Source organism: Schistosoma haematobium, chromosome ZW (genome assembly GCF_000699445.3).
Source record: "Schistosoma haematobium chromosome ZW, whole genome shotgun sequence".
NCBI classification, from domain to species: Eukaryota; Metazoa; Platyhelminthes; class Trematoda; order Strigeidida; family Schistosomatidae; genus Schistosoma; species Schistosoma haematobium.
Window position 1 is genome coordinate 29,022,605 of NC_067195.1, and position 72,089 is coordinate 29,094,693.

At 35.8% G+C, this 72,089-nt stretch overlaps 1 protein-coding gene across 1 annotated transcript; it reads right to left on the minus strand.

Moving 5' to 3' along the window:
• Positions 1-17,272: 17,272 nt before the first annotated feature.
• Positions 17,273-43,315, minus strand: CPXM2 (Inactive carboxypeptidase-like protein X2). Its single transcript, XM_051210956.1, has 9 exons — positions 42,748-43,315; positions 42,518-42,714; positions 42,333-42,479; positions 38,083-38,243; positions 36,770-36,897; positions 26,788-26,927; positions 23,574-23,709; positions 19,247-19,533; positions 17,273-17,436 (listed from the first exon to the last, which is right to left on the minus strand). The coding sequence occupies exons 1-9, from the start codon at positions 42,983-42,985 to the stop codon at positions 17,392-17,394; spliced, it is 1,479 nt and encodes a 492-aa protein (XP_051070982.1). The 5' UTR covers positions 42,986-43,315; the 3' UTR covers positions 17,273-17,391.
• Positions 43,316-72,089: the final 28,774 nt, after the last annotated feature.

Genomic DNA, 72,089 nt, shown 5'->3' on the forward strand with positions numbered 1-72,089 from the left:
ACCTGACGTTTTAAACATGGCAAATATTACACTAACATTATTGAAAATTGTGTATCATTGAATTTCTGAAGAAACCCGAAATGGTTCCTCCACAACACTTTTGTACTCATAAACTGTTTGTAAGTAACAACTGAGTTTGTACGTAACCAAACAACCAAACAATTGTACATTTGAAAATGTCAGAAACAATACTGATGGATGGAGGTGACAGGGAAAAAATAGTTTATGGTCGGTTGATGGTGATAATAATAGAAAAGTCGTAAAACAGTGCTGAAACGTCTACCATTATGATAGGGTTACTTGGCATACTTTTTGGGCGATAGTCGATAAACGTTGAACGTCCACATGGTTGCTGGTTCTCATTCCCGTGAGAACCAGTAGCCACGACATCCGTAAGAGTGCAAGATATGTGAGAATCATCAGGGATTATCTAACCGGTTGCAATAGAAGTCTTTGGGCATTACACTTCATCAAAGCGTTGTAAAACACTTAATATGATTTAGCGATTATCGAGCCGCCTGTTGTTCTGCTGCAATCCAGTTAGAGTATTACTAAGAAAGTAAACTAGGTGGACGAATAATGACTTCCCTGAATCTATACTGTGCTTTGTGAAGATTTGTTTTAGTCAATCTACTACCTCATCTAATCATAGGTCATATCTTCCACATTCTTTGGCAATGGTGGAGGTAGTGCGACAAATCGATAACAATGTGGATGTTTCCTGTCTCTTTTTTAAATATTTGGAGAGAATGACATGCTTTTACTTCTTTCTAATGAGTGTTAAAATGGGTTAGATACAGGTGTATGGGTGATTTGTGTGCACTTTTTCTGAATTACGCACTAGACGCTCACACATCCCGACATCATTTTAACTAATACCATCCGATGAGTTAGATGTTAGTTGACTGGGTTTGTTAAATGTTATGGTGTGACGGAAGACAATCGAAAGCGAATTAAACCCTCGTTATCTAAGTGTTTGATGGCCTTAACCATCCGTCAGTAATTTACCTTAACGTTCCTTTATCGTTTAGATTTTCAGTCGCCCTGTCTGGATAGGTGCATTTGTTTCAGTTACAAATGTTCCAATCGGAGCCGATTCAATAAGACTCAGCAAATACGGAAGTCTTAGATCCACTGCTTGTTCCATATAACGACTGTCTCTTTAGAAATGACTCAACATGACATCCCACCGTTGATTGTCTTGTGATATGACATTCTTCAAAGGCTAACACGTGAGCTGTTTCTGTGGCATTCGTGAACAATTTCTTGCTGGATGAACCGGGAATTACTCATTATGTTGTATACTATTCCACTCGTTTTTTCTTTGCTCAGTAGAACTCTTTCAGCTTGTAAAATAGATATACACAGCTTTTTCTTAATATCAAAACGTAAATGCACGCCTCTGGATGTGTACCAGATTATTTGAAATTTTTGGATTGTCGTGTTTTTAGGATTGAAATCAACGTGCTCCATGTACAAAAATACTCACAGGTTATAATAAATACCCGTATTTGAATCATCTGAAGCGTAATTCTCAGCTGAGTCGGGCATCCTGAAATGTTGTCATTGATTTGTTACGTATTTTCTTGATTCTAAAGCTTTGTAGACAAGCTCCCAATTTACAGCTACCGCATTCACCTGTTATTTATCAACCAATTTATAAGCTAAACTAGCGGTAAAATCTAGTTATAATCAGGTCATAATTCGAACACGCATCATCTATCTAATATAAAAAACATCCCTCTATGTAGAAGTTGGGATATCTGAAGTTCGAAAACTCCATTAATTTCACCTTATTAAGTTTTACCTTATCAACAGTGTTTACATATCCCAGAATGATGATCTTATAACTTGACTAAGTATTTGTCTCCGAGAATGCGGTATGCTGAACGTCAACTTCAAAGTTGTCTATTTTAGAAAAAGCCGAATAACTTAACATGTCCCCTCCTTTTTCAATTTAACCGTTGTAGCGACGCTAATCAGCCTATTAATTGAAGTAAAATCATCATCCCATTGACAACATATAAAAAGGTACATAAACAGAATATGTAAACTCATAAAATTCTGGAGATCATACTTAAACGCTGATGATCTCAAAGTAGTATACAGCTTTAAGCCTGAAGCTCTAAGTGAAAGTATATCCTGGATTCAATGTTACCTCAGTAACTGATAAGTCTTGCGAATTGAACGCTATATTAGTTTCCTAAGCTATTCTGGAAACTCACGAGCTAGAACTACACAGCGACCTGAACACCAGAGAGAAGACCTGAAGTATGAGAGAAATACTTTACTACAAGGTTCGTTTTTGTACAGAAAACATGGGTATTTATGGATGTTAGCTTTTGTTAAATCAACATCATATTTCGGCCAATCCGTTAACGACATATTATGCTACAGACCAATAGTAACACGCCACGTTGAAATTCTAGAATGCTCCGCGGGGATGGAATTCAAACCCACGGCCACTTTTGGCCCAGTCTTGTAAAAATGTTATTTCCCACTTTATGGCACGATGTGGTCTGTCTGGTTGGTATATAAACCTAGTATGTTTGAAATAGACCATTCATATCGCAGAGGCTGAGACTGGTGTTCTTGACTTAACTGGCTGGTCTGGGCAGGAAGCAAGATCGATAATTACTATCGACTACTCGCACGAGTTTTATGTGTCATTGGTCCGATCGATAATTCACTACTCTCTTGTTGTCGGTATTATTACGTTATACATTAGCAGGGCACTCAGGCCACAAGTTATAACAGTGATACTATTAGCGATTCATCGTTCACATACAGTAATGACATGACTGGTAAGCACTGTTTGGATATCACTCGTCAATATGCATCAAAACTTTGTTTATAATTTGGCCAGTGGTTACAGATTCTGTTTACCGAAATTCATTAGTAAACCCCATAAGAGGCACATCATAAATTAGTATTAACTACGACATGGTTTACTTACCATGCTCAAAACAAACACAGATCGTTTGACTTATGAAGAGAATGTGACTGATTAATGTGGTACTTAAAGTAATGTTATACACAGTTCCTGTATGCATTCAGAAAGCTGGCAGAAAAGAATGTCACCGTCAAATGTTACCCATAATTTTTCTTTCTCAGACACGTTAAATATTAATATGTCAATGCAGTCGAAAACTATGATATGGATAGAATTATTTACGGCTGTACATTAGTAACTTATATAATATCAAAAAATGGTTTTACGCTTAATTGCTTCGATCAACATTTTACAAACAGCTACCGACATCTACGTTCAGCACCACCATAATTAGAGAGGTGAATGAAATCTAAATGGTTTCAGAGCTCATTTTTGCTTACAACTCTGATTTCAGTCAATTTTTGTCTTGCTTAATAGTGAATTTCAGTAGCTTGACTTCGCAATGTTACAACTAACCACATTAGGCTTACTAAACATTCACACTGGGTGTCAGCAACAAATATGTTTAACTACTAATAAACTGAAGTAAATGCCATGTAACAAGCCCAAACATTACGAAAATTGAAGTGAGACGGAGAAAAACTGTTAACACCTGATAAATAACGACATCCCAAAACCCTCGACAGTATGTTACATGTGCGCGAAAACCCATGACTTAACGTCCTGACCGTGCTCACACTTCAGTTATCGAGCCGCGAATCACTAAACTTCACAGGTCAATAACATTGTATATTGTGCTTCAGTAGCGCCACGTATATTCAACGATTTTTGTGACAACAGAGTAGAGAAAATGTTTTTTTCTTTATTTGTTACTCAGTTATGTTTATCACCCTTTGTTTCTTTTATTTATTTGCAGGTGGAATTTCATTGATTGGCTGTTTTAATACACACACGACAGCAGTTATTTAAATACGCGCTATCTCCTTTGTCTATTCTTACTTGTTGGCCACAGCCTGTGATTGAAGATTATAATCGTGTAATAACATCTTTTATGCCACTCTGGGCTGGATTATCATCCAATAAAACTACTGAATTTATATTAGGCATCATGCGGTCAGTGCTATTATGTGCATGTATATATTTGTTAATCAAGTGAAGTCATTTGTGGTTGTTATCTCAAAAAATGAATCACAAACAACATCCTCTTCATAACCGATTTTTTTGCTTTGGCTCTTTGTAGTGGTCCATATTCTTTTTCTCCACCAGATATTAACTTTTACAAGTTGTATCTCTCACCTACTGAATATGTACAATATTACAACCCCTGTAATTTTCCACAACATAAAATCAAGGACTAACATTAGAAATCCTACTGAAGTGGTTAAAAACAAGCCAAAACCCTCAACCAATGACTAAATGTTTCTGAAAAACTCAAATCAACAACAAAGTGTCCACCACAGATAAGTAGATGTTCTTTTGGCTGTAATGATTGGCATTCAAAGGGATCGACTAAACGGTTAGATGGAACCAAAGCCCCCAGGTTCATTCAAATCAGTGAGTTTCTCTGAAAACGCTGCTAGGCTTATTTATGTCAATCAAGATCAGTTGTTATACCTCAACGATATTTAAATACAAGTAAATGAGAAAGCTTATGCAGTGCTCGACAATGACACTTGAACAAAAAACGGCTTAAAATTTCTCTAACACAAACAACTTAATGGATAAAACTTATTTCTCAGTACTTAGGGGGACGTCATCTTTGCAATACTATAAAACATCTGTTTTGAAAAGGTTTGCTAGTCGGGTAGGTTTAATAAAATTAAAATCTGGGTGAATCAGCAAAATTTCACAGTTAAAAGTCCACTGATACATCCTTAACGTAACATACAATTTGCAAATGAATTAAATACAACAATGTGTAAATAAGAGTGACACAATTGTCCAGAGAATACTTGACAAACAAAACGTGAAAATCTCTTACAGTATAAGCTGTCACAATAATTAGTGGCTGTCCTTATTTTATATCGGAAAAGTTCAGTAGATAAACAAGCATACATTGTGATTCGAATTCTGGAGATCTTCGAAACATCTATATCTAAGACCAACTCTGTCACAAGAAATCCTCGAACAACCAACTAATGAATTGTCAATCATTGCAGTATGCTTGTCGTTCCTTCAATTTCGAAATGTCATGAGGGTATCTAGAACCCCGCAAAGAAGATCTACAGACGAAATGTACACCCTGTTATTTGTTATGGATTTTTATTTAGAACAAAGTCTAAAGTGGAGTAAATTGAGGAGGTGCCACGAAAGAGCTATTCAAAACTGCGTTGATGAAGTACGATCTTCATATTTTTATTCCAGCAATCAGGTGCTAAGTTCGTTGTGTCTGTGGCCACCTCAATAAACAATAATAGAAAAATACCGAAGGTCTGTAGTAACATAAAGATAACTAGTTTTTAACAAAACGAGCATATGCTATTTTTACGGGCATGATTAGCAATGTAAAACCTGAGACACAATTTCATCATTTTTAACATATTTCCTGGTCACATTCGAGATTTCAAAAACTTTCAGGCAAATCTTGATAGCTTCATAATTTGCGTGAATATTTGACTGTCTAATCACTGACTCCATCGTGACATCAATACGATCATGAGAAGTATTGGAATTATTGTACTGACTAATGACTTAAGCAAGGTTGAATTAGATGAGCATAAATGAACGTACAAATTCTGTGATTTACAATGAGCGTTCAATCGAATATAAAGTAATAAACAAGTATTACAAACACAATAGTAAAGTATTAACTGATACATCCATCATGTAAGTAAATAGATTGATGTTCTAAGAATGTGTAGCATGCTTAAAACTATCACAAAACGTCCAAATAATAATACTCATACACTAACTTCATGGTCTACGTCTGGGTAGAAGCTCCATAGCTCAGTGCAACAGTCGTGATGCTTTGAAATGGAATGACGAAGAACGAAGACAAAAAATGTGACATGAGCTGTAAAAACTGCCAATTCGTTTAAAGCCTGGCATATAAACGTATTTTCACTCATTTGCTAAAGTCCCAAGCTAAATCATAATAATAATTTATTCTCAAATAACAGTTTGTTACATGAGGCATGCCAGTTTACAGGCAAGATCAAATTGTTACAAAAGATGCAATATCCACTGTAGTAAATTACTCAGCTGGGTTGATAATTTAAAAGATATGAATGGAGATGGTTTTAGTCAGTATCACAGTTGGCGCGCTTCATGAAAGTCGCGTTGCGAATGTGGAACTGATGGTCAAGGATAGGTCCATTGAAGGTGGGAGCTTCTAGAAACTGCAACCTTATGTCCATTTGGAATAACTAAGGCTTTAAGGATGGTCACCCGTTCCATATCTCAAGGGGGCTGAAAGAGGGAGCAAGTAAAAGAACGGACGAGAGGCAGAGTAGCCAATATTCATCAAGGAATGTTTAAAGTATGATTACTCAGTCTAATTCTCTTTAATTAAGGTATTTGTTAAGCAAGAGAATTTTAATAGGTTAAAGAGAATAAGTGTAAACAAGGTATGAGTGGACATAAAACTGACAAATGGGGGCGATTTAGAAAAGAACTGAGAGTATGGGATTATGTGTGGTTATAAAATATAGTGCGAAAAACAGTATTGTGGTATACAATTGACTATCTTCTTTTTTTTATCGAAGCTATTGGAGCCCTTTTCATCTTTTCTTGTATTATTATTTTTTTAGGTATCATAGGGTCATATTAATAACAGTCGGGTTAGTTATATTCTTGTTCTGTCTAGATACTAGGCGGTCCGTAATAAAGTGCCTCATTGGTGGGCGGGAGTTCAAGGAAATGTTGAAGCTCTTTAGAGTCTAAAAATAAGGTTATTAGCTTTTTGAATTTGGTAACTGTCAAAGTTACGGATAGGCATTGGCAACCTGCTCCACAATAAACTATACCGTACTGCAAAAAACTTACAGCGCATTTGTTTTTGGTGTTTTACGGTAAGTAATGTATATGCGTTGTTTCTAAGTCTATAGGCTGGTTCGTGGGTCATAGTCAGGCAGGATGTTAGAAAGGAGAGTCTATATAGAAATATTAAATTGTTCTTTAGCCTACGGTGCCATAAAGGTTCTTAAGAGAGGTGCTTACATCTATCTGTGTAATCGAGATTCGAGTTACATCCTAGCAGTTGGCGTGTGAAACGTCTTTGAACATCTTCTACTCTTATCTTGTCTGTGATATTCATATTGGAGAAGACAAAAGAGCAGTATTCAAGGGACGGCCGTACACATATTTTGTAGAGAGTAAGCTTAGCCTCTGTTGTGAAAAAATTTCTCATTATGAAATCAATTAGCCGTCTAGATGTTGCAACTATAACGAACTATCGCTGAACAAACTACAAGTGAGTCACAAAAGCAAATTGTAGAGTGTATTGAGGCACAACTAAGTAGAACGGATCCTATATAATTGAAGATCAGCTGCGGCATGAAGAGGGATGGCGTTATGATTTTAAAATCCGGATAGTAATTTTTCGCCAATCGAAAGACGACTCATTCACTCCAGTGCTGCATTAAACTAATGAAGATCGACCGGTCTGATCAGCCTAGCGTCCTTATCGATGCCTTGCTCGCCTAGCCCATCTAGTCTAGTCCAGAACACGAATAACAGCCTCTGCTATGCGAATCATTTACTTCAGACATATTCGATTCACATACCAGCCAAACAAACCACATCGCACCATAAAATAGGAAATAACAATTATACACAATAAAGCCGAAAAGAGGCTGTGAACGTGGGAGACAGTTATTAAGGAACTGAACATAACCTAAGAACAGTAAATCATATAATCATAATCTATAGGTCGAAATAAAGCATATAATAAAGGAAATACAGACATACATAATCTAATTACTGAATAGTTATATTATAAGAATATATAGATAATATTAGTCGATTAATAGGTTTCAGAAGTTACTCGTAATTTAATCGGTCAGTCCGTGATATTGAGGTTGTTCTCCTACGCTCACCATTCAGACACATGTTTCCAATCTTATTCTTGATTAGCTATTCTACTAAGGCAACCGATAACATGCCAACCCAGACTTTTACATTAACACTGTGTGGCAGGCATCGGATGAAAAAATCAGACAATAAAAGATATAGTTACTAATTTTCCTAACACTTTACTCTCTATATGCACTTCCTGTTCTAACAAACAGCCCTCCTTATTCCAACCCTGACTTTCCTTCCTTCATTTGAACTTACTCCACCTTGGTAAATATCACAACTCATTGTTCTTTACTACTGCATTTTCTCATTTGGAGCCTCTCATCACATTTCACTCTGTCTACAAAAACTAATACGAATTTAGTCTAATAATTTATCACACCTCCGTCTGTTCCACTACAAAATGTTAAGTATTGTTTATCGTCCATATCAAAGTGCCTTGCTGCTCCTTGGTCTCTCTTTTTTTTCAGACTCTTGCTCTGAGGGCACAGCTATGAAACCTCTGACATTTGGAACAAACTAGACGTACATGTTTTCCCGAGGTCATAGTTCACACCAAGCACTCTACAAGTCTACTTTATAACGACTACAAACTTAAAAAGCTGCATCGCATAAATACATAGCATGACCAAACTCCTAACACAATTATGCCGAGATTGGATCTGGTGTGTAACGTGGACACGATGCCACTTTGGAGAATACTTTGAAGACTACTCAGTATATCTGAACGAATGAACTGATATTCACTTTTTTAGATTATATTTATCTAAAATGCATACTGCGAAACAATAAATGTTGGAATTTGTAGATCATGCCTGTAAAAATGGCGTGTATCTTCCCTTGCAGAAATATATTATATTAAATAACAGATTAGTATGTGTATTTATTTCAAAAATGTAACGAAGGAATGTAAAGTGTCTTATAACACGAATAACACTGTCACTGTCATAATTGTTCACTTGTCATTTCCTTTTATCAGATGACAACCTTTTATTCTTGACTTGACAGTCTGAATTTGTACATCGTAGATTGTGTTAGTAGAATAGCAAAGTTGACATAAGGTTAAGAATATGAGATGCTGAATATGCAAACGTCAAATAGTAGCTTCAATGTCATTGAACAGTTGTCTTTACTCTAATTGTAAACAACCTGCGACAAACAAGATGCCCAGTGTGTCAGACATAGGTGTATTGAATCATTACTCTAATGCCTAGTGCTTACTTACTTACTTACTTACGCCTGTTACCCCCAATGGAGCATAGGCCGCTGACCAGCATTCTCCAACCCACTCTGTCCTGGGCCTTCTTTTCTTGTTCCATCCAATTCTTGTTCATTTTTCTCATGTCTATCTCCATTTCTCGGCGTAATGTGTTCTTTGGTCTTCCTCTTTTCCTTAGTTTAGCCTTGAGGATTCCATGTGAGGGCTTGTCTTGTGACGCAGTTGGGTGCTTTCCTCAATGTGTGTCCTATAAACTTCCAGCGCTTCTTCCTGATTTCTTAATTCACTGGGATCTGGTTTGTTCTCACCCACAGTAGGTTGTTGCTAATAGTGTCCGGCCAATGGATCTGAAGTATTTTGCGTAGACAATTGTTAATAAACACCTGTATTTTCTCGATGATGGCTTTTGTAGTTCACCAGATTTCTGCCCCATACAGTAGAACTGTCTTGACATTTGTATTGAAAATCCTGACCTTGGTGTTCGTTGACAGTTGCTTTGAGTTCCAGATGTTCCTCAGTTGTAAATATGTTGCTCTTGCTTTGCCGATCCGCGCCTTCACATTTGCATCAGATCCACCCTGTTCATCAATGATGCTGCCGAAAAATGTAAAAGTTTTTACATCTTCCAAATCTTCTCCGTCAATTGTGATTGGATTGGTGCATTCTGTGTTGTATCGCAGAATCCTGCTTTTCCCTTTGTGTATATTGAGACCTATTGCTGCTGAGGCTTCTGCCACACTGTTTGTCTTCTCCTGCATCTGTTGTTGCGTTTGGGATAGAAGGGCCAGATCATCTGCGAAGTCCAGATCGTCGAACTCTGCCTGGAGTCCCTCCCGGGGCTACTACTGGTCCCAAGCGTTGGGCATGGAGTTAGCGTCCCCATCCCGCGGAAAACTAACTCGTTAAAAAACGCTAACCAGAAAAATTAATTCAAACGTTTTAAACCCTGCCCTAGGAGTCCGAAGGTCTTCATTTAGAAGAACTATGACGCCCTATGATGAAAGCCGATTTCCTTCGGAAGTTACGAGGCCGATGCTCCTTCTGACAATTAGAGCGACCATTTATTTAGGTACATGAAAATATAATGTCGAGTGCTTGGTGGCCGGTAACTCCATTATTCCCCAATTTCTGACGTTAGAATCTGTTGCGGAGAAGATTTATTTAAACTTATTGTCCTACTATAATCTCCATGTTCTGCACTCTCTCAGGGAACACAACTTAGCAACATGGTGCAAGAATGCTAGATTACTGAAACATATGGACAGTAGTTAATACATCGATGTGGTATTGCATAATACACTAAGATAAACTATGAGTTTTCATACAAGTAAAAGTATGTAGGCGAACATAAACGTAGACAATTGCTTACCACAGACTAATGACAATAATTTCAGCATGTAGTATTACAAATTTAACAACAAATATCGAGAATAAACCAACAATGATTTATTAAAATTTTCGTGGAACTCAATAAATTTATAGGGCATGGACGAAAAGGATTTCTCACTGGTTTGTGGCTGCTAATTTTCTAACAAATTGTTATTCTTCGTTTCATGTGCCCCACTCGAGCAAACTGGACCTCATAACTTCATGTTTAGTTATTGAGTGAATCAAATTCAGACCTTATAAACTCAAGACCACCAGTAACTGTGCGAGAAATTATGAAGTACATGCGCGTAATCTCTGTAATATCTTTCAATTTCGATCTATGCTAAAAGAAGTTATGCAGCATATACCAACAAAATTAATGTGCCATAGGAACTGGGATATAAATAATACTAGCTACAGCATCTATTAGAGTATGGAATAGCGTTTGTTTAGTCAGTGATTTAGCCACAGGCTACTGATCGTTTATTTGGCCTAAAGTTAAGGTGGTATTTGGCTCCTGATCAAATGCAACTGAACTTAGATAAGCTGTACTGAGAGCACAGTAATGTCAAATTGATCGATATAACCTTAGTGATGATAGTTTTACTTTTCAGGGAGCATTTAGGTAATTTTTTGCAAATACTAGTATAGGTCATATAAGGATTGACTTCAATTGATTTGAGGTTCTTTCTACTAATACCCAAAGTTTTTCCTTATACGATCATATTTTCTTTTTGAGGCAAACCTTTAAGTACTACACCGCTACAGATTCATTATGTGGAATTTTACAGAGCAGAATAAGGTTAAGTTTAAATTATTTAGTCCATTCCTCCCAAATATTTGACGATGTTTGATTTTAAGGCAAATCAGTCTTTAACTGACTGGAATCACTTTGAGCTTAGATTTTACTGGTATATTATTAACCACGAAGTATGAAAACGAGGGTCAGTATCGCGAATATATGATGAAAAGAATATCCTTCGACAACAGAAAACAAACCAGGTTGATAAAAAACAAAATTCGATTTTACGTATGTCCACAACCACGAAAAATTATCGCTTCAAAATTGTGCTTTCACGTTGTTGAGGAAAGTAACATGCAGCAGAACCATATATACTTCATATAATGCTCTATTTTCAATAGTCCCAATTAACTGAAGAGTGTATTTTATCATTTCGTTTTATGGTGAGCTTATCGGAATTTTAAATCAATGAACCGGATATTTGCGCAGCACTGGGTTCGCCGTCAATCCTATACCATAACAACAATGGCAATTAGTCAAATTAATATTTAGGAGAGGATTCGAAGCTCGAGATACCTAAATTTGAACAAATACATCTAAATGAGACTAAAAGAATCACCTGTGGTTAGAACGTACTGAGGTAGTTACACAGACGGAACGCTGTAATAAAATATCTCGGTAAGCAACGATGACTACACACTGATGCAGATTTACACCACTGAAAGCACTGGTAGGCGGCGAAAGGATATAAGAAAATAACACTTAAAAACCAGGCATTCACAAAAACTGAGTGCTTGGTTTAAATAACACAGTGGTGTGGATTGTATTTGCGTGCTCTTTACCCGCCAGATAGAGTGGTCCAGCTTTCCATTACAACTTTTTGAAGCAGATAAGTCAGCCCTGTTGCGGCACTGTAGTATTCAAGCATTGCTATGGATTTATAATAAGGTACCCATATCTGTGCTTCCGACAAGAGTTTATGGATCGTTAGAAGAACCAAACCAGTGAAAGTGAGACGTGAGACTTCTTTTACAACGAAGACACATGTACTTGCTAATACAACTAGTAAAGTGGGAGTCAGAACTATAACCACAGTAACTACAACTCCACTCAGTCACTGGCCATAACATTTGATGAATTTGTCTAGCATTTTCCCAGGTCCTCGGTACATCTTGATCACAGGTGATTAAAAAGTATGTTGGTGAACAGATGTAAGAAGTAACAAAATGGTAACAACTACATCCAAAATCGGGGAAAAAAATACCTGATGGTGTTGGAAACATTCTAATTATACTCACAGCACCATTGTCAGAGGGCGGTCTACTGGAGAGCAGAGAAGCTTTGAGTGAGCCGAATAATGAATCCTGCTTCGCGTTCGCAACAACTTGGATGGACTATGATGATTGTATTGAGGGAAATTACAAAGAAAATTATAACTCTTGGACTAGAACTGATCTCAGAATTCGTAGGAGTGAGCTCTGTCGATGCCTCGAAGATCACAAACTAAACGGTACTTGGACACTGAAATCACATATAGCAAACCGTGGCCTGTAAGGAAGGCTACATGGCAACCTTAAACAAGCACTGAAGGACCAACCAGCGTTGTAATTTGCTGTTACTAATGAGACTGTTAGATTGACTGTGGGTAAACTGCTACCTCAAATTTGACCTCACAGAACAGGAATGCTACGCTGACGCAGTGTTATTACTTTAAAGATGCGAAAAGTATTCGAATATTGACGTCTTTACCAGTAACACCTTCATATTCTATGTATGCCAGCTCAGTCAAATCATAAATCAGAAGTGAGGAGTTTCGAAGTTCTCCAACGGTTGCAAATGATGCATGGCACGGCGTACATAGTTTTGATCTGGTATGCATGCGTCACTGAGCACATTCAGCTAGGTGAGTCCAGTAAAAATAGTGCGGTAAGCACCAAACGTCGAGGATTTACAGAACTATATACTTTGAGGATTTATTTAACGCTACGACTTATATTCATTAAGGACCTCCATGAAACAAAAACTTTGTAAACCCTTATATTTGTGGACGACAAATACTTGTGAGAAGCTATTGGTAATAAATACAAACTTTGCCGTCTAGAGTCGCTCTTGCTGGGTTAGATGTGATTAGAAGTCCATGTGATAATTGTATACAGAGAACTAAAGAATTCAGGTTACCCCAATAAAAATATTATACAGTTATATCACAAATTTACTTTCACAGGCAAAGTTGGACAGACAGTAGCTTAGAGATCCTAACCAAGTGTTTTCTACTTCAAATGTCTGTGAGCTACCCACTTAGCTAATGAATTCAGATAGTCACTCACTTTTGGAATGAATGTGAAGCAGAATTTAATTTATAATGATATGGGTGATTCTTCCGTTAATCTTCACTATGGATTTTGACCAGTCTATCTTAATCCTATGCAGGTTACCCAAACCTTATAATTATTTCATAATTTCATAATAAATAGATAGTATGCACATTCCATTAAAAATAAACTATCGAGAATTTATTACTTAAGTAGAGCAAAGAAGTCTTCAATAATAAAAAGGGGACTAAAAATTACCTATCGAATCCTGCCGTAGTGAAGGCTTACGCTTCTTTTTTCAACCTCAAACTTAACTATAAAATGTTACAGAATCCCACCTCATTTCAAGCACCAAACCTCTTAGAGAGTTCTATTGATAAGCAGTAATATTACATCTGTAAATGCAACTTACGATCCGTACAGAGACATGTAGGAAATTTTCAATTTGTGACTTTTTGATGTAGTAAAATTAGTGTTTGAATCTATGAGACATTACTTTTCAACATTGAATTTAGAAGTTTGTGATACTTTTAGCAAGTCATTAGGCGGGTTTTTCGAAGTCCGGCATACTCACGCGGTTTGGTGTCTGTCCCGATAGCTGATATCAAGTATGGCCATTCGACCTTTACATCACCCAAGGATAATCAAGAAGCACCCAAAGAAATGGCATCGTCATCACAGTGATCTGTACAAACGACTCGGGGACAAATGGAGGAAACCAAGAGGTATAGATAACAGAGTTCGACGGAGATTCAAGGGGCAGGTGCGTATGCCCAAAATTGGTTATGGAAGTGCCAAACGAACTCGTCATATCCACCCTGATGGCTTCAAGCACGTTTTGATCCGCAATGTTAAGGTGAGCCTCTAATCTTCTAACTCGGTTTTTAAGGAGCTGGAGGTATTACTTATGCAACATCGCACTCATGCTGCAGTTATCGCACATACTGTGGCAAGAAAAAATCGTGTCAAAATTGTTGAGCGTGCCAAACAACTTAGCATAAGAGTTGTGAACGCCAACGCTGGCTTGAGATCCACTGAAAATGAGTGATCAATAAATACAGGTTGGTATACGAAGCGTCTTCTCAATTAATGCACGGGCGAATTAAATGATTCTCATTTTGCAAGTGTTCGCAGTGTTACGTGTACCGAACACTCCAACTGTGATTTCAAGCTCAGGAACTGTGTAGTTGCAGTTTGACGCGAGTAGTAAGTTTAGAATTAATCGTAGGTCAGAATACAATCAGTGTGGTTACGTAGCTGGTAGGAATCTGTTATATTTACGAAACCTTCAAAATCTTTAGCTGACTTCTACGTACATTTGTCAACTTTCCTAAACAGTGTAGTACCAGCGCAGTTATCACTGGTTTTCGGCACAAGTTATTTCAGCGAAATACTGGGTGATTGTTTTCGTACAGTTATTAGTTTAACCGAGTAATCATCATCATCACCATTCATTTTACTAAGGATTCGAGCTATAAGTCGAATGGTGGTTGGCAAATTTCCCTAATCAATAATCATATATTTGATTATCCTTGAAGTGTTTACAAGTTGCAACACGTGAAGACACTATGTTGTCGCCTCAATTTGTTCTTGAATAGATTGCATTTGTGTCGAAACCAAATTACTCTGTAGATGAATACTGTAGCGTCAGACGAAAATGTGGTATCCATTATCAATCCCCGTAAGTGCGCGAGCGTCATTGTCTTACTACTGAAGTTTCTCACACGGTTCTCGCTCGGGAGGTACAGTAAGTGGTCTTATGCAGTCAAGTTGAGGTAATTGCCAAATCAAACTAACCGTGAACATCTGACTAGTAGTGGATGTTTCTTCATAAGTTCTGTGAATAAAGTGACGCTTCGTTCTTGTCGTCCTTCTATTGTACATAATGCAAAATCTTTGTGTATTAGTTCCTTTTTCGTTGGTCGAGTGATTAGTCCTGTCCGTTGATAGTGCGTTAGATCGCTAGTAATATAATCGTTTATATGTTAAGCAAATACTGCTGGCATTTTCCAGATATCTAGATCTCATCAGTCAAGAAAGTCTCCAAGTGCTCTGCTACGGCTAAAGGTAGGAATAATCCCTCTCCAAATGCTCTCGTATACAGCTACTACCAGGGGAAACCTCATTGCCTTCTCGTGTGGGGGTGTTTGCAAAATTGAGCGGATAAAAAGCGTATGTCCGGCCCCTCAACCGGGTTGCTGGATTTAGAGGTTCTACCTAGGGAAGTTAGAAAACTCGACTTCTAACGCGGTGGCTACAGAATTCTCAAGAAACAAATAACATGTGGACCAGTGGTTAGTCACCGACTATTATGGGACTGCATATCCTGACGTTGCTCCACTGCCTTGTGGATCAGGTCATAGGCTACAAGTGTGGGCCCTCAAGAAAACCTTTTCCTTTGGTTCGGGCTGTATCATAGCTCACATACATATTAAGTGATTTCTGTGGTAAATATATATTTTATGCCCCTCTGTACCAATATTTATGTGTTCAAATAAATTACAAGGATGTTGATCTTGGTTGCATGTCTAAGCTAATAAACTTCTTAATGACGCACTAGGCAGATGTGCCATAGGTCCTACTTTCGTTTGTCACTTTATGGAGATCTATAGGCCATCACGTCCTTGTCACTCCATGGGAACAGTCTAAAGTGATGAGCGCTCCTTTGATAACTAAATCTGACATTCGTTTAACTTATGTTGGTCTCAATACCGAATGTACCCTCATACGCTATCTAGTTCCATCCTGAGTAAGGCCACGGGGCTCTGACCGCATTCCACTTAGCTGTCGTTCTGAAGTCGCAGGTTTACTTGTAAGTCAGTTTCTTACGATGGCCATCCTCGAATGAAATCAATGCATTAGTTGTTATCATGGTTGCTGCTGCTCATTTGCATTATTGTTTCCATTTTGCGAATTTTTTACTCTCGAAAAGTATTTGCTGATGTGATCAGTGCTTGTTCGGCAACGAATTCCAACAGTCAAACACTAAGAAAGTGATAATTCAGGCTAAAGCTTTATCCTTCTACCGTGTTTCATCAATCCGGTTAATTGTTCCCAGTACTCGGACTGTCCCAATGAAAGTATTTGTACGTGAGGTTCATATGTACAAATAATCTTCGAGAGAACTTATGGCTATCTGTCAAGCTGTATACAGATTCGTAATATATATTTTATTCGCCACTTCAGAAGTAGTAATGATATTGGACTTGCTTATATTCTTACTAATTTCACTTTTCTATCTAGTCGGACGTGAGTTTTTTTTTGACCTGGTATTTTGTATGTTGTATTAGGAGCTTAGGAGTAGGGTCATTTGTTTTGCGACTCTTGTTTGTCCTTTTTTGTTTAGCTCGTTTAAATTCGGTGGGCTCTCATCTCAATAACATTCTCAATCACTATTAAGGGTTTTTCAGTTGATTTTCTGATGTTATTCCCATAAGTAAAATAGTCATTAAGTACCGATTTATCCAAAAAACGTAACCGTGTAGGTTACCACGGACGAAAGTTTATGTCATATTCGTCATAGAAGTGATCTAAATATTCTGATGGCTGTTACCTTGAATACAGTTTAAAAAGTCTTGCTCTGTCAGCTTCGTACTATCGTTCAATTGTTTTAGGTTTTTCGTATGTTTAGCTAATAAACTTGCGTCCTGTTACGGACGTGTTAGTATTCAGGATTATGACTTCAATTTGTTATTTTATATACGTAGTACAACTGGTCATAACTTTTTAATCAAGATGAGTATTGGACAATTATATTTAATAGAACATTTAATCTATGATTATAATTTGATATATTCTCTGTATTTTCTAAAATTGATATGTCCGTAAGGTATGAGTAATCTCAAGCTAAACTGTCTTCGTCGACCCATGTGTTTTGTGGTATCATCTATAAACAGAGAAAAATGTTAAAATGATAGGAGTATATGTGAAATAGCTATAATAGGAAAGCCACATATCTCACTTATAATTGAATAGTTATTTCATTTTCTAATTAAGTGAATCAAATTTTACATAAATCACTAACTATGGTAAGATGGACTTGCTGGATTACACTGGTTGCTTATTTTAAAGAAAGATGATAATCGCTTTTGTAATATATAATTTGATAGAAGCGACTACCTCACAATAGATTGTAATCTAATCCATATTAGGTAAAACTCACTGCAATTGGTATTCTCACCGCGTTTGTAGAAAAACCCTTTGATATTATTTGTCACAAAAGACCGGCTTAACAGTACAAAAATTGTAGCAGAAATGGAAGCAAGTCTTTTTATCTTATCTCCGATAAGTCACTTCCCGTCTGGCTGGCTATAATCATACAAGTCCAGCATCATGCATCAGGAAACTGATAGCGAAATTATTTGCTTGAATCTTATGTGCATAAATGAAATATCCAAGTGTAATCATGTATGACAAGAATAAATGGAAGTGTTCATATTGTAGTAATGGTGAATTTAATTGTCTCAGCTTGGTTAATCTTTCTGCATTTCGGCAGTCGCAACGAACTCTGCATAATGTTTAAGTGTTTAGTCAACATATATATGACTGAACAGCAGCATTTCTGATATATATATATATATATATATATATATATATATATATATATATATATATAGTAGTTTCCGTCACGGAATAACTTCGGAGAACCAAAAGAAGTTTGGAAGCAACTTTGTAGCCGTCTAGGACTCGTCAACATACGAAACAAAACCAACCTCAAGACGAACGTCGCAAAACTACTGAGCTATGTACACATCCTCGACCACAGTCATTTCTCAGCCTAACATTTTACGCGTGACTTAGGCCCCGATGCATAGCATGTCATAGGTGTGCAATTTTGAGGAGCTTCGAACTACAAGGGAACAGATATCATTTGCTTACTTAATTTAATTGGTTCCTTAGTTGATATTCGAGTCGGTGAGACTTGTCATCAACATAACACTGTTCGAGTTGTAACTTACTTCTCTTAGTAGATATTACCGCCAAATGAGTAAAGTAATGATATACTTCACCAAAGTAGATACCAGTCGTCGCTTTAATTTTTTCTGCTAATATTGTTCAACCGAAATGAAGCAATAATCTGTCTAAGGCGGATGGCAAGAGAAAGTCCAAGTTATTTTTTGCTCCACAATATGTTTCATTCTACACTATTACATGTTTAGAAGCAACGTTCAGAAGAATTATCAGTTATCAAACACTTGTTCGCTATGTACTTTCTCAGCAATGCTGCAATTAAATTATAGTCTTGGCGGACATCAGTCTCCTTATGGAGTATATGTAGTTATACCAATAAGCTGTGATTTGCAGATGTAAGTCGATAAGTACTCACCTCATCTGATTCCCAAGTAGCTTCCGGACGTCACATGCTTTCCATTTTATTAAGAGAGAATCTATGCTAAGTGAACAAAATGTTTCCGACAAATTAAGTTGTCATTATTTGAGATGATACAGTTAAGCACGAGGCATAATTTATAAACCTAGTCTCATCGATGGACCAGCGCATGGTTAAAGTAATAAGATTGGTGTCAGTTGTTCCAAAATATCCCATTGACTATGGTTTTCATATTTTTTGAAGTCGCGGGAATTCTCACTAGTTTTAGCAATGGTACTCACCACTGACAAGTAACAAATGCTAGTTAATTGGTATCATCACATAATAAAATTAAAGTTCTAAGAGTAATCACCATAATAAAGCTTACATTCATAATTTCATTATACTGTTTTAAGCATAATTTATCATGTAGATAACCGCTGACGTGAAATTTCTTGGAAACGAGTGGGATTGTAATACTGTTTAATTCATTATATCTTTTGAAGTTTGTTGGTAATAGTAGGAAATTTACTTGCTGTGCTTCAACAAATGGTGCATTTATAGACGGTGTGTGTTGTACATCAACACAAGCCATAGATGATATAAAACCGTCAGCTGAGGCGGTAACTATGTATTTGCCTTCTGTAAGAAGTCGATAATAATATCCAAATTGATCTAAAAAAGACGAAAAGCAAACGTTACGTTTAAACTAGTAAATTGTCTTATGATTGACATCTAATCCCTGTTTTTATGATGAAACTTATATTTTAGTAGTAAATAGTTCATATCTTACGATTAATATTTAAATGCTCAAAATCTAAATTTTGAGCTTGTTTCATTTTGTTAATATATTTAAGAAGGGTGAATTTGGATTATTGACTTATCGGGTCTTGTTTATTTTCCTCATTCACTGCGTTATACATTTAGTAGCAAAATCCGACCCGAGGTTTCCTCGTGGCGCTACTGGGTAGTAGGAGAAACCGACCGTCGTTGCTACCTTGACGTGGTGGTTTGTTTGCGTATCGTGATGAATCAATCGAGCTATACTGGCTGGAACAACCGTTCCTCTAGGTCCTACCATGTCAGACAGGTCGGTTGAAGAGCGGTAAGACTAAAAGCAACAAACCCAAGGTCCGAGGGCGAAGTCGTACGGCTGACTGTACAGAGGTGTAACGGCAGTAAGGTGTTTTCTTCAGACAACCAGCATAGCAGCGATGCTGCTTTCCCACAAGGAAGGGTTGGGTTAGAAAATGTCGACCCTGAAAATGCACACTTCTCCTTATCCCACGGATATCCGTCTCCGGCGGTAAGGTCTCAGCAAGTACGGAGCTAACACGAAAATAACCCACAAAAAGGTCGTGTGTGACCGACCTCAAGAAGTTGTCCCTTGGGCACTGCGGTCACACTCTCAGGTCACTAAGATCACCTTTAATCCAATTTCCTTTTCAGGTACCACCCTAATACTTTTAAAAGCACTGAGGATCACTGTATTTATAATCAACCTCCTTCAATTCCTATTATTTCTCTTACATCGACTTTCAACTCTAAACTTCCTCTTTTGTCTTCCTCCTCAAGTGTCACCATAGTCAACGATTCGAGTGCGCAAAACACTGTCCCAGGTCTACTGAAACCTCGCTCCTTATGTCAAAACGGTCAGCAGGCCTCCTTGGTTAAAACCCTAGAATCTCGTACCGTTGATGTATGCTGTGTCTCATACAGGATCCTAGTGTGGTTATATGTTGTAGCTGACTAACTGAGGGGAAACCTTACCAGTTAACCTGGGCGGAGATCAGATTACTTGGGGTCTCCAACCTTAAGGCTCTCAAATCTTGTGGGCTGTCTGATGTGTATGCTGATGTCTATGAATTGAATGAGTCTCGGTTTATGTAATTGTATATGTAGGTATATGGATAGGGTTCGCAAAATGAACGTAAGATGAAATGTCTGCCCTATGTATTACAAAATCAGAGGTCTAGTCCAACAGGTTGAAGACGGTAATAAATACTAAGGGGAGGTGACTATCAACCCTCCGCGAGAGTGCTTATACGTATATGTGTCATGAAGTGCATGGGCGAAAGTCCTCGAACCTGTGGTATCCATGTAATTATCAAGAGACACTTAGCTTCACCAAATACGTCTGACGCGAGTGGTAACTTTCTATCCTTTCGAGTAGGTGTTATACCAATATGTATGATATGGAATCCATAAGCCAAAAATTAGGTGTTACTGGCATGCATGTCAGTCAGTCAGCTACAATGTAAGACCAGGCACATATATGCATTGGTCCAAGTTGCCATACCTCATTAGCACAAGACGAACAACAAATTCATAGAAGTAGTTACTTCAATGGTAGTAATATATAAAAGAAATATTGTGTATAAAGTCTAAAGTAGTCAGTCTCACGATTTAAGGGAAGACAGAGTGTATACACCGACGCCATTGTGATCGATTCTGAGCCGTGTCACCCAGAGCTCAGGGCTACCAAAAGACTGCATTTTTTCAGCGCCTTCATCAAACAGGAGTATGTCATCTTCGTATTCTAAGTCGACCAGTGGACCTCCTGATAAGAGATCAATACCCGAGATTTCAGTCGAAGAGTATGTCTATGGTGAAGTTGAACGAAAATTGAGAAAGTGGACAGCCTTGCCGGACACCACTTGGGGATGCAAAAGCAGATGACAGTTCACCATAAGCTCTCACTCGACTAGCAGTATTCGAGTAAAGATAATATTCTTAAAAGTGGTCTCAATTTCCAATCGTTCCAGTTTATGTGGAAGCACAGGATTTAACTTTAATAATACAGTTTATGAAACCATTCAATTCCTATTTCTATGATCCCGATACTAAAACACAGAACTTAAAGGTAAAAAATCAATCAACACCTTATTGTTCATAGTATTCCAAGATGCAAATATATTAACTGACCTGAAAACGTGTTTGATTTACTCAAATAAAGGGCTTAATATTAGTCTGTTATTAAGTGAAGTAATGAACAGTTAGTTATGTCTCTATTTGACTGTAGGAAATATATAAGGAGAGATCTGTTGTGATCAGAAGGCACTATTATGCCACATGCAATTATGAACACGGTGAGAATTTAACTAATATTACAGGATTGATGTACATTAACTATCTCACTCACTTGGAGAATAACATCAGTTTGGTTGGGCGATGATTCCACACAAATATAGAAGAATTCAGCCTCATTTAACAGTTTAAAATTTATGATACTATGGATGCTTCATCAAAGAATAGATACACTATGTAGTAATGCAACTGGGACCAATGTAGAGCTACAAGATAGGACTGCTAAACGCGACAAGAATTCTATCAGCAGTGTCTGAATATTATTCGTGTATATGAGACTTCGAAAAGAACGAGATTAAAGTTAGACACAGGTCTTGATAACATAAGTAGAATTATTAATTTTTATCGAGCACAGTGGAATGCATGGTTTATTTACTCATGTGTAGTATAACGTTTGCAGCGCTGAATGATGTAAGATGAAATAAACATAAGATAGAAGCAACGAACTGCTGTCAGACGTGGATACAGCTCTAGCTATGGGGACAATAACAGTTGGTTTGACTTTTGTGCAAAAGTGTAGATCCCTTGGTTGACTTCACTAACTCCTATGTCTTATCTAAACTTTTATTTAGTGGGTTGTTTTATTTGACTGCGTTTTCGGTCATTTATAGTGTACTTATTTATTCTGTGAGAAACATTGTTAATACTAAGGACAAAAATATGCTTAAGCAGTAATCCATGCTAATATAGTGGTTCAAAAGAAGCGGAATTCACCAACTAAGGAAACATCAAGTTGGGCTTGTTAATCTATCTTGGAGGTGTTCCAGAATAGTAAATTTAAAAAATGTGGAAAAATTCTTACACTGTTGTCTATCATTAAAAACCATTAAATTTAGTTTACCCCTGTTTTACTATTGTAAATAATGTAGATTTATGTGACTAAACATTATTCAGTAGAAACTGTGAACATTTAAGGTTTCAGTGATCAAACAGATAGACTTACATAATGACTTGACAACTAAGATACTCATTCATCCGAGATATGATTTTGGAGTTGATTAAATGTACCCAAAATCAATTAAATTTGTTTTTCTATATAGTTCGGGATTGAATTAGTACCAAAATTTAACTCCCTCGTTTACTTAGACCAAATATTGATTATATTACCGTAATAACTGAGCAGCCGTCAGTTGGCAATATTATGTTTGCTTAAAAAGTAACCAATATACATTCATGCAGTGTTTCCTTTCCTTTGTAATTATCAGTAGTCTAGTCGTCAAGTTCCACTATATACGATTTAGAATATATTTAGTTGTTACATTTCAACTAGATGTTAGTTACATGTATCACCATCTCCTAGAATGTTCTGAAAAGTACTAAATCTATGGTGGGAACTAGTTAATTTATCTATTGCCAGTCAATAAAATTGAAAAAGCAAGATTTTTTCCACTTCTCAATTGTTTACTTTAATCACATATACTAAGCACAATACTAGATATTACATGTGTATACAGCTGAGAAAAATCAACATCGACATAGAGCATCCACTTGAGTTACAAGTTTTCATCATCACTGGAAAGTTAAACGTCGTCGTGTTTAATCGACAAATGAATAAGCGTATAAACATCAAAAACGCAACTGTCATAGTTAATGAGCATAAATATAGACATATATAAAAGAAAGTTTACCTGTATTTACGTTGTGAAGTATGGGAGTGCGACTAGTTGGATCAGTTATATTTGTTACCTTGATGATTGCGTATTCTATTGGAATGTGTGTATTTTCCAAATATCCATATACAGTGCCTTTAATACCTCTATGGACCTTGACATGAAATATAGAGCAACGTTAAAAGCAGCAATATATTATTTTTCAAAAGGTAATTTAATTAATAATGCTAAATTCGTAATATTAATTTTCGGAGACATAGCTTCTCATGTTAATAGGACAATCATTACAGTAAAGTTTGATTTTCTACTGCTTATAAATTGTCTTAGCGCCATATTCAGTTGACGATCCACCCTCTCTGTAAAGCCTTTACGTACATCTAATTTTTTTGAGTTTATTTGGTCATCCAGAACAATGTTCGTCTTATTGTTGAGTCGCCCGTGTTTAGCATTACGATCCCTGGTCCTTTTATTTGGTCTGGCAAAATTTCTAGTCTTGTCTACTAATTTAAAAGACATTTCAAAATGATTTTGATCTACAAGATTTATTTCAGTCTAAACAAGTATAATATACACAGTGTCTTGACAGTTGTTTTAGAAGTAACTACAAAATCTGTGCTTAGTCAAGTGAGAAATTATTATATAACTGGATAAGTATCTAAAGAAACCAATAAATGACATCAGCTAATAAACCATTAATGACGAAGGGAAACTGTCCAGCAGTAATTCGGAAATCTTTAGGAGTACACACCGACGACTATATGGGAGATATGAACCAGAACTATTGAAAAAAGAGAAATCCCAAAACTTATTATAATTCGAACTATTTTCTGTCAATAATATCATACTTGGACGAACTCAGGAATTGTTATATTATAACGGTGTTAACTGAGTACACCAGTGAAGAACTGTACAGTCCTAAGCATGAAAACGAGACTGTATCAAGTGACAGTAAAAATCTACATTCAGACGTTTAGTATATAGCAAATATGGTAAAAACGTACTTCTTTTAATTCAGTTTTTGCACCACACCTCTATACTTATGTACATGATTTACAATAGAAATAAAGTGGTTGTGTTGTACAGTCGCAACTTCGTAATTGATAGTGAAAATAATAATGAATTACTAATCAGCTAATAATAATGTAATTATAACATTCAAAGTAATTATTGTAAATTAGGTAGTTACTGACCGAAGTCAATGGAAAGTGGTTGGAAACACATGTAAACCAATAGATAGCAGTCAGTGGCCTCAAAATTAAGCTCTCGCTACGAGACCCGGAGGTCCTTGGTTCGGTTCCTAGTGAGGTCGTGAATATGTGCTTTTGAAGAGCTCCACACCATGGCAAAACAACTCTCCAGTGCTTCCTGATCTTTCGTAGTTGTCTAACTTAAGTGGGTTCCCGAGCTCAGTAAAATTGTAAATGCATTTAAATGTGTAACAAAAGGGTTGGTAGGTTACATAATGTTTAAGAAGAGAATCGGCGTAACATAATGGTTAAAATGTCGGATTTTAATAATAGTCACATAGAAGTAAAGAGATGAATATCATAGTTGTCCAAGAACTTAAGGAACAAAACGAAACTTGGAGAAAGGGGAGAAATAACAAGTCAGTTTGGATCCTCTGATCTGTAAACCATATAGAGAGGTGAGTTATGCAAAGTTCGTTTAAACCCGTAGGTTTATTTTTCGGATATGCATCCCAATCGCTTTCCAAGGATCGAAAAGAAGAAAACATAAACCATGCAATGAATGTAGCGTAAACTGATAGATAGGTTGGAAAGCTTTATTCGAGCCCACAAGATGGCTTTCATCAATCAAGTGAGCTAAAATACAGCTCTAAATCGTCCGTAAATACTCATTACCTAACTAGAAGGCACAGTGCTTGGAAACATGACGATGGATTTGCCTAACTGTAATTCCTATGTAACTGGCTCTACATATCCATTTGATGATTTCCTGGACAGTTGTTGTCTAACGAACCATTCAGTCTTCTTAATAGGACATCTAAAAGGTAAATGGTATCATTTCATTCTTCCTCTAAAGTGAATATAACGGATGGATAAATAATGTCAAACATGTTATGCAAACAATCTTTTTTTCCCTACTTTTTATTACGATAAAAGTATAATTTATGCAGTGACAGTACATTTATAACAGTGTAGAATCTTGATGAAAAGCTCATAGACAATAAACATTTCTTTTCTTCATTTGTGTACTACTGTATGACAATAAATAAGTTACTTAAAATGCATTCACACATTTGTACTAAATGAAAAATCAAATAATTTAAATCCATTTACAGCTGAGTATAAGCTTTTAAAGGATGCTAAATGAAATGGATTTACAAAGCAGTCACTATGACGTTTTTCTGCTTTTATAGACGATGTACAAGCTGAGGAGTTTCAAAGTTTTCCTTTATTTTCTCTGTCTTTGTAAAAACTGAATGGTATCAGCTGAAGAAGTTTGGTGATTGTGGATTTCATTTGCCGCTATTCCTATTAAAATAGACCTAATACATCATGATTTACTTAAGTAGGTAGGAGGACAAAATATACGAGATCGAGGATCTTGACGATTATTATTACATAAACTTCATTTAACAATAATGTGTTTGGTAGCTTAACAAGCATCACATCTGATCCCATAGAAAATTCTAGAAACAACGTCTCTCGACAATGAATCTGATTTTTTGGATGAAATCCTAGTAATTGATAGGTTAGGATACTGGCCTGTGTAACCTGAAAAGAAAGTTGATACAATAAAATGGAGATTGTCGAAGTGTGAAAGTAGTTTTATGAACCACAGTTAACACACTCAGATTTAAACGCAACTCCATGTTACAAATCACACATTTCATACCCACTGTCATTCACACAAATACACACAGTGATGTTTTCTACAGAATCACCTTAACCAAACAATTCACATAACATTGGCATAATCAGACATATTTGGCTTTAATTGAAGTAAATATTCTCTCTTGTTAATTTAATTCGGCTATTTACTCATTTTCTCTGAAGAAGCGGCATACATTAGGTCACGAAACATCAGGGATCCAAATTTCTACGCATTGGTATAACACAAATATATGACTATTCAATTATTAACCTTAAACTCAATGCTCGGTTTATTCGAAATCATCAAGCCGAACCTTAGTACCGATAGCTACAAAAATAATTGACTCAAAAAGTTTTAGCTTTTATTGAAAAATCCATTCGTTGCACAAGCTTACTTGCAAAATATAGTTGAGCAGTGACATTTTATTTTCATTCCAATATCTTGGTAATTCGGAAGCGTTGGGATACTTTTCACAACCTAATTCCAAAGTTATTTCAAAACTATTCGTGTGCAGATAATTGTAATCTTGCATTCCTGATAAAATGGAGATCAGAAACAAAAAGGTCGTATATGGAAAGAGAACAAATTCGATATTTAGAATGCTGATAATGTCAAAGAATGATATATATATATATATATATATATATATATATATATATATATATATATATATATATATATATATATATATATATACGAAATTACTTAAGCTGTACACTCGTATTTATTGTTGTGTGGTAAATATGTCTCTACAAGGATAGAAAGGGTCGCATCATAAAGTGATTTGAGACTTCAAATGTCAAATGAGGATGTCAGAGAAGGATAGGAGGATGGAACTAATTCACGGTTCAGAATTATGAAAGATAATACGCAACCTCATTTGATATTTAAAATCTCGAATCACTGCATGATGTAATCACTTCTATCTTTTCATAGACATATTTACCAAACAACCATAGGTATAATTGCACAGCTTAAGTAGATGATTTCGTAGGAAAGAAACTTTTTTTTACTCAGCTCTCTTTATTTTTATTCATTGGGTTATTCTGATCATCTGATAATAGTCATTTGATTTAATTCGTTTTTATAACCATTTTGGTACATGTTCAGACACACTAATTTGTAGATCACGGGTACTACTCCTTATGTATGTGGCCACGCGCAAATATTTAAATTGGTAAACACAGTGGGATGTGATGTAATCATTTTCATGCCTTTTAGGTTTTTGGTGAAGTGTAGACCTTGTTTTTTTTCTCTGATAGTGGCCTTTGCTGCGTAGTATGTCTCTGTAATAATTGATTCTAGCCTTTGTTTCGATAAATGGTTATTTGACTCACCTCTAAACAGTAAGGTAATTTTGACGGGACGTTTTGGGCCAAAGATGTAACAGGTCCCACTACACTATGACCTATCCACCGATTTATGCATTTTAGAAGATAACCACTTTCCATTGTTTTGTCCAATGAACGTTGTTATTGGTAACGAAGCAAATTTACAGTATTTTAATGTAATTCTATGACTGATGCTATACATTTAAGGATTTGTATGAGAAAAAAAATACCGTGACCAACTTCAGAACATTCAACGAATTGACCTTTTAATATGAAGGTTCGACGAAAAGTTAGAAAAACCATCTTATAATTTCGTTTGGTTATCATGGTATTGAATCAATTTACGTACACGAGTTGTTTGAATAAGTTAGTTTTCTATATTCAACAAACTCTATAATATTCTTTATTCATTTTACTGAGGGAATTAAGTATATGCACTTCGAACTCCATAGGCAAACCTACGCAAAATATCAGTCACTTTTGAAATGATTTTGCCTTTCTGTATATCTATTGGTATTTTCTCTATTAGTGTGGTTAGGCTAATAATAATGATAACAGTAATAATAATATTTTCAGAAAATGATTACGAAATGTTAGACAATTGTATATCAGATTGTTATTGAGAAGATATTTGTTAAGATACATTCAGTCATATTTACTTTTATTTTCGTAACTAAATATCATTAATTACCTGTAGGTTATTTTTTTACAGATAAGTAAGCATTTCTCTCAAGAGTAATCAATAATTCTCTACCCTGCTTCCAATATCTACATCAGTTCTTTTTTCTTTCTATAAATATTTTAATGGCTATCCCTCAATATTGATTTGTTGGTCTGAACGAAGCTGTATCAACCAATGGTAATCCGCTTATTATCATTTTAAAATAAAAGGATTTAATGGTCTGTGAGTAGTTATAGATAGAGACTAAGCTGTAAATGAGTGGGTGTCGAAAAAAACAACTCACTGGAAAGGCTAATAGTGACACGTTGGGATGTTTCTCCACAAAGACATACTAAAAATAGATGTTCACGATACACGTTATGAAAAGAGAACAAATAAAAACGACTGCAGATTTTTAGATTTGATTATTTTGGAGACTAAATAACAAAAAGACGTTTGGAGAACTTATTGTCTCATACACTTCACATATTAGAGTTCAATTTTCAATTATTTGAGTACCCTAGAATGAGTTTATACACATTCTTATTTGAAGGGATGCTTGTGAGAATGACCCGTTTATTAAGCTTTTTTCCAGATAGTAAGCAGTATGATGTTTAAGCTCTGATTACTGACCAAATCTTACCTATTAATTTTAGTTTGTGGGGTATAGGAAAAATCATTCAAAATGTATGATGCAGTTTGATTACCCAAAAAACCAGCATCAAAAACACATAAAATCTCAAACTTTAAAGTTTCTCAATCAATAGAAAGTTCTATCTCAAGCTTAAGTAAGATCGATGTTCGATTAAGAGAATTAAATAAATAGGTTCTTCAGTTCAGTTTCGTTTTAAGTATATATTTTACTGAAACAATCAAATAAGAGGAAGGTTAAAGTACTTTGTCTATTTTTACAAACCAATTGCTGTACTAATCAAAATGAGGGAAGATTCTATTCATCATAGTTGAGTTTCGATTGAGTAATATTTGTCAAAAAATAAATGACTAACTAATTAATGAGTTTATAAGTATCAACACCAAGGTTGGACTTGATATTTTCAAACAAACTAAGGGTTAGGTAGAGAGTTAATGATAAATATATTTTTGTTACATTCCAATGAGGTCATAACCTGTAATTTCATAATATTTTATTTGATTCATTAATAAATATTGACTGGTGTTCTTGTCATTATAATAGTGCCATGAGCCAATTGAAGCTAGACTACCATGGGAAACCTGGAAGCGATGGACGGCCGTTTCGTCCTAGTATGGGACTCCTCAGGAATGCACATTCAAGATCCTGCCCCCGCGGGATTCGAACACAGGACCTATCAGTCTCGCGCGCGAGCCTTTAACCATTAAACCACTGAGCCGGCATCCAACGGTGTTAATGTCTAACTTCAACTAATCCACGAAGTTGCGTCACCGTGACCGACTCATGATTTCAACTAATGAATTTACTAAAATCTCCACAAAACCTTTTCTGATTATTATGGTGTCTATGTTTAAGTGTGAAGAACAATAAATGCTTTACCATATTTATTCACAAAGCAACTATAGTATGGTGCATTTCATCTTATTCAGAATAATTAATTCTGTTTATTTTCACTCAAAATTGCATACAGTTTATGGTATTTGATATTTAATTTTGAGAACAGTCAATAATTTAGTATTATTAATTCATGCGATAATAAAAAACTCGTCTCTTTCCAAATCAGTTGTATGAAAGTTGAGATCCTTCGAAAGTGTTTAGGCATCCGTCTTTGTAAAAACAAAATTTTCTCTACTAATTGATTATTAAGACGTTAAGACAAGTTCTACTTCCATTAACTTATCAGTACATAGATTGAAGTTATATTTACGATTAACTTTTTACATGCTATTCGTTTTATGATTATAAGAGGCTTTTTTATCGGGATATTTCGTGGGCTTAACCATTTGAATGACAAACATATATATTATGAACTCAAGTGGAAAGTCTATTTATTTCCTCGGTTTAAACATTCTCACGGTTAGTTTCTATAAATCAGTTCTTTACTCCATTTACAAGGGTGGTAAATATTAAGGTATAGATGAAAGATTTTCCATCATTGAGGAGCGTTTCATGAAAAAAGAACTTAGTGTACTGAAAAGTATACGGTCTGAGAAATTAATCGGAACTTTTAGGTTTAAATTTAATGTGACAGCTGATTCCTTTCTTTTTATCAACAGATGAAATTGTTAGCCGCGGTATGCATACTTTTGTATTAGGAAAAGTTTTATGTATGTAACATACATTTTCTCAGTATTTTGGATATCAAAACATATAGCTTTGTTTAATTGCTCATCCTTGGAAAATAAATCCGATAGAATAGCACTTTCGTTGATTATTTTAAACAAGTTAGTCATTCGCTTTATTAAGAAGTATTGATGTATCAAGGATTTTATATCTATAAACTGTCTGACCTTTTGGTGTTACGACTATTTGAGAAACAAAATCCACGCAACATTTACAATCTGCTTAGAGATATAGTCCCTTGGTTTATTTTCAGAAGTACTAATCACGTATTGAATACTGAGGTCATGTCATGATTTAAAGGAATCACTAATTTCTATACTTTAATAATTTATTATTAAGTCGTTTAAACTTCTAGTCATATGGAATTTAATGTACTTTAATTAATTATTCATATTTTCAGAAGGATCTTTCTTGAAACTTACACTTCTACCTAGCAATTAAGTAATATTGATTAAGTTGATCTGGTTTTCAGTGTTAGACTTTCGATTTATAATTTGAAACGGAAAAAAGAATGTTGTAAGCTCAAGTGGATGTCTTTTTTGGTACTGTTACCCAAGTAGAGCCTCCCAGTCAAACAATTAATCTAAGAAAACATAACATCACAAAAAAAACATTCACACGCAAAAAAATAAAGTGAATTATTCTTAAGCTGAATCCAATAGTTTTAATGTAACTATCCTACGGTTATTATATATAATATCCCAATGAGTAGAAAAATTGTATTTCCGAAGTTTCGTGCTCTAGTGTAAGCCACTTTTTTATTTGCTCCGAAGAAGTGGCTTACACTTGTTGTTATAATGGTGTTTATGTTTAAGTGTGAAGAACAATAAATGCTTTACTATATTTATGGTACAGCATCAATTGTTCTACTATGAATATGGTAAAGCATTGATTGTTCTTCATACTTAAACATTCATTAATAGATATTGACTAGTCTTCAAACTCCAAGGATGGAATGGACAACACCGGATATGAAGACATCGTTGAACAACAAAGACTGAGAGAAAAGAAAGAGACTGGTCACAGATTTGCAAACCTATGTACCTTCAATAAACTGGTCATTGGCGGAACCATATTCCCACATAAACGCACACACAAAGCCAGATAGATTTCACCGGATCACACTACGCAGAACGAAATCGACCATATCGGCATCAATAAAACGTTCAGAAGGACTATGGAGGACGTGAGAACCAATAGAGAAGCCGATATAGCCTCAGATCATCAACTGCTGGTCGACAAGATGAAAATAAAACTGAAGAAACACTGGACAACAGGGCCGGCAACATCACTAAACTTTAGTAGAACTTTTCTTCGGGATACTGACAGACTCAAATAATTCAAGATAGCCCTTAGCAATCGGTTACAGGTAATTCAAATAGGCAATCACTTCAACATGTCATGAGGTTCTGGGCCACAACAAACATTATCACAAGGAATGGATCATTGTTGATAAACTGGATTCAAGAAATAAGGAATAAGAAGGCAGCAATGAATATCAACCGAACAAGAACAGAGGAAGTTAAGGAACAAACTGAATACATAGAAGCAAACAATAAAATCAGGAAGAGCGTCAGAGCTGATAAGCAGAAATACATGGAAGACCTAGCAATGACAGAGGAAAAAGCTACAAGAGAAGAAGCATAAAACAACTATATGACACAACGAAGAAACTAGAAGGGAAATATAGTAAACCAGAGACACCAGTCAACGACAAAGAAGGCAAGCAACTCAGTGAGATTCAAAAACAGAGAAACAGATGGGTCGAACACTTTGAGGAATTCTTGAATCGACCAGCTCCACTGAATCCACCGAACATCAAAGCAGCACACACAGACCTTCCTATAAATTGCACTCCACCAATGATCGAAGAAGACAGCATGACCATCAGACAAATCAAGAGTGGGAAAGCAGCAAGACCTGACAATATACCAACCGAAGAACTGAATTTAAACGTAGAAGTAACTGCAAACATGCTCCACGTTCTATTCAGGAAGATTTTGGAGGAAGAACAAGTGCCACTGACAGGCTGAAAAGAAGGATACCTCACCAAGATACAAAGAAAGGAGATCTGAACATGTGTGAGAACTTCGGAGACATCACACTACAATCGGTACCAAGAAACGTTTTCAACAGAGTGTTGCTGAACCAGACGAAAGATTCAGTAGACGTCCAGCTTCGAGATCAACAGGTCGGATTCCGTAAGGATCGGTCTTACACAGACCGAATCGCGACACTACGAATCGTCGTTGAGCAACCAATTAAATGGAACTCGTCACTACACATCAACTTCATTGACTATGAGAAAGCGTTTGACAGATATTAATGAACAGTTGTCTATGCAAGACACTCCAGATCCGTTTGCTGCATACCATCAGCAACAACCTACAATGACACAGAACAAACCAGATTCCATTTGTAAAGGAAATTAGATAGATGCCGGCGGTGGGTAAGACATACATTGCGAAAACCATAAAACTGCATCACGAGGCAGGTCCCAACTTGGAATCCTGAAGGTGAAAGGAAAAAGGAAGACGAAAAAACACATTGCATTGACAGTTGAGGTCAGATGTCAAAAGAATGATTAGCAATTCGAAAAAAACTGGAAAGGATTGGCCAGAACAGAGTTCGATGCAGAGTGCTGGTGGGCGGCCTATGCTCCTTCGCGAGGGGTAATAGACGTATTTGGTAAGGAATAAGTTTGTTCCTACTAAGAAAACTATTTTAATATCGTTTATGTAATACCTGTTTCGATAGTATTTATTGATAAAAAGTGAAGCATTAAAACTTTCCAAATGGTTTACTGAGTAGATTGGATTCATATGTATTCGAAGTCAGTCACCAAGTGTTGAAAGACATTTAAGTAAATATCGTTGGAATTACACTCGATAATGTAAACTTCGTTTACGACACAATAATAAATGCATTCAAACCGGTATATATGAGAGCACTATGAGAATAAAATCCAGAATCATGGAGAAAATACAATAAAACGTAAAAAACATTTGGTCGAAAGAGCAAATTATTTTTTATTATGAACTAATTAACACTTATAGTAAGTTGTTCTATTCCATCAAAGTACCTGAATTTACTAAATACACTTTTCCTTTAAGTTGAAATTGTCAGTCAGGTTAACGATCAATAGTAAACTTGTCACAGGACCTCTTGTGACCTGATGAAATTTTCATTCAGCACTCCTGCTTGTTTAGTCTTAACAGGGGAAACTACCTGATTATGAAATTATTTCTCAATTTGTCTTGGTTCAGTACTCATGTATTCAGTACATAATTAATGAGGCTTTCATCATCGTAAGTCGTATCATGAAACTGACTAAGTGACGGATAAAAAAACAGCATTAAGTTTCCAATCTATGTATTAAGAGTGGTTTATGCAATTATATTACCAAACAAACAATAAGGACTACTGGGTGAAATCAGAATCAGACAGCTTTGTGATGAATTGTTGTGATTAATATCATAATATACTTAATGAATTTAAATACACCATAAAATTCTCAACATGTACAACATAAAACTAAGATGAAAAAAAAGAACATGGAGCCTAGTTTCTAAAACTTACGGATTTTAAACAAAAACTAATATTGAACTTCTTAAAGGCTATTTGAGTATTATAAGATTATAGAAAACAAATACGTATGTACTCAAGCATATTAAAATATACTTTGTCTGTTTAAGTGGTTAACTGAAAGTGGTGAAACAAATAATACTTGGAAAAGATATAATCATCTACAATTAAACTTTTATTGTCAGTATTTAGATATACTGGAATTTCTAGTTGATTTATTATAATTAATAAGCTAATTCAATGTTAATTATGAGTTTAACAACATTTGTATTCCATTTTTATCATGAAAATACTCTCTCAATACAAATAGTGAACTTATGATCAACAAAAAAGTAAATAAATAGTAAGTTTGTTTTATCTGACGTATTCAGTAAAAAAGTTTTTTTTCGTTTTTGCATTGGTTGTTTGAATCTTCCCAATGATATTTTGGGACTGGAATTGATCGGTCTTTAATTGGCATATATGCATTCTGTGAGGATTACATCCATATTACTCTAAACCTTAAGCATTATAAACACACCAGTCCAGTGAAGATTTATTGACTCTTCAGAAATATGTCTCCAAATAAGTCTCAAAATCATATCAATCTTAGACCACGACACAATCTTTTGTATACCAAATTCCACGCAATAATGCCATATAGGGAAGAAATACACAGTTACTGTAAAAATACGCAATAAGTATAGTTCACGTGAATGAATACAGAGAATAAAATTGTCACAACCATCATATAGAACAAAGTTTATACTGAATTAATAATGGAAAATAGTGATCTCAAAATATTACAGTGAATGAAATTCGCACCTGTCACCGTGGTCGAAATTCATAATGAATGTCGTCTTTTTGTCCCACCACATCAGTAAAAATATAGATCGAAAATATCACAAATATTTATTAATTCCCAGTCCTATTGGACACCTCACGTTTTTTAGAAACAATTTTATTTAAAGAAGAAAAAAGCATGACACAGCGCATTTACAGAATACTGGGTTTATATAACACCCTAAAAATAAATAAAAATTCCCCTGAACTTTTTATTTTTTTACTACATACCGTTTCTTCAGTAGTTGTTAATATGTCACTAATAAAAACCCTGGAGTTCTTGGAATAATTTAAACGTGTGAACTAATAAACATAAAAATACAATGTCTGATGGTCTATGTTGGAAAGAAGTTGGTGAAATGAACGGTTTTAGAATTTTTACACCACTAAACTATTCTCCTTAATAAAGAAATTAACAAGACACAATAAAGATATTGTAAACTAGACTCTCATTATGAAATGATGTTAGCTGATGAACGACGGAAAATATCAAATATTAGTCCTTCTCTATGGCCGCGTAACATATTCAGAATATCTGAACCAAAGAATTTGTACATTAAAAGCTTGTTTGCAATGACTACCTTTACTTCAATTTTGATTTGTACATTGTCGACGGTAGACTATTGAAGTTTTATTAGATATTTTTTAGCGTTGTTTAACATTCCGATAACTGGAAATAATTGACTATCAACATCTAAGGTTGTGAGTTCTGGATCAGCTACAATATTGGGATTCATGTAATCAACTCTCATTTTTTGTTATGCAAGTCTTGTTATCTTTAATAAATTTAAATATGAACACTGAAAGCAGTAATCAGCTTTGTGCAGATAGTGAGAAATGCAGTCCGGAGTATAAGATTGTACGAGACTACTGAAATAAATTCCTTTTTAACGAACCAAAGTGAATAATCCATTTTGGATAATTGGGGTTTCGTGCTAACTATCAGAGTGCGTTGTGAGCTTAAGAATGAACAGCTGTCAGTTTCCAAACAATAACCTAATTCAGGGAAAACAATATTTTGTAGAATTTTGTTGAGAAAACTCTATTACACATGAGGATGAGTGAGATGGAAAAAAAATGTATTGTTCATAGAACAGTTTTTACACTTCGAAATATCTAAATTATTATGAAATTACTTGAAATAGCCAGTTAATTAATTTAATCTGTATAGCTGATGCTAACCGATACAAGAAAATGCAGGTTCAATTAAAGTGAAACAATAAAACACCAAAAGCATAAGGTTCATTTATAAAAGCTCGAACGTAGGGTTAATATAGAACACTTCATCACAAACTTTGAGTAGACATTTATTTAGCAAACATTTGTAAATTGATTTCCCATCACGCATGATTGCTTTCCTGAACAAATTCTTAGACAAACAGCCAACATAAAAGCACTGAATCTTATGTCTTAAATTTCACAGAATTCCACGTCTTCTAGTATTCTTATTTTTGTTATCATCAGCAAATGATTTCCTTTAGAAGGAAAACTATAAAGACAGTGGGATATGGTGTATGCATGTCCATTAGTGAAGACCTTTAACTTTATCTTACTTTTTAACTATTCTGAGCACCGTTCGGCTCAAAGTGCACCTACTTCAGACCAATGATTTCAAATGCGAACAAACCTAGAACAGAATTATACAAATAAAATAAATAGTTAAAATAACGAAGTCATCTTGTCAAATATATTATATTCTCACCTCCATTTAACGAATACCATCTTGCACCATTTGTAATTCCATCACTGAAATGGTTATCGGAGTCATAGCACTTTTTAATCCCTTTTTTCATTCGTGGATGATGATCAGCATAAGATTCTGCTAGCTCACTAAAATTTGGATTTTTTGAAAATTTATTAAGTGATCAATTTTTAAAGTTCAGCTTATTTGTTGTCATAATACGTTATTGTCATTCAGCAATACACTGAATGCTGGTTGGTGAAAACACTAACTACTTTACATAAAATGGCTTTGTGCATAAAAGACCTTTAATTGTTGTGGCAGACCAAAGTTCAGTGATATAGATAAACTGAAATCTATCATTTCTTTCTATGTGTTTAGATATTCCCGTTGCTGACGTCAAGGATTGAATTTCGATTAATCTATCTTCTATTCAGTCATAAGTATATAAATAAAGACAGGTAGTGACAAGCAGTGGATTTCAGAAAGCCCATTTCGTCCTATTTGAATATTAACAATGGGAGCTTCTAGGTGCTTAGTCCCTAGCAGGAGACGAGAGGCCTAGATTTCACTCCTAGTCACCATCTATCTTTACTTTACTGTTAAAAATTATCCTTTTCTAGCGTAAAAACTTGTATTATCCTGTATTAACAAAGAATGATACCTCAAAATGATTTTGAATCGAAAACTATGTTTTTGAAATTAAACTGTGTACATTGGCTGGTCGTTTGACGTCACCCGTAATATTATCTGAATTCACATTGTTGACTGAATTCTACGCACCAAGAGATAAAGTACAAGTTCAGTTGAGAAAGTATGAAATCTTAACTCAAAGCTTGATATTGATGGAATTAAACTATTTGAAGCTAGGAGGTGTTTTATTTTTTCCATAGATGGACAAACTGAGTTCCTTACTTAGTACGGTTCTGAGATGGAGGATAAGATTTGTTTATCATGAATGAGGTGTCGACGGTGATGTGCTAACTGAATAAGCTAGTTAATCATAAAGCTTTATTGCGTGGCTAGGAAACCTAATCAACCGAAACTTCAAAAAGTAATATGCTACTGAAAATTTGTTTTCGAAATATCCATGATCTCATTTTTAAAGATAAGATTCGACACAATACATTATTTTTAAACAAGGACGGACGATAAGATACATGTTTAACTTCAGTTTTGAAAATCCATGCCTAAATAGGATGACAAGAGGTGGTGTCCTAAAAAATTGATGATAGTTCATTTCAGTGTTTCATACGCGATCCTAGAAAATAAATGACAGGTCTTATGTCCTCCTATATATATATATATCCAGTAAAATCCGTGATTTAACTTACACAAAAGTAGGATTATCTGGTGTAATAGATTCGGCAGAATTCCCTGTTATTGACTTGTCAAACGGATAATTTGCAACCAAATCACCACCGTGTATATTAGCACCCAGCACAAAATTGATTTTTTCTAACCATCCCATTACCATTCTTGTCTCTACTTGCGCCTTAATCAGTTAGTTCGTTTAAATGAAAAAATAGAAACTGAAAAGCCCTCAGTAACAAAAAACTAATAAATGAAAAGATAATTGTAAATTAAGATTAATTAATCACTTATTTACGCGAAATTTTACAGAATAAATGAAACTCAATATTCTCGATGATTAAAATATTCAGTTACGTATTAAGACATGGTAATAAAAAAATCGTCATAATGTCAACTTTACTTGCTATTTCGAGCGTTACAACAACTGTTGAGTGTTCCTAATATTTGTATCATGCGTTGTGAAGATTGAATAGATAAATAATTAAAATCGAGTATGAATCAAAGAACATTTTCATTTACAAAAACAAACACGTCGAAGAAAGACGCCTCTAATTCTGAAATACATCGGTTTCCAATAGTGTAGGCTTTATACAACATAGTTCAAATAAGAACTGATAAACTCTTATTGTCCTTATATTGAATGGGAAATTATGTTCAAAAAACAAGTTTCTAAGTTGGAAATCATTAATTGTATATTCCTTTAATAATGATAATCTTTTATATATTTAGTAATAATAACAATTATTTTACAAACATAAGGAGGGTGAGAAAAACCACGAAATATAATGTTCTTATTATGAGACTTAAAATGCATTCAGGTGTTTGAATATTGATTAGGAATATTATAAAAATTAAATAAAGATTAATAACTGTAATAATGAGCTAGAGAACATTCTGAATTAAATCTTGAAGTTGATATCATAATTATTTTTTCAGCAGTATTGTATAGTTATCTGGTTTCTCGGTTATATTAGTTCTAAATAATGTATATTTATACAAAATAAAGTAATGCACAGGGACACTAAAATGTTTCGTAAAATAACCAGGATGGTATCAGTTCTCAGTTCCTAGTTCAACTGTAATATTCTTTTCTTACAAAGATATGTTATTATTTATAAATAGAAGCAAGTGACGGTCCTTAAATTCTCTAAGTCAAAATGCTATATAAAATCTACATTTTTGGACGGAAATAATACAGGTCACACTAAGTTTTAAGGTAAGCGTAGGAAAGTTTATGGGATTATGAAGACGTTTAATCAGCTGAATAACAATTAAAACTTGTGAGTACAGATTCTAATTTTTTCCGCATTTATCGGAAAACAATCTGAAATACACAATGATTTCAAATTAGTTGACAAGCCAGTTTTTTGGTCACCTAACTTCTCCCACATACTATGTTGATACTTAGAATCATAATGTTTAGTATAAAACAGTTGATTAAGATAACAGATCAATGACTCAAACTAATTTGTAGATGTGGATCTCTATTTTCAGTGCCCTTCTCTGAACTTTATGATACTTAGAGCTTAAAATTATAGGTCTAGTATGATTAGTTCTCATTAAAAATTTGAAACCATGATTGAATTGACTGATTTGTGTTGAAAATGCGCTAATTGTACGTACGCCTTTAAGATGCTTGAATTTATATGCTGAATATATTTTAATATTGATTCGCAGTGAAAGTCAAAACAGGGTCTAAGTTTCTGTAATTGTAAGTATACATTTAGCTGACGCGTTCCATATGTTAGGAAACATAAAATAGACTTTCTTGTTAGATATTCTACACAAATAAATTTTAAAGCATCAATTTTACAAGTTAAACTACGGCCAAGCAGTTTATAACTTTAGACAGGCAGTTTTAAGTTTCTCATATGTAAAATCATTTGTTTGTGCTTTCCAAAAATATTTTTTGGAAATAAGTTATCCCACAAAATTACCCAAGCAAATTATTATAACTAATGTTTTCTAATTAAATCAAACACAATAGGATGAAACGGCCATCCAGCGCTTCCAAGTTTTCCATGGTGGTAGAGCTTTAATTGACTCATGAATTGAATTATTGGATATATTAAAATCAACACCCATGGTCGGCTCCCTGAATATTAGTGGTAAATCAACAAAGTACTGAACTTATATGAGCAAAATAACAGGTTTGAAGAACAGTAAGTAAAAATGGGAGTGGTTTATTATTTATTTTTTCATGATGTTAAATCAGCAGAATTCAATAATTGCACCCATCAGCACTCATTTTTGACAAAATTCATAGACGCTGTAGTTAATTTTCTATTGCCAAATTCATAGAAAATTTGGACAAGAAAATTATTTCTCTAACATATGTTGTCAAAGATTGATCAAGACATTCATTTTTGCTTCAAATATTTTAAAGAACCACGTTTAAATTTCAATCAAATATTCATTATGTTAGATGATACATTGAATATTAACATACTGATAATCAAAAACGGCTTTTGAAATTATCTACATTACTAAAATTTCAGAATATCATTAAGTATTGATGATATAAAAACAGTTGTTTAATTCCAAGTTATCTAAAACCAGATCCTGCTACAAGATATTAGTTGCAGAAAAACAATTAACACCGTACGCACCAGCTAAATCCTTCACAGAAAATTAGGTCTCTTCGTTTGTGTAAACTACTGACCACCTTGAAAATTAACATAATATGTAGGACCTTATGGTATCCATATATTATCCAGTTTCACGCAAAAGGGTCCATTCTCGTTGTTTTAAGGTAAGAGATTGCAAACAGTGAAAATCGGTTTAATATAACAAACCAGTGGATTCCTCGCTACAAGACCCTTAATATATATGGTCTATTTCGATTATCGTCAAAGAGAACAAGATTAGGTTCTTTAAATCAACTTTAATTAACAATATATTTCAAGAGAAATTTAAGTTATTGCTTAAAGACTAGTTAGCACTCTAAAATTGTAGATTAAAACACTTATATAACTGCTTGATTCCTATGCTTTGTAATGATCAAACGATAAGTAGATTTTTATAATTCTAATAACATGCAATTACTTAAACATTGACTCTATATTTGTTGGTTTAGCGATTATTATTCATTCCCAAACGCTTTTAGCAGAACATTCTAGCTACAAAATTTCCTAATTAAAAAGAATCAATAGTAAATGGTTTTTAACTTCATCCACGTTTTAAAATAAGATTACTCAAGTGGCATACCTTGTTATTTGACTATTTATACGATGAAGTTGACTAATTATTATATGATTGTAAATATTGCCAAACGTCCTAGTAGCCAGATTTATAAGCATGGAAATAGTAGTCACCTAACAAACTAAGTCGCCAGATATCTTATTAAATTATGAATGACGTTGACAATATTCCACAAAGTTGGTGATTTTTAAATAAGAAATTTCACTAGAAAACCTATTTATATTTGTCAAATGTAAACATGCTTTTATGGTAAGATCTTAAATTACAGTATGTGTTCCACTTAATGGTTAGGAAAAGATTGAAATATCATTACTGCTCATGAAAGAAAAGTTGGTGAATTTCAATTACATTCTAAAAAAGTACTGGACTTGATAATTTCTCGAGTTTGCTAATTATTTAAACATTTTTGGGGAAGCGACAAACGTTCAAATGAATAATGTGCATCGAAAAATTGACTTTCGCTGAACCACTGGCTATGATTGATGAAAGTTTAAGTTAAACATTCGTTCTTTAATGAAAATACTGGTAAGGTTAGTTATACTTTCGAGTTCATAGATTCCCCTAACAACATGGAGGTGAAGACCTTTAAATCCAGTGTTCTGATTCGTACAGTTACCTAAAAACTAGGATATTTACAACAATGTCAACAAAATTCTCAACTTAAATTATAGCAACGATGAAAATAGAGTATATTATGTGAATTAACTATTAGTCAAAGAAAGTTTACAATAAGTCGTCAGGTGGAAGCGTAAGCATCAATAATTGGTAACAGTGCCTTCTGAAATAACATTTATAAGAAATTCGGAAGCTTTTTTGCATGAGATTAAAGCGATCTTCAAAAAATTGCGTAATACTAGTAAACCATTTGGCTAGATCATACAATAATTTGGCGTGTTTAAGGTGGATATTACATTTGACTGTCTGAGTGGAAACACGCGGCTCGACTTATGTTAATATTTAATACAGTCGTTATGTTGTTACGCAGCACAAAGCCTTATGTAAGACCTTTGAAATATTTTTGAAATTCTGAACCCGTAAGAATTTTATTTTTTACATCATTTAAGTTTACCTTCTCCACATCGATTTCATCAGGTTGTAAATGGTCCAAAGGTCCACCATTACGCAGACTGATATAAAACTTTTTTGTCAAGTCAGGAAAATCCCTGTTGAGATCCACTTTTCTAGAATTGCATCTTCCTAATTCATGAAATTTTTTCTACATTAAAAAAATATATAATTCAATAACATTGTTACGTTAGATGCGGCGATTTCCCAACCGTCCGGGTTCATTGAGGGCAAAATATGGATTCTCGTTCGGTTAAGCAGTTTGTGGACGAATGTGTTTTGTGAGGTAAATTCATCACACAGGTAGACGGCCAAACGTATTAACAGCTCTCTTCCAACAACTTCATCTCCATGCATGTTGGCAATATACTTGAACTCCGGTATACCTACGTCATTGATGACATAAATGTAAACAGTACCTTTCACAGATGTGTTGGCATACTTCCCGAAAGCTATCACAAATAGTCTGTTTAAATTCGGTGTTGTGGTGATACGACCAGTTGTTAAATAGTAAGCATAAGAAATATCGGGGCATTTCTCGATAACTCTCTTGATTATGCGTTCAATATCTGCTTGTGAGTGATGATTCTGCCATGAAATAGAAATTGTAGAGCTCAAAACTATAGGGACAAAAAATAATCCGAAAAAACAGTACATCTATGGTCTTCATAAATTTGCTGAAATGTATATTTACGAAAATAAAATCGTTAAACAAAAATCTTTACTCATTCAATATCCAATATCTTCGTCACCAGTTTGTATATATAATACTCGACAGTTCGTAAATTTGCGTCTAGTTATAACGTACTTTGTGTGTTGGATGAGTGTTTGGAGCATTTAGTTAAATTATCTGGGAGAGAAAAAGTGAGCTGATAACCTATCAGCTCATAGAATGTACGCATGTTAATAGCCAAAGCGATTGACAAATATCAGGGAAAATATGGGCATTAAATAAGGACAATATGATAATCAAAATCCGAATTCGACGGTATAGGGTTTCAAACGTGGTACAGATATGCGATTGATTTCTTTAGGCTCACTTCTTGTTGTTTCAGTAGGCTTCCAGGTATTTTGTTATGTCCGATAGGTGATAGTCTATCCAATCGACTTCATTAATTACAGTCAATTTGATAGTTTTTTTTGAATGTGTATATTTTATAATTCGACTGAATTTATCTGTCTCAGGTCAGTGGGTTTTCTGTACATCAGAAGCTTTCACACTAGATATCAGGCAATTGGCTAATTTCTACATGAAAAATAATAAAGCGACAACACTAATGCTTAAATAACGCGGTTGCTTCAAAATATAGATAAATAAGTTAATCGATCGGTTATGAAGAAAATGTGAGAAGATCGAATTTAACTCATGTGACGGGTGAATTTATCCGCAACGCAACCATGCAAACTTAATGTATCGCACAGGGTCATCTGTGCGTTCAAGCAACCACAGATTTTGTCTTTTCATAATGTATTTTTAATTAAATAACTAGATTATGTTGTTAATTTTTCTCCGTTTTTGATTTTTATTCGCCACTTCTGACTGCGTTACACTGTACCTTCACTGCACGCTGGGATTTTATCCCAAGTCGTAGTGAGTGTAATCACATAGTCGATTGTTTCCAGATAGACCGTCGGTGCATAATGTTACTGAAGAAAGGTTTGTTGTACTGTAAACTATGTTTCTATGAACAACTGCCTGTTGTCTTCATTCGGAAAGCAATATATACATTTTTTGTCTTCTGTTAGGTAAGTTCAACTGGCCTATATTTCGTGTTTTGGTTTTATCGGCTGAATTATGTCCATTTAACTACTTTGAGCAACATGTCTGTGCAAATGAAACAATAATTATGACACTTGCTTAGTTTAGTGTTCTTGGTTGTCGCATAATTCAATTTAGTTGAAAGAATTATGATATACTTAAGTATAGTGCTTGAAGCCTGTAACGAAACAGATCGGTTTAGTAAGTAGAGTTGCCTGTTTCTAATGAGCATACCGATTCATATCAGTCTGATTAAAAATAGGAAAAAACGTGCTTTTTATGCTGTTGCTGTCATACATTATAAGATAGCGATAAGTATGTTTGTTGTTTATTTCTAGACTGTACATCTATCACTGACCATATTTCATGATCACTGACATTAAACAATTTCCCCAGAAATAACATCGGTAGCAAGATAGCTAGGCGTCTGAGCTTCTAGTTGCTCGCAAAACAACAGTATACAGTCTTAGAAGATGAGTGTTCTGTGTCTCAATTAAATGCAGCTGGCTGTGGACAAATGTTAAGAATCTTTTTGACAACTGGGACTTTTAGTTTATCAGACACTAACTCTGCTTGTATGTTTTCCTGTTAAACTAGACGCAGATGCATGGGAATACTTAAATGGGAGCAAAATAATAAAAGCATTGCAATACGGTACTAAGCCCATGTTATGCTTTGCACAAGTAATAGTAGCTGAACTTATCTAATATACATGAACTCAAGGTAAATCACAACTGCATAAATTCTTTGCTAAAAAACGTGTAATTTGGTTATTTATCTATTCCACATTTCTGACTAAATTCATCACTATTTTTTTCATTTAGAATGCAACAGGAGTGAGCCTTCACAGATCCTAAAAACTGTTTCGCCCTTGGAACTATGGCCCTATGGAACTGTTTACGGGAGACCCAACGAACAGCAGATTATAAAAAGGATTCTGGACGTCCATTTTAGTCTCACAACCACTTTCAGTATTTTTTGACTTCTTTTACTCTTTCGTTTGGAAAAAAACAACAAAAACTGCAGCTTAACATTACCAATGCAACTTTTAAAGGGGAACTTGGTTTAAACCTTTGTTTGATATTCGACTCTTAATGAAAGTTCTTGAGTAAATTTTGGAATCAAATGCTACTTTGTTTTATCTACTTAATCGTTGCAAGAAACTTGTGATAAGCGAGCCCCTCAGCACCTAGTTCATGTGTTCAAATGGTTGTGGACGGAATGGAAGGAGCTTTCGCCTAACAGGCTTCCGTGTCTAGTAGCAAGGGATTACCAAATCATCCAGGCAGGAACCTAGGTATGTTAACAATAAAAGAGAAAAAAGAAATTGGTAAGTCATAGTATGATACTATCCTTAATCCTTAAGAATAGATCCAGTTGCCTCTTGAAGGACTCCTGGGAAGTCGCTTGGACTAGCTCGGCGGGCAGCGAATTCCAGCATTTGACAACTCCTAAGGAGTAGAAGTTGCGTCTACAGTCCGTTCTGCTATGTTGTGTCTCTAGTTTCTGGGTTTTACCCCTTAGATTATTGTTGAAACTAAGCTTAAGTAGGTGTTTAAGAGAATGTCCAGAAGTGTTAAGGATACTGTAAGCCATTAGACGGTTACCTATAAGACGTTTATACTCTAAGGGGTAGAGGTTAAGTGATTGGTGGCGCTCTTCATAAGGTGATTTGGTGCATATCTTCGTTATTTTCTTGGGAAACCTACAGATTCGGGTCCTCTCACAACTTATTCTAGCCACCATGAGTTGTCACGGCAGCTGATGGATGGACACGCGTTACACATCCTAACAGTCCCTGTGTCTAATCTCATAGCTGCTTATTCAAATGTCATATGATAAGCAAGTAAGGCCTATACCGACACTAATGGAACACGAGTGACTCAAAGACACCCTGTATGGTACTGAAGATGACACAGGTATTTAGTGTTTGACAACGCTTCTACCAGTAACGCCTAATATAATTCGTTCCCACCCAGAGAAATGAAACGACAGAGTCGAGAAGATCGGAAGAGTGTATTTGGCGATAACCAATATATCGGAATTCTCTGATCTAATCTGGCTAGCGATTGCACTAGCGGTTGAGCACGGCTTTACCACACGTGAACTGGTACGTATGCATGACCGAGCGCCTTCAGCTAGATTAGTCCACTAAAACATATGGTCAGCATCCAATGTCGAAAACTTACAGAGCTAGTTATTTTGGGGATTCATTTACCGCTACAGTATCTTATATTGGTCTACGCAGTCACTTAGCTCTTTAGTGAGAATATTACTACAGTCCTGCTAAAAATCCCATGAACCCCCTACCTCCATCAAAACAAATAAGCCTGTATTTGCTGCATATAGCAATTTTATTTTTCAGAAGATATAACAGTTAGAATTGGAGTAAAATGGCAGTATACAACAGATGCATCTGGTACATGTCTTCGTCGATCAACTGAAACAGAGAATATGGATATTAGCTTAACAGGCTTATTTAGAAAGGCTAGTGTCTAATTTGAACGTACTGCGTGAGAAGGTTATACTGGGACTATGAATAACGTAGGAATCTAGTCAACCAGGGTGTATGAAGCACTCAAACTGGAAGACAGATGTCCAAAAATTATTCGAATATGAAGGTGAGAATTTGCAGGCACTTTTCATCGTAAGGGTGAACATATTAGGTGCCGGTTGACGTCATACAGTAAAGAAAACAGGTTTGCCAGTGGTGAAATATGATCTTTAAAAAAGTGAGCTTAATAACAGCTAATTACCTTTTTACTCCCCGATCATGACCCTTCGGCTTCATTTTGTGGCCAAAACAGCAAACATATACTACACACTGGTAGCAGATTTCTGGCTTTTCAATGTTAAGCTTGCTTTAACGCACTACGTAACGAGCACAACCCCTCTATTACTACTATATGGCATATTTTTAATAACAAACCCTCTGCAATAGATTGGTAGTATCCGTCGCTTCGTCTATGGTTGTCGAAAGTGTGGGTCCTTTCGAAAACAATACCGATATACCGTACTGCTGGGCACTCTGTATTAGTTTGACTCGTTGGTGGGATAGTGTTGTCCACAATACTGAAGAAAATTAAAAACCGGAGATTGTTTCCATTCATTTTGCCGATAACATCACAAAGGACAGTTAGGAACGAACATGCGGCAGTTAGTCACAGGCGGCAGCAACAATTATTTTAGCTAAAAAACGAACTTCGGCTTTGGATATCTAGAAAACAAGTCGATACAAAACCGATTACCATTTTAAAACATAAGACTAGCCAGCTTGGCTGAAGAAATACATTGACTTGAGTAGAAGCAGCAAAAACCCAAAACACAATGCTGATTCGAAGTAAGTTTCATATCAACATATAGAACAATGCACTAACTGCGGCATTTTAGCACACTGAAACATTAAATTACATAGCTACAAAAAAGAAATATCTGAAAGAAGCACAGAACGAAGAAAGCCGACCTCCATTGCTTACAAACATGGCGGATGTAATTCCCGCCCCATTCTGATCGGTTGCTAAGCTGAAGGGCACATTTACGAAATTGAGTTGCGTTTAATTTCAGCCCATGTGACACTAGGCATACCACTGACGTTCCTCAAGCTTTCAAAGTGGTAGCAGACAAAAAGATACTGCTTCTCTTCGCTTTGCTGAAGCAATCACAATAAAAATCTCAGACCAGAAACAAATGCTGGAATTCCGAACGGATGGATGCTTCAATTTCACAGGATAATCTACAGCATGTAGACTGGGAGCTTCATCCTCAAGTTAGCGTGGTTGCTCATTGGGATATTTACTGTGAACGACTTTTTGTGCTACAGAGCATTCTGTTGCACCAAAAGCCCGAAAATATACACGCAACCTACGGTCATCAAGAATCACACTTTCTTCTTCGAAATGGTAATAACACCGCATACAGGCAATTTAATGAATGTAAGGGACATGTGCATAAAGGCAACAGAAGACAAGTTTCAGTACCAGATATAGCTTATCGAAAAATCAGTGACTGATGTGATAATTCGAGTGCCTAAATAACGCTGTTGCTTCAAAATATAAATTAATTAATTAATCGACCGGTTATGAAGACAGTGCGAGAAGATGGAATTGTAAGGTTAAGAGGAGAAACGTGGACGATAATAAGTGAATTGGGAAGTAGTTACTGACATTCAGTGATGATAAGAGTAGGTAAATTATGGGATGTGCACCATGCACAGCTGGACCAAGAGGAAGATGACAAACTATGGTTGATTAGGTGTTTATCGAGTCTCCTTTCAGAGAAATTTACTAAGGGGGCGGTGGTCTCCGACTGGAAGAGCATTCAAATTGAGGACAACTCTTGATCAGAAAAAGTGGGAGTGTATCTAATTTTTTCTCTTTTATATGCGACTATTTGGGGGTTAGCTTGAAGTGCGTAGTAGTTATTTTCTGGTGGGGTGGTTGTGTTGTGGTGAATCGACGTACTTATTATGTTATATGTCATATCATCTTTTGTTCTGTTGTAGATCAGTGAGAATAATTTCAAGTGTTGGAGTATGTCGTTGTCGAAATTATGTTTCAGACTTATCGTCCACTTGGTTATCTATGTACTTAGTCTGGATGATTACTATCCCTTTTGTAGACGGTTAGTGCAACGACATTTTGGACTTCAAGGTGGGGTCGTGCGTGCGTCTCAAAGTGTTAGGATCAAATATGAGGTGGTTGTGCCATGTTATCTACGTATGAAGTGGAGAGTTGCGTTTGATGTTGCTGCGTCGCCTATATAGTTTGAACTGTTGTCTAAGCTCTTCGTGGTTAAAAGTCCAAGGTCACTCCCCTGGGAGATAGTCTGCAGAAGATTACCATAGAGGGTGTGGGTGGTTTGTGTCGTATGAGACAGGACGTTTATGACATGACAGTTCGACCTGTTAAGTTCCAATCAAGTGGCTACAACCTATTCTTCTACTATTGTAAAGTACTTTTGTAGCTAAATTGAATCCTATTTACTTCTCATAGAGCTCCAGATCATTATGTTGTCTGCTAGTTTCAACCAAATGTTCATTGACACAAATCAAGAGCAAAATTTTGCTTTAGATTTTTTGTGAAACTCCTGGTCTTAGACATTCCAACTCCCATGCACTCTGTTTCACTTGGAACGAAAAATCCTGTTCCCTCGGTAGTTTCGGAACCAAGACAAAAATGGGTCTGTGAAACTCACCTTTGAAACATTTGTTATGAGAAGTTTGTGCAGTAGTGTTTCGAAGGATTTTCAAAATCGAGGACTATTAGGTCAACTGGTATCCTGTAATTCCATCAGCTCTACCAGCTTTCCACTTCTGTGAGTATATAGGCGGCACAGGACCTTGCTTTTCCGAACCCGTGTTGAGCTTCATGAAGAAGTTTGTTTTACCCATGTATTGCCTAATTTGTATGTTGACCAGTCCTTCCATTACCTCCACTAGTATTGGCAGTAATGCGACTGGTCTGCGACAGACTAAATTCTTTCTATCCCTAATCTGGTTCTGTCATCTCGGTTAATTCGGAAGTGTGTGGTGTTCCGGTTTTGGAGTAAATGCTATTGTATATCATCACTCAACTTCCTGTTTTGTGTACCCTTATCGTATCTGAAAGGTGTCACGCCTCGCAAGCTCACGTCTTTATCTATGATGTCGGGCGAAAACCATGATTCCTTTAGGAATATAATCTTCATGCCCAAATAAACGCACAGTTTTCTGTTTTCACCCGGTTTACTCATCAATCCTCTTGCATTGCTGTGGAGGCACATAGTGGTTTGTTTGATTCATTGGTGCGCCCTCACTGCAGCATCTGTCTCTTGGTTTTTAAGCAATTGTTATCTGTAATGTGTTGGCCAGTTCCATGTGAAGTGGTCGCTGTCAGTTTTTCGCCTGTATAGCATATCCTATTAGCGGGATTGCAGTCTCTGTATTCTAAGTAGCGAGGTATAACAAACGCGGCAGTCTGGACACACCAAATGTCGTATAGGGGTTCAAAGATCTACGCCATGTGATACCCAACGTCACTGTTGCACATTCTTTTCATAAGCTTCATCCTGACTGTCAATAATATTTTGGCATGGTTGGGAGACCACCAACGTGTTGATGGGTTGCACACTAAATTTTCCTTGCCAGTTTCCATCTGCTTGATTCATGTTTTACGGATTATCGAGGATCACTATCTTCTTATTGAAGCTGGGCGAATTTAGGACGGTCGATTCTTCGGAAACTACGAGGGAAATATATAAGACAAAGAGCTGCAACTACATTGTCTTCCCCTTAAGTGTGTTGTACATTTGAAGTAAATAGAGAGACGTAATCTACCTGTCCAGACCTTAGAAGAGACTACATGTTTGAGAACGTGCTTAGGGACATGGAGTAAAGTTCGTGATCAGTTCTCGGAGTAAATTCCCAGCCTCCAACAGAGCGTTGAACTTGCCATACAATACAATATACAGACGAAATCTGTACACCTAGATCCAATGTCTTGCAACTTTCTGGAAGAGAACCCCAAAAGTCGAAAATCGCTAGACACCCACTGTCGCAAGAATCTATTTTCCGAGTCGGATACATCTATGGTGATACTAATTGATGCTTTGATGTCCTGATGTAAAAGCATAAATGATTTTGTGGTGACCTCCTCAATTACAGAATAAGCTATTTCACTCTGTCCTCGAAATCGATTACTATTGCGTCTCCACAAAGTTGGTCTGTTAAGAGTTTCCTGAGAAACTCACACATTGGTATTAACGGCTGGTAAAAGTTCCACAGACCGTTGGACATGTGCACTTGCTAGACTGTGGTTGGTTCTGGTAATCCAGAAAGGCCGCCTAATTGTTTTGCAGAGGGCGAATATCCTGAATGTTAACAGTGTCCCTGAGAAAGTTCAAGAAGTTGGTTCTGACCCGACATTTCCAGGTGTTTTTAGTAATGCAATGATTTTTGAGTAATTCGTGAAAAGGGTCCAGATGCTGGAGATGAGATTTCGCTGTCCGGACTTGAGATCAAGCAATCGTCAACATGATAAAAGATATAACCGGGAGAAGCAGCTTCAGTCTTGACATCACCGCTCAGCGTGATGTTCTCACATTTGCCAGGCAAATGCATGTTAACAGAAAATCAGAAACTGGCTCGCACTACAACAATTTTCAAAGGAGATCGACGCAGTTAACCTTCAAGCTACAGTCTGGTAGTACTTCTCTCAATACCCTCAGTAATTATGAGGTTCAAGATATACGATGGCCTACGTGACCGTTTACCATCCATAAACGTCTTTTCGCTCCAACAGCACGGCTTCAGAAAAGGTCACGATTGAATAATCCACGCACTGACCGCGGTGAACAGACGGACAACAATCCTTGATCCTAAGTGGAAAGTTGTCGTCGACGCGACTTCTCAGGAGTCCTTCAAGAGGCAACTTGACCTATTCTTAAGGACCAAGGACAGCATCACATTATGATTTACCAATTTCTTTTCCTTTTTTATTGTTAACATACCTAGGTTCCTGCCTGGAGGATTTGGTGATCCCCTGCTACTAGACACGGAAGCCTGTTAAGCGAAAGCTTCTTCTATTCCGTCCACAACCATTTGAACCATTTGAACCATTTGAAGTTTGAAAGTGGTTTAGCTTCCTACCGTGCCCGCAATTTCTTTGTCCATTCTGATTAACACATCGTCTTGTACAACCTTTTGATTGTTGAAACTGTGAGGAACATTCCACTTAAACATTTTACGGCGGAGACATGTCGCTGATACTTGTTAGTTCTAACTTCTTTCATCTTACGCGTCTAGGAACTCCGGTTCAGGTCTGTCTACTCATGTTTTCTGTCGTGTGGAATTAGCACTTTGTTGTTAGTGCTTATAGTGTTTTTGCAACACATAGGCTTTTGTGCTCCTTGGTTTTGGACAACAGGTACTGTGATAATTCTGTGTACTAACATTATAGATACGTTTCTTAACCTTTTTGTCACATCGAAAATCTTGTTACTACTAAATATTATAGTTATTAGTTTGAAAACACTCATGTTTCGGGCTCGACTGTCAGGTAAAGAATGAAATTTCAATAATTTAGTGACGGACCGTGTTTTCCGTAATACGTATCAGATATATGGGGCTTTCTTCATCTGGAGCGATTTTAAAATCCTTTTTTCTAGCATGATACTGGGTGCAATAAATAGTCTGGTAGTAGCCAAACTCCTAGCAACTGAGAAATACGGGTCAATTTTTGAATACAATCATTTGTAGTGTTCAACTAACATTATATCTTGTTTAGTACTTCCGTGAACCAAAGAGCACTTACACTTACAACTTGTGGAGCTTTTATGGGTCTACTGTTTTGTATTACAGTGCTCGTCATGAATAAACTGACACTTAACTACTCATATCCAGTTGTAAGTTCTCACACAATACCTCACATTGTAGGGCAACATATTTGTGATAACAAAGGAGCATATATTTACTCATCTTCTCACAACCGTCGGAAGAGTATTATATTTCTTGCCGCTCTATGCAGTATGCCCTAATCCATTTTGGCATCCCCAATGGTAATTTCAGTTACAAGAATAATTCACACTTAAGGCTCTCCTTTATTTGGCTTATTTTGGATATTCGGTTAATTATTTTGATTCTGATCACAACCTTTCACCTCCAGTTTTCGTGGAGTTGTGCGATTGATGTCCTGAAGTCGCAGTTTCAGAAAGTAATCCCTCTGATTCTTTTAACTTAACGAATATAGCCTATCGAAAACCCGTTATTCTCTGACCTTGACCCTTCCAATTCAGTCCAAGGAGTTCTAGGTGCTTGTGCTAATCCTTCAGAACAAGTAAGTTGGCATCTTGATGATCATCCTTTAGCATTTGGCTTTGGAAAGATTGGCTGATTTGGTGGCTACCAATCAAAATGTGAGGTCTTCCATATTTTCGCTCAGTCACTTGGGTACGTTTATTGTTAACTAAATTTGGTGTTCTGAAGTAGTTTTCTTTTGAAGTTGCTAGACTTTTGACGAGTCATTAAGCACAATCACATAGCGTATGCTCATGGTTATATAAAAATGAACAAATTTTGCAAGGCTCAACTTAATTGGCCACAATTTACAGCATAACCTGGAATTAAGGAAAATTACCGCAATTGAAAAGATTTCGTGAGTATAAATAAATAGAATCAGAGCTTGTAACCTTCAAACCAATAACCAGAAAAGCCGGAAATGGATGACCAAACTGTGATAATATCGACTACATGTTTACTCTTCAGATACTATGGCATTTAGGAGAATCATACTGAAACTGTAGTCTCTGACGTGAAAAATTATTTGACCTGTCCTATGGCGAGGAAGAGTACCAATCAAAGATGCTTCATTCGTGAATGTTGTACATTCAGTTACTTCCTAGATCGAATGTCATGATAAGATGCCGTTTTGTGTGCCGTGCTTCCTAGTTAGATATGTATCGAAATTTACCATAAACATGTCTTTAGACGTCGCACTTTTGACAATTAAACAATGCATATCTATACAGATTCTGTTAACCAAGGTGTACAATCGACAGTTCATTTTGTTGGTAGAAAAGTCCTATTCTCTATTTGTTTATTTATTTATTTGAACACATAAATATTGGTACAAGAGGGTACCAAATATATATGCGCCACACAAAACAATGAGAATTTGAAGAGAAGGAAGGAAAAAAGGTAAGGAGCGTTAAAAAAGAACGATAACGAACAGATTAGTGTAAGGTAGTAGGGGAGACAGAAACGCACAATCAGAAGAGATCTTTCAGTTAAGGAAAAAGCAACCAATTTTTATGAAAGTAAAAGAAGGTTACAGCAGGATCGCCACTGGCTTCTATTCTGAGCCATATGTGATAACGTCTCTACTCGAGAACGTTTAGATAGAACCGAATTTCCACCATAGGCGAGCTGCTGTATGAGTCAAAAAATAAGGAGACAGTGAGAATAAAAGAGAGTGAATAAATGACGTAGTAAATAATAATAACAATAATAGTAATAATAATGTGAATCGTTTGATTGTTAATTGAAGCAAGAAAAGTATTTTCCGTAATTATCGACAGTTCATCATATTTGTGTGTGGGCTGTGATACTGCCCGGGTGCCCAAACCGAAGTAGGTAGTTACCTAGAGGGCCACAACCCGAGCCTTTGACCTAAAGGTCTAACCCACAAGGCAGTAGAGCATCGTGAGGAGATGCAGTCCCATGGTAGCCGGTGACCAAAAATTGGTTCATACGCCATTTGTTCCCTCAGGATACTGGAGCCCATGTGCACCATTGGTTTGTGATCCGGTTAAAGCGCCGGGCATTCGCTTTTCGTCCTCATTTTCGTAAACAACACCCCCGCTATGAGAATGTAGTGAGTAGGACTTCCCTGGCAGAGGCTGTAGACGCGTGGTCGTGTGAGAGCATTTCGAGAAGGAGGGCTGGCCACCCCACTCTCGGCCATACCAGGGCATTTGGGGGCTAAACATATGTATGAGACTCATTAAGTAGTCAGTGTACGGGGTTATTTTGTTTACAAAAGTTTAGGATTCTGGAATTGATAGTTTTTCGACCGGAACGTATTCAGATGTGAGTATCTAAAGTTGTCTAATCTAGATTACATACTTGAGAGATGTGCTAATAACGAATGCTGTTTGGGTACTCTTCAACCCTTAAATGTCTATCAAAAGTTGATCATGCTGCACCCTTTCCTGATCTATATCTAATACAATAGTTAAGAGTAGACAATATGACTAGTTCAGAATATGTTCAAAGGTTTGTTGGTGTTTTGACACCGACATATGAGCTAGGTCAACCAGTTGCAATCATTTGACGCCTATTGTTTTAATACAAAAAGTGTCAGTTCGAAAAAACAATTTTTGCGTACAATAACTTTATTTTTCTTTAAAAGGTGGTAGACCTATATTATGGAGGCAAATAAGTAATTTATGTTTCCAGTTAATTGAGCAGTTTGTGTCAAGTGCTCATGAATCAAACGCTCGTGGAACAAACCTGTTAAGTACACGTAAGTCAGATTGTTTGTAAACATAGTTACTGTCATAAAAGTTTGATACTATTATACTTATTCAGGTATCACTCAACGAGGTCCAAGTTCATAGAGCTCTGAAATATTTCACACCTTACTATGTAGTGCGTGCAAATACTCAAAATCTTCGTAATTCTTCATATCAGCTTATACCGATAACGTAATAGTTTAGCGTTAAAAATTTCAAAATAACTACCACTTTAGGATTCTACAGCATGGTAATATATATGCCCATTATCTAGTATTCAAATTCCTCCTTAAGATTTAAACCGGATACCGTTCCACAACCTCTACAAATTCCAGTATCAATCGGCTTTTCGGGACACAGTAAGCGTCAAATTTTCATCACATCCTCAGTTGCTCTTGTTATTGGAGTTTACAACAGTCGTAAATGAGTATCATTAATATCTGGTCTTGTGGTTCCTACTTGGACTTTTTATGGTCGATCGTCAACACATATATAGATTGAATATTTTACACTCAAGTTTGCGGCAGCTTTGATCCTATTCAACATTTCTTCCGAACTGTCAAGTCTACTTGATCCTTAAATAACACTAAAATAGATCTGTATGGTGGCGCAAAGTGAATTTTTATAAGCAACATGATCATCTGAATGTGATGTGAATGTAGATCTGGGTTTCGTGCTATTTTGCACCCATCAACAAGGTGTACCTGTAATCTTGAGCGAACTGATGCTCCCTGGCGGATTCGCTTCCTTGTCATCCAGCTTCACAATTAGAGACGTTACCACAGCTATGCGGACCGCAACTGAAATCATGTAATGCTCAGATATATTTAAAAGTGACTGGTCGCTGGGTAGTGAACAATGTCATCTGTGTCAAGTCCTTCTTAGTACATATCAAAATCTATTTGTATGTGATAGGTGGTAAAACTCAATATTCGTATAAATAAAACCTCAACTCAGTAATCATGTGCAGCTCCAGTTAGTAGCTTCAGCTTCACATTTTTTAACCTTGTCAGTACTCCCTCTAAATATCCCAACAAATAACATCTACTTTATCAGTTTACTTTGGAGCAAGGAATACCTTGTTCAGTTAACATGAGTCAACCAAATAATGTCTTAGTAAGAAATCGATTCCTAAAAATCTACTATGAACGGCATTCATACAGCATCTGGTCACTAAACCAATATAACGCAGATATGCATACATGATGGGCACCTGGTTGTCAGCAATTTTAAGTAATCTTGCTGTAAAATCTATCGGTTCGCCTCAATTATTTAGCTACCGGCTTTCGAAATCCCCTACACTTGTTTCACTCCATCAAAACTTTGCTGCGGTATATCTCATTCCTCAAAAATGGATAAGTATGACTAACATATGACTTAATGAATCAGCGTTTCAAAGTATATAGAGGAGATTTAGTCAATACTCTGGATTCGTATAGTGTTTCCGCATTAGCACTAAACGTACGGTCAACCATCCGGTGTTCGTATGTATAGTTTTCAAAATATCCAGTTTATCAACATCGTTATATTACTATTTGATTACCCAAATCAATACAGGCAAAGCCAGTTGCTTAAGTGCGACTTCTATTAATAGTTTTATAGAGATTTTCAACTATCATTCTTAAATACAATCAGTCATCCCTATCACTTCCAGTAGCTTACGCCTTCTTAAACCTTGACTAAAGCTAAGGAACTTATTTTAAGTGGTTACAAATTTTATATCCTTGATGGATAGTTTAGCTAGACATCACTGCTGTCAAATGGTTTCATTTAAAACATTCCATTCATTTTCTAAGATGACTCCTTACTATCTCTTAATTTCCTCATCCACCCATGTTTATGTAGTTATGTATTGTACAGTGTCTCCACTATTAGTTCATTAGTTATTGTATACAAATCAACTGTATCCTCTTCCCTTAGATGTAATGTAAATCAGATGAAATGAACGACCTCGTATATGCGTATGGATATTTTCGTGCCATCAGTCAAATTAGTCTCCAAATGTAAAACTACCAATTTATAACCATTTCGTTGCTTTGCAGACCCATCAGAGCTGATAATATTTCTAAGATTAATAACTTGTCAGTAGGTTCAACTGTCCCACTTAATCTAGAGATTCATACTGTTTATAAGACAATTGTATTCACGTCATTTAAAGGATATCTAAGAAAAAGACCCCTTATTAGTTAATCAAAAAACTAGGATGATCTTTTCAGTGGAATGTAAATGTATGTTCTGTGGCGAGAAATAATCCTAAAATTAACGTCCTAATTCCATAAACTAGTAAATGATGTATGCTTATTTTTGTTTCGAGTGGTATTTAGTCGTGCTTACTTTTTAATTATTCTGTAATTTTATTGTTTAACAGGACTCCCCCTGTTGACCAGCTATTCTATCCTTTGATCCTGTTCACTGGGACCACACTAACTCAAACAAATGATCTCGGTTCGCATCACATAAGTTCTCCATTCTCACTCTGTCCAGGTTGAATATTTTCAGATACCAGACGAGTTGTATGTAGTAACGCTACAGTCCCATTTACTTTTCTCATTTTTCGATAGGCATTTCTAGTGTATACTGAGACCATTTGTGCTTGTCAATTCTCATGATCCCACGTTTGTAACATCTATACGCCAATGCACCATAATTCAGATTTTTTCGCTCATTTTCAGCTCTTTGGCTCAAAAATATTGACTTTAAATATAGACAGTATCTACCCTCATCATTTGAATCAAATCTGCGTCAACGCAACAGCGTTAAAGTAAAACAATTGTCTGCTACTAATGGAAATGTGTCTGGTATGCAACCTTCCGGGTCCATAATTGCTCGAAATTTAATAAATGTTGGTCGCACTCTGCTTTCTAAGGTACGCTGGTAAAAAATAAACGACTAAAATTTTCATCTAACAAAAATATTGGATACACTGGATTTTGTTGACAATTAGACAAAACCAGACTTGTTCGGAAATAAGTGAAATATTTATGGAGATGGTTAACAATGATGTGCACTACAGCTGGTTAAATATGAAGTAAAATACTTGATTAGAGCAATGATCAGAACACAAGTTTAAAACTTTTTATTTCGTCAAATCTTAATTGTTGGTGCCGAAGTTCAGTATACGCGGCTGAAGTAACATCACACCGTTTTGTCTACGTATTAAATATATCAAGCGATTACAGCTATAGATCATTTGTAGTTTTAAAGGTCTTATATCTTTGTGGTCTCACATTTTCATAGTTCCTAGAGTATTCTGTAAGTCAGTATCAAGAAAGTTTATTTCTTCTCAGATTTCAACTGGTTTCATAGTCTTCTATGAATTTAGCTAGATCATGAGTAGTAATCGTAGGAAAGCCCAACCGATTACAAGACCTTTTCAGTTGGATGTAGTAGGAGTCCGCTGTAATCTAATAAAAACAGTGTCTACTAGCTTGTTCATTTCATCGCGTCGCCTTATTTTACATATACGTATCCTATTGTTTTTTAACTAAGATCTATCTTATTTTTATTCTTTCCAAGTTATACACACGATTGTCTAGAACACAACTGTTCAGTATTTTATCTTCAGAAATATCCTATGCTTCGACAGCACACCTTTTCTCAACTGCTACAGATATTAAACATGCAGACGACTTGGATATCGATAGACCGCTAGCACGAACAAGTGGTCAAGTTATTATCTGGGCAACAGAAATCTTAGCTTGTTTGACACTGGCCGCTTACAATGAAGACCAATTTGGATCGGTTCAACAGTCTCTTGGGCGGATCTTACTGCTTTTTGTGGATGGATTAGAGGTAACTTTGTGACCTTTGATAATTCCAACCACTTCCTAAATTCAGTTGCATGAATCGAACCGATTGTCGCCTTCTTTTAATAATTGATAAGAATGATCGTCAAAGTTCAGACGAACAGTTTGATCCAAATCGGATGCAAAGTGCTCATTGAAGACATGATGTATAAATTATATTCAAAATCATCTCAGTAATTGACATTAGAATAGCTCCAACTTTTTGCCCGGCAGACTAATTCAAGCATCACTAAAGAAATATTTCGACTTATTATCTCTCTGAATTTGCTCGAATCGGTTTGCTAGGAAGAACGTTAAAATTTAGAGCGCAGAAAAAAAACTTTGGTCCGACACCAAAAGTGATGGTTCCTTCCCCACCCCCTAACGGATGACTTTTGTTGATTATATACTTAGTAACTAGTTACCAAAATGTATATACATTTAGTACTATAGCAATAACACCTGTCTAACACCTATTATCAAGGGAAAGCTTTTCCTAAGTCCTTAAAATTCATAAATAGATGGAAAGGTCACGGTATACTGAGGCCTACTGTAACCTTGGCAGAAAGAAACCTGTCTACATCATTTTTCGGTTTAGAGGTGATTCAAATAGCTTTTTACTGAAACAAAGGCTTACATAAGTTGTTAATAGGACGTATTACGCAGCAAAGGTCTTTATGAAAGAGAAAACAATGTCCATGTCTCAGCAAAGACGTAAAAGACATGGAAACGATTGCGTCACATGCCACTGTGTTTATCGATTTGAATGTGTGTGTGGCCACTTATACATGTGGAGGAGTAATCGTGATCTCCAAATGAGGGTGTGCGAACATGTACCTAAGTGGTTGCAAAAACAAATAAAATCAAGTGATCCAATAAGAGTAGATGATGAACATCCATTGATGGAGGAAATTCACTGACTAACGTTAATATTCGTAATAATAATAATAATAATAATAATAATATCACAACTACCTCTACTGCTATTTCAAAAACTACTAATACTTATACTACTATTTCTACTATTGCTGTTCCTGTTTATCCGAGATCAAATACTGTCATGAACGCTCAGTACTCGAGATTCCTTAGAATCTATGCTCTGACATGGTCGACTTCCTGGAATTTATTATTCATGAAAATTCCATGCGATTTACATTTATCCCACAGTAACACGTACGATACCCCATACATTATCGACCGGTGAAACAATCAAAAACACAAATGTGAATAGTTAAAAGATTTATTTTCATTTTTTATATTACAAAATGGACATGACGTCCAGGCTTTTTGATTGCTTGGCCTGGACGTTTTAAACATGTCCGGGTTTTGCATAGCTTTAAATCATTGTTTGACATTTTTCTGCCTGATGGTGTGCATCTTCCATGTAAAATCGTGTGTTTTTCTTTTATTTGTTCGTCATAATCAGTAGGTTGTTTTGTAGAATAGTGATAATAATAATAATAATTACAACAGTTGTAGTAACAGTAATAGTGATAATTGTAGTGATAGTAGTAGTAATCACATTGATTGTATTGGTAGCAGTAGTAGTAGTAGCTGTAGTAGTAATAATGATAATAACAATCATTAAGACAGTTTTGTCGGCAATCCACGTGACTGTCCATAGATATAATCATTTATTTGCGAGCGTTATATGATGAGACCGCTCGACAAATGCGTTTTTACAAACTGATTATCATCGCTCTAGACTGATATTATATAGACTTGACATATGTTTAGACTATTCCCATTCAAATTTGAATAGAAAAAGTCAATCGATTCACGTGACTGTAAATCAATCAAGAATGTATGTTCGAAATCAATGTCATTTATGAGAACGATGATGAAAGTAAGGAGTAAAATGACGGAAAACGTTAGTCAGTCAGCCATTTACGTTAGTCATGAAGACTGATTTGGTGAGCATAATCTCATTCTGGAATAAGAATGAAAAACGTGAGTTTGGATTAAGCAAATGGCCAGAGTAGAGGTGGACATTGTACACACATCTTAGGATAAGAAGGATGATCAGGTTTGTTCATGCACTGCTTTTGGACTGGTTGGAATATGACTGACATTTTCACGAGAACTAAATTTAACATCAACTAGACGGGAATTCGGTCGACCTTGAGGATGCAGTATAGTCGTCCGTAATAAGAATAATAGTAGGTCAGATGACCTGTGTTAATCCTGGGTGTATGCTTACCAGTGAAGATTCAGTTTTCCTGGTAGACTCCTTCATATCCGTGTATGTTTTCTAATTTTGGTCCGAGTGTAGATTATTATTATTATTATTCTTGCTGTTGCTGTTGTTGTTGCCACTTTGATCAAGACACCTCTGGATGTGTCCGATGCTGTGAGAGTATTTTCGTGGGGTGTTTCTCAACTCATTGGCATCGGCCACACTGTTTTGGCAGTTTCTGTCGAGGTGAGAAAGTCCATCTATCAGTACAGTTATCCGCGCGATTTTGAACAAGTGAGTGAGGCTATCGACCATCTACGGGAATTATAATTCAGAGTATGAGTGATCGGATGATAGTGGTTGTTGATTGAACTGATCATTCAGTTGATAGCGGACACGTGTAACAAGTGGAAGCTAATGAAGTAATTGATTTTAATTTTAGTTCTGTTTTGTGTTTAACTAAATTTTTTTATGGTGTAGATAATTGTGAACTTGAGACAGGTAGTTGCAATTTGGACACCGATGATTCCCTGAATAATGATGACTCTGTAGATAAATGCTGATTTCAGATAAGAGAAGAAAGCTAGAATGAGAATTTTGAACAATTGAGAGGATCTGACAATTACAATTACAATGAACTAAGAGCACATTATAGACACGTGGACAGACAAACAGTCTGTGTCAGTTGTGGTAATCGGACAATATAATTACTGTACAGTTAAATGTTTTGTGTTGTCTTTTAATCTGTCATAATTATCCAATACAGTTTTGTTGTGACTACTTGGAATTGGACTTCTTGATTGGGTGTTGTGGAAGTTCTAGACTATTTGAGATTGTTGGTAATTCGTTAGACCATTTCGAATCCACAGACAATCATGTTGGTAATGAAAGTGAATGAAAGCGAAATATTTATTGAATTCCAATCGAAATAACTAAAGTTTGATGAATATTTATCCGTGTCACGTTCGAATTTGTTGCTTTAGCAGAGGGCATGAATTAGTTTTTATGTGGATGTGGGATTTCACCTGTTCTTACTTGACTGATTGACATCCAGTGTCGGATACTGGATCAACTGAGTACGCTAACCCCTACGTCTTTAAATAATCAAAGCTGAGACAAAGCTAAACTGTTGGATATAGCTCACCAATTCCTTAATCGCGGACCAAAGCAGTGAAGCATATTAACTATTCAGTATTTTAAATCACTAAAATAAGTACGAACAAACCCTGATATTGTCTTGTTAAAGCCTGATAAAAGATCAGACGTGATTGTCAAGAACAAATGTGAATGTAAAAGTAAGACATTATCCATTCTCAGTGATGAAAGTAAGTTTATGCCTGATGGTGAATTTGCAGGTATTAGCAAAGTAGAGGGAAGAATAAATTCAAACCTAGTGAAACTGTTACACATGAATATTATTGGTAGGTAGGAATTTAATTTCCTAAAGCCTATTGGTTCTGAGTATCGTCATTTACATGGATTACGTAAAATTCACAAACCAAACATTTGTTTACGCCCAATTTTATCAGTGCGTCGATCACCTACACATAACCGAGCTAAATTACTGGATCCTGTTGGAACACGTTTATATAAGTATTCTGTGAAGGATTCTTTTGAGTTGGTCAATCATTTAAGTGATATTAATATCAAGAGAAAGACAATGTGTTCATTTGACGTGAATTCCCTGTTCACAAATATACCTGTGAAAACGACTATTGATATATTATGTGACCACACATCTTTGAACAGCCTTGAAAAAATTACCTGTTCCTTTAAAAATCCTTAAAGATTTAGCACTACTATGTATTGACAACGTCCAGTTCATGTTTGAAGGTGAATAGTTTTGCCAGGTCGACTGGTTGCTATGGTTGGTCCATTAGACCATTATTAGCAGACGTGTTCATAACACACGTTGCAAATCTAGCTGAAGACCTAGTCGTAAACATGTCTGTTTATAAGAGATATGAAGATGACATCTTAGTTATCTGGGAAAGAAATAACGATATGAATTGTTTATTGAGTAGACTTAACACTCTGCAAAATCACATCAGCCTTTCATGTGAAGAGGAGAAGAATGATCGGCTTCTCTTCTTAGATATGCTAATAAGTAGACGAGAAGATGGTTCAAGCAAACGATCCATCTTTCGAAAACCAACATTGACGGGCCAATACCTTGGTCACAATAGTTACTGCCCGGTGCAATACAAATGAGGTTCGATGAGCGGTCTGTTTAATAGGATTAATCGTGTTCGCACAAACGACGCTATTGATGTGGACGTTAGGTTGTTAAACAAAACACTAGTGGAAACTGTCTATCTCTTAAAATTCATAAATAGATGGAAAGGTCACGGTATACTGAGGCCTACTGTAACCTTGGCCGAAAGAAACCTGTCTACATCATTTTTCGGTTTAGAGGTGATTCAAATAGCTTTTTACTGAAACAAAGGCTTACATAAGTTGTTAACAGGACGTATTACGCAGCAAAGGTCTTTATGAAAGAGAAAACAATGTCCATGTCTCAGCAAAGACGTAAAAGACATGGAAACGATTGCGTCACATGCCACTGTGTTTATCGATTTGAATGTGTGTGTGGCCACTTATACATGTAGAGGAGTAATCGTGATCTCCAAATGAGGGTGTGCGAACATGTACCTAAGTGGTTGCAAAAACAAATAAAATCAAGTGATCCAATAAGAGTAGATGATGAACATCCATTGATGGAGGAAATTCACTGACTAACGTTAATATTCGTAATAATAATAATAATAATAATATCACAACTACCTCTACTGCTATTTCAAAAACTACTAATACTTATACTACTATTTCTACTATTGCTGTTCCTGTTTATCCGAGATCAAATACTGTCATGAACGCTCAGTACTCGAGATTCCTTAGAATCTATGCTCTGACATGGTCGACTTCCTGGAATTTATTATTCATGAAAATTCCATGCGATTTACATTTATCCCACAGTAACACGTACGATACCCCATACATTATCGACCGGTGAAACAATCAAAAACACAAATGTGAATAGTTAAAAGATTTATTTTCATTTTTTATATTACAAAATGGACATGACGTCCAGGCTTTTTGATTGCTTGGCCTGGACGTTTTAAACATGTCCGGGTTTTGCATAGCTTTAAATCATTGTTTGACATTTTTCTGCCTGATGGTGTGCATCTTCCATGTAAAATCGTGTGTTTTTCTTTTATTTGTTCGTCATAATCAGTAGGTTGTTTTGTAGAATAGTGATAATAATAATAATAATTACAACAGTTGTAGTAACAGTAATAGTGATAATTGTAGTGATAGTAGTAGTAATCACATTGATTGTATTGGTAGCAGTAGTAGTAGTAGCTGTAGTAGTAATAATGATAATAACAATCATTAAGACAGTTTTGTCGGCAATCCACGTGACTGTCCATAGATATAATCATTTATTTGCGAGCGTTATATGATGAGACCGCTCAACAAATGCGTTTTTACAAACTGATTATCATCGCTCTAGACTGATATTATATAGACTTGACATATGTTTAGACTATTCCCATTCAAATTTGAATAGAAAAAGTCAATCGATTCACGTGACTGTAAATCAATCAAGAATGTATGTTCGAAATCAATGTCATTTATGAGAACGATGATGAAAGTAAGGAGTAAAATGACGGAAAACGTTAGTCAGTCAGCCATTTACGTTAGTCATGAAGACTGATTTGGTGAGCATAATCTCATTCTGGAATAAGAATGAAAAACGTGAGTTTGGATTAAGCAAATGGCCAGAGTAGAGGTGGACATTGTACACACATCTTAGGATAAGAAGGATGATCAGGTTTGTTCATGCACTGCTTTTGGACTGGTTGGAATATGACTGACATTTTCACGAGAACTAAATTTAACATCAACTAGACGGGAATTCGGTCGACCTTGAGGATGCAGTATAGTCGTCCGTAATAAGAATAATAGTAGGTCAGATGACCTGTGTTAATCCTGGGTGTATGCTTACCAGTGAAGATTCAGTTTTCCTGGTAGACTCCTTCATATCCGTGTATGTTTTCTAATTTTGGTCCGAGTGTAGATTATTATTATTATTATTCTTGCTGTTGCTGTTGTTGTTGCCACTTTGATCAAGACACCTCTGGATGTGTCCGATGCTGTGAGAGTATTTTCGTGGGGTGTTTCTCAACTCATTGGCATCGGCCACACTGTTTTGGCAGTTTCTGTCGAGGTGAGAAAGTCCATCTATCAGTACAGTTATCCGCGCGATTTTGAACAAGTGAGTGAGGCTATCGACCATCTACGGGAATTATAATTCAGAGTATGAGTGATCGGATGATAGTGGTTGTTGATTGAACTGATCATTCAGTTGATAGCGGACACGTGTAACAAGTGGAAGCTAATGAAGTAATTGATTTTAATTTTAGTTCTGTTTTGTGTTTAACTAAATTTTTTTATGGTGTAGATAATTGTGAACTTGAGACAGGTAGTTGCAATTTGGACACCGATGATTCCCTGAATAATGATGACTCTGTAGATAAATGCTGATTTCAGATAAGAGAAGAAAGCTAGAATGAGAATTTTGAACAATTGAGAGGATCTGACAATTACAATTACAATGAACTAAGAGCACATTATAGACACGTGGACAGACAAACAGTCTGTGTCAGTTGTGGTAATCGGACAATATAATTACTGTACAGTTAAATGTTTTGTGTTGTCTTTTAATCTGTCATAATTATCCAATACAGTTTTGTTGTGACTACTTGGAATTGGACTTCTTGATTGGGTGTTGTGGAAGTTCTAGACTATTTGAGATTGTTGGTAATTCGTTAGACCATTTCGAATCCACAGACAATCATGTTGGTAATGAAAGTGAATGAAAGCGAAATATTTATTGAATTCCAATCGAAATAACTAAAGTTTGATGAATATTTATCCGTGTCACGTTCGAATTTGTTGCTTTAGCAGAGGGCATGAATTAGTTTTTATGTGGATGTGGGATTTCACCTGTTCTTACTTGACTGATTGACATCCAGTGTCGGATACTGGATCAACTGAGTACGCTAACCCCTACGTCTTTAAATAATCAAAGCTGAGACAAAGCTAAACTGTTGGATATAGCTCACCAATTCCTTAATCGCGGACCAAAGCAGTGAAGCATATTAACTATTCAGTATTTTAAATCACTAAAATAAGTACGAACAAACCCTGATATTGTCTTGTTAAAGCCTGATAAAAGATCAGACGTGATTGTCAAGAACAAATGTGAATGTAAAAGTAAGACATTATCCATTCTCAGTGATGAAAGTAAGTTTATGCCTGATGGTGAATTTGCAGGTATTAGCAAAGTAGAGGGAAGAATAAATTCAAACCTAGTGAAACTGTTACACATGAATATTATTGGTAGGTAGGAATTTAATTTCCTAAAGCCTATTGGTTCTGAGTATCGTCATTTACATGGATTACGTAAAATTCACATACCAAACATTTGTTTACGCCCAATTTTATCAGTGCGTCGATCACCTACACATAACCGAGCTAAATTACTGGATCCTGTTGGAACACGTTTATATAAGTATTCTGTGAAGGATTCTTTTGAGTTGGTCAATCATTTAAGTGATATTAATATCAAGAGAAAGACAATGTGTTCATTTGACGTGAATTCCCTGTTCACAAATATACCTGTGAAAACGACTATTGATATATTATGTGACCACACATCTTTGAACAGCCTTGAAAAAATTACCTGTTCCTTTAAAAATCCTTAAAGATTTAGCACTACTATGTATTGACAACGTCCAGTTCATGTTTGAAGGTGAATAGTTTTGCCAGGTCGACTGGTTGCTATGGTTGGTCCATTAGACCATTATTAGCAGACGTGTTCATAACACACGTTGCAAATCTAGCTGAAGACCTAGTCGTAAACATGTCTGTTTATAAGAGATATGAAGATGACATCTTAGTTATCTGGGAAAGAAATAACGATATGAATTGTTTATTGAGTAGACTTAACACTCTGCAAAATCACATCAGCCTTTCATGTGAAGAGGAGAAGAATGATCGGCTTCTCTTCTTAGATATGCTAATAAGTAGACGAGAAGATGGTTCAAGCAAACGATCCATCTTTCGAAAACCAACATTGACGGGCCAATACCTTGGTCACAATAGTTACTGCCCGGTGCAATACAAATGAGGTTCGATGAGCGGTCTGTTTAATAGGATTAATCGTGTTCGCACAAACGACGCTATTGATGTGGACGTTAGGTTGTTAAACAAAACACTAGTGGAAACTGTCTATCTCTTAAAATTCATAAATAGATGGAAAGGTCACGGTATACTGAGGCCTACTGTAACCTTGGCCGAAAGAAACCTGTCTACATCATTTTTCGGTTTAGAGGTGATTCAAATAGCTTTTACTGAAACAAAGGCTTACATAAGTTGTTAACAGGACGTATTACGCAGCAAAGGTCTTTATGAAAGAGAAAACAATGTCCATGTCTCAGCAAAGACGTAAAAGACATGGAAACGATTGCGTCACATGCCACTGTGTTTATCGATTTGAATGTGTGTGTGGCCACTTATACATGTAGAGGAGTAATCGTGATCTCCAAATGAGGGTGTGCGAACATGTACCTAAGTGGTTGCAAAAACAAATAAAATCAAGTGATCCAATAAGAGTAGATGATGAACATCCATTGATGGAGGAAATTCACTGACTAACGTTAATATTCGTAATAATAATAATAATAATAATATCACAACTACCTCTACTGCTATTTCAAAAACTACTAATACTTATACTACTATTTCTACTATTGCTGTTCCTGTTTATCCGAGATCAAATACTGTCATGAACGCTCAGTACTCGAGATTCCTTAGAATCTATGCTCTGACATGGTCGACTTCCTGGAATTTATTATTCATGAAAATTCCATGCGATTTACATTTATCCCACAGTAACACGTACGATACCCCATACATTATCGACCGGTGAAACAATCAAAAACACAAATGTGAATAGTTAAAAGATTTATTTTCATTTTTTATATTACAAAATGGACATGACGTCCAGGCTTTTTGATTGCTTGGCCTGGACGTTTTAAACATGTCCGGGTTTTGCATAGCTTTAAATCATTGTTTGACATTTTTCTGCCTGATGGTGTGCATCTTCCATGTAAAATCGTGTGTTTTTCTTTATTTGTTCGTCATAATCAGTAGGTTGTTTTGTAGAATAGTGATAATAATAATAATTACAACAGTTGTAGTAACAGTAATAGTGATAATTGTAGTGATAGTAGTAGTAATCACATTGATTGTATTGGTAGCAGTAGTAGTAGTAGCTGTAGTAGTAATAATGATAATAACAATCATTAAGACAGTTTTGTCGGCAATCCACGTGACTGTCCATAGATATAATCATTTATTTGCGAGCGTTATATGATGAGACCGCTCAACAAATGCGTTTTTACAAACTGATTATCATCGCTCTAGACTGATATTATATAGACTTGACATATGTTTAGACTATTCCCATTCAAATTTGAATAGAAAAAGTCAATCGATTCACGTGACTGTAAATCAATCAAGAATGTATGTTCGAAATCAATGTCATTTATGAGAACGATGATGAAAGTAAGGAGTAAAATGACGGAAAACGTTAGTCAGTCAGCCATTTACGTTAGTCATGAAGACTGATTTGGTGAGCATAATCTCATTCTGGAATAAGAATGAAAAACGTGAGTTTGGATTAAGCAAATGGCCAGAGTAGAGGTGGACATTGTACACACATCTTAGGATAAGAAGGATGATCAGGTTTGTTCATGCACTGCTTTTGGACTGGTTGGAATATGACTGACATTTTCACGAGAACTAAATTTAACATCAACTAGACGGGAATTCGGTCGACCTTGAGGATGCAGTATAGTCGTCCGTAATAAGAATAATAGTAGGTCAGATGACCTGTGTTAATCCTGGGTGTATGCTTACCAGTGAAGATTCAGTTTTCCTGGTAGACTTCTTCATATCCGTGTATGTTTTCTAATTTTGGTCCGAGTGTAGATTATTATTATTATTATTATTCTTGCTGTTGCTGTTGTTGTTGCCACTTTGATCAAGACACCTCTGGATGTGTCCGATGCTGTGAGAGTATTTTCGTGGGGTGTTTCTCAACTCATTGGCATCTGCCACACTGTTTTGGCAGTTTCTGTCGAGGTGAGAAAGTCCATCTATCAGTACAGTTATCCGCGCGATTTTGAACAAGTGAGTGAGGCTATCGACCATCTACGGGAATTATAATTCAGAGTATGAGTGATCGGATGATAGTGGTTGTTGATTGAACTGATCATTCAGTTGATAGCGGACACGTGTAACAAGTGGAAGCTAATGAAGTAATTGATTTTAATTTTAGTTCTGTTTTGTGTTTAACTAAATTTTTTTATGGTGTAGATAATTGTGAACTTGAGACAGGTAGTTGCAATTTGGACACCGATGATTCCCTGAATAATGATGACTCTGTAGATAAATGCTGATTTCAGATAAGAGAGAAAGCTAGAATGAGAATTTTGAACAATTGAGAGGATCTGACAATTACAATTACAATGAACTAAGAGCACATTATAGACACGTGGACAGACAAACAGTCTGTGTCAGTTGTGTAATCGGACAATATAATTACTGTACAGTTAAATGTTTTGTGTTGTCTTTAATCTGTCATAATTATCCAATACAGTTTTGTTGTGACTACTTGGAATTGGACTTCTTGATTGGGTGTTGTGGAAGTTCTAGACTATTTGAGATTGTTGGTAATTCGTTAGACCATTTCGAATCCACAGACAATCATGTTGGTAATGAAAGTGAATGAAAGCGAAATATTTATTGAATTCCAATCGAAATAACTAAAGTTTGATGAATATTTATCCGTGTCACGTTCGAATTTGTTGCTTTAGCAGAGGGCATGAATTAGTTTTTATGTGGATGTGGGATTTCACCTGTTCTTACTTGACTGATTGACATCCAGTGTCGGATACTGGATCAACTGAGTACGCTAACCCCTACGTCTTTAAATAATCAAAGCTGAGACAAAGCTAAACTGTTGGATATAGCTCACCAATTCCTTAATCGTGGACCAAAGCAGTGAAGCATATTAACTATTCAGTATTTTAAATCACTAAAATAAGTACGAACAAACCCTGATATTGTCTTGTTAAAGCCTGATAAAAGATCAGACGTGATTGTCAAGAACAAATGTGAATGTAAAAGTAAGACATTATCCATTCTCAGTGATGAAAGTAAGTTTATGCCTGATGGTGAATTTGCAGGTATTAGCAAAGTAGAGGGAAGAATAAATTCAAACCTAGTGAAACTGTTACACATGAATATTATTGGTAGGTAGGAATTTAATTTCCTAAAGCCTATTGGTTCTGAGTATCGTCATTTACATGGATTACGTAAAATTCACATACCAAACATTTGTTTACGCCCAATTTTATCAGTGCGTCGATCACCTACACATAACCGAGCTAAATTACTGGATCCTGTTGGAACACGTTTATATAAGTATTCTGTGAAGGATTCTTTTGAGTTGGTCAATCATTTAAGTGATATTAATATCAAGAGAAAGACAATGTGTTCATTTGACGTGAATTCCCTGTTCACAAATATACCTGTGAAAACGACTATTGATATATTATGTGACCACACATCTTTGAACAGCCTTGAAAAATTACCTGTTCCTTTAAAAATCCTTAAAGATTTAGCACTACTATGTATTGACAACGTCCAGTTCATGTTTGAAGGTGAATAGTTTTGCCAGGTCGACTGGTTGCTATGGTTGGTCCATTAGACCATTATTAGCAGACGTGTTCATAACACACGTTGCAAATCTAGCTGAAGACCTAGTCGTAAACATGTCTGTTTATAAGAGATATGAAGATGACATCTTAGTTATCTGGGAAAGAAATAACGATATGAATTGTTTATTGAGTAGACTTAACACTCTGCAAAATCACATCAGCCTTTCATGTGAAGAGGAGAAGAATGATCGGCTTCTCTTCTTAGATATGCTAATAAGTAGACGAGAAGATGGTTCAAGCAAACGATCCATCTTTCGAAAACCAACATTGACGGGCCAATACCTTGGTCACAATAGTTACTGCCCAGTGCAATACAAATGAGGTTCGATGAGCGGTCTGTTTAATAGGATTAATCGTGTTCGCACAAACGACGCTATTGATGTGGACGTTAGGTTGTTAAACAAAACACTAGTGGAAACTGTCTATCCCTTAAAATTCATAAATAGATGGAAAGGTCACGGTATACTGAGGCCTACTGTAACCTTGGCAGAAAGAAACCTGTCTACATCATTTTTCGGTTTAGAGGTGATTCAAATAGCTTTTTACTGAAACAAAGGCTTACATAAGTTGTTAACAGGACGTATTACGCAGCAAAGGTCTTTATGAAAGAGAAAACAATGTCCATGTCTCAGCAAAGACGTAAAAGACATGGAAACGATTGCGTCACATGCCACTGTGTTTATCTATTTGAATGTGTGTGTGGTCACATATACATGTGGAGGAGTAATCGTGATCTCCAAATGAGGGTGTGCGAACATGTACCTAAGTGGTTGCAAAAACAAATAAAATCAAGTGATCCAATAAGAGTAGATGATGAACATCCATTGATGGAGGAAATTCACTGAGTAACGTTAATATTCGTAATAATAATAATAATAATAATAATAATAATATCACAACTACCTCTACTGCTATTTCAAAAACTACTAATACTTATACTACTATTTCTACTATTGCTGTTCCTGTTTATCCGAGATCAAATACTGTCATGAACGCTCAGTACTCGAGATTCCTTAGAATCTGTGCTCTGAAATGTTCGACACCCTGGAATTTATTATTCATGAAATTCCATGCGATTTACATTCATCGCACAGTCACACGTACGATACCCCATACATTATCGACCGGTGAAACAATCAAAAACACAAATGTGAGTAGTTAGAAAATTTATTTTCATTTTTTATATTGCAAAATGTACATG

What these genes read in the sequence shown, in the direction of transcription:
- CPXM2 (XM_051210956.1), bottom strand. Translation starts at nt 42,985, where the DNA reads ATGTACTGTTTTTTCGGATTATTTTTTGTCCCTATAGTTTTGAGCTCT. An exon ending in GGGAAATCGCCGCATCTAAC is followed by an intron (nt 42,480 to 42,517) that starts GTAACAATGTTA and finishes TTTTTAATGTAG; the next exon opens with AAAAAATTTCATGAATTAGG. An exon ending in CCAGATAATCCTACTTTTGT is followed by an intron (nt 36,898 to 38,082) that starts GTAAGTTAAATC and finishes TCCAAATTTTAG; the next exon opens with TGAGCTAGCAGAATCTTATG.